Source organism: Coccinella septempunctata, chromosome 3, assembly GCF_907165205.1.
Source record: "Coccinella septempunctata chromosome 3, icCocSept1.1, whole genome shotgun sequence".
NCBI classification, from domain to species: domain Eukaryota; kingdom Metazoa; phylum Arthropoda; class Insecta; order Coleoptera; family Coccinellidae; genus Coccinella; species Coccinella septempunctata.
The window spans coordinates 12,553,764-12,625,852 of NC_058191.1; the positions used below are offsets into that span (position 1 = coordinate 12,553,764).

The 72,089-nt window shown below is 38.2% G+C and overlaps 2 protein-coding genes across 2 annotated transcripts; one reads left to right on the top strand and one right to left on the bottom strand.

Annotated features, from left to right (window-relative positions):
• Nucleotides 1-1,585: 1,585 nt before the first annotated feature.
• On the top strand, nt 1,586-42,112 carry LOC123309029 (alpha-L-fucosidase). Its single transcript, XM_044891877.1, has 7 exons — nt 1,586-1,865; nt 28,440-28,578; nt 28,637-28,743; nt 28,828-29,187; nt 41,379-41,519; nt 41,580-41,887; nt 41,953-42,112. The coding sequence occupies exons 1-7, from the start codon at nt 1,631-1,633 to the stop codon at nt 42,064-42,066; spliced, it is 1,404 nt and encodes a 467-aa protein (XP_044747812.1). The 5' UTR covers nt 1,586-1,630; the 3' UTR covers nt 42,067-42,112.
• A 3,514-nt stretch (nt 42,113-45,626) lies between these two features.
• LOC123309599 lies at nt 45,627-47,088 on the bottom strand. The gene is made up of 2 exons (XM_044892788.1): nt 46,357-47,088; nt 45,627-46,322 (listed from the first exon to the last, which is right to left on the bottom strand). Exons 1-2 carry the CDS (start codon nt 47,086-47,088, stop codon nt 46,299-46,301), a joined length of 756 nt encoding a protein of 251 aa, XP_044748723.1. The 3' UTR covers nt 45,627-46,298.
• Between the last annotated feature and the right edge of the window lie 25,001 nt (nt 47,089-72,089).

Consider the following 72,089-nt stretch of genomic DNA (forward strand, 5'->3'; position numbering starts at 1 on the left):
CAGAGAAATCAAAGATCTCATCAGGGAAAATCGGAGACTAAGAAAAACATACAGGCTCAACAAAACAGATATAAATAAGAGAAATCTAAACCGACACAGCCAAGTTCTAAAAAATGCCCTGAAGGACATGAGAACAAATAGATGGAACAAAAGAGTTTCACGGTCGCAGATTCCCCCTGCTATAAAAAAAAATGCGGGGAAATCGGTTGAGCAGTGTAAAGAATTCGGCGATTTTGTTCGTGGAAAGTCTGGTGCTCGAAAACTTTCTCCATCAATCATCATCCGGCGAGCGACGATTCCAGAAAAGGTAAAAAGTTCCAATTTTCCTATGGTTTTCTTTTCTCACATTTTGGGGTTCAGAGAAAAGAGGTGAAGTCCAAAGTCCTGAAATCTCCTCTAGATTCATTGATTATACACAAGTTTGAGGAGACAAGTTCGACAATGGATAAACCACGATCCGGCCGATCTAGTACTTCAAGAGATGCCGAACACGTAGAGACTGTAAGAACATCCGTTCGCGAACAGCCTACCCTCTCTACTCGAAAGCGGTCAAGTGTCTTAAATGTGCCAAGAACATCTTTAATTCGTATTCTCCACAAAGATTTACATTTACATCCTTATAAAATTCAAATGGTCCAGGAATTTTTGGTCAAAAAGTGGTATCAAAAAGAGGTGACGTTAACTGGCCACCTCGTAGTCCAGATTTATCCCCAATGGATTTTTTTTTTGGGGATACCTTAAAAACAAAGTTTTCGACACCAACCCAGCGTCTCTTGAAGAATTAAAGGACCGCATCAGCGAAGAAATCCAAAACATTTCAGAAAACACCTGCAAGGCCGTGATAGAAAATTTTCGCTCCAGGTTGCAACAGTGTCGTGAGGGACAAGGGTCACATATGGATAATGTGATATTCAAAAAATAAAATCCCTACTTGTCTTTTTTAATAATAAATAAACAGATTATGCAGCATTTATCTAGTTTTTTTTTATCATTGTTTGAAAAGTAAACGGACTTTTGGTCCACCCTGTATATTTGATTGTTGTTGTGCGCTAAGTTGGGAAGTTGAATTTTAACCCAAGATTTTGTTGACGAAAAATATGGTTTATTGTTTTGCGCTCTTTGCAGGTGTTTTGAGAAATTGAAGATTTAAGTTGGTCGTCATCGACCAAGTGCGTGTTTGTAAATAGGTTTCAATTTTTGTCATTAGATTTATTTCTTAATTTTATACTTTGAATTTCATTCAAAATTTCTCCCCAGAAGAACATAGAAATAACATCAAAGACCTGCCCTTCGCGCGACAGGCCGAATCCACATTTTTCCTCTTTAGAGGGCATTCAATTTTTTGTATTGACATCTTAAAAATAATCACCCCTTGTCCAGTGAAAAGCCGCTCTTCCGTTGATCAAGATACGCGGTGCATTATTACATGATAAACCAATATCGGAGTAAATAAGAAAACATTAAATAAAAAGATAAATTCCTATCCAAGTCATTGATCGATAAACCTCTCGAAATATTGAAGTAGATAATGACCTTTAACAAGATAACAATTCAATTATCTTTCTAAGCGGAATGAACTCAACATAAATATTAATTCGCTCATTACAGTTCCAATTTCCATGGCAGGAAGATGAAATTGTCCACATCATTTGTGTTCTGCTTAGCTTGCTGCGTTTTGCAGTCGGTAGGCAGTAAACCAACGATTGTGAATTTCTTCGATGTCAGATATGAGCCAGATTGGGATAGCTTGGACAGCCGACCTCTCCCAAAGTGGTACGATGAGGCAAAAATTGGAATTTTTCTGCACTGGGGAGTATTTTCCGTTCCGAGCTTCGGATCCGAATGGTTTTGGGCTGATTGGAAATGTGAGCTATTTCGTACTTTATTGTTATTACTTAATTCTTCAATTTGATCTGCTGGCCGCCTCTTGGTCAGTTAACAGTGGGATCATAGTGATTTTCAGAAAGATTTTGAAGCAATCTAACTTGTATCATCGGCTAAACTTGAAATTGTTGAATCTGAGTTTAGTGCTATCCTACACAAATCATTGAATCATTGAAATCATGAAAATTATAAACAGAAATAGGCCCAAAATACTGCCCTGTGGCACTCATACAGTATTTTCTAATTGTTCTGAGTTCCTTTTGAAACCTCCTTTCATTACTTTCACTCTCTGGTACCTGGCTGAAAGATAGGATTTTAACCATGACCAGCATTATCTCTATTACCATACCATTCAAGTTTTTCCTACATATGATTTCGATCTTATGTGTCATAGGCCTAGGACAAGTCTAAAAATAGCAACAAAGCAATGCTATTAGCTTCAATTAGTTTGACTATCCTATTTGAGAATTGAAAAATAGCTTTCTGAGTCAATCTTCCAGCAAGATAACTATGTTGTGTCTCAGTAAAAATACCATTATCATGAAAAAAAGAAAGTCGGTACTCTGACAACCATAATATGTTCAAATATTTTTGAAAAGCAAACTAATTGGACGATAATTATTTTTATCTATTGAATCACCTAGTTTTAGTAAAGGTTCGATTTTAGCAGATTTCAAACCTTCTAGATATATTACGTATCTGAGGGAGTTATTAATTATATATGATAAAACATGTTTCATCTTTTCCATGCATAATTTCGCAATGGATATAGGATCTTCTTCTTCTCCGCACTACTGTTTTTGTTTTTTGACACCGTGACAATTCATCCGGAGTTGTTGGTCTTGAAAAAATTGATTTATTATTCCTAATAACTGTAATCATTAAATGAAAAACAATCATCCAGCAGTTTAGACATACCGTCACATTGAATTTCTCGGCTACATCAAGTGCGTTGCTTCTAATTTCACAACTATTTTTCATTTTTTGTTCACCATTAATTTCATTAAATATTTTCCAGATAGTTTTGTTTTTATATTTCCGACCACTCTGCCATAAGTTTTGTTTTTGTTGTGAAAATTTTTAATTTCTTCGTGATTATTTTTTGGCTTTAAATTGCTTGATGATAAAAATAAAAATAATAATAAAAATACTTTATAGGAAATGGATCACGCCTTCATAGTAAGGCAGGTAAATAATAATAATAATAAATGCTTTATTTCTAACAGTTCAAATTACTCAATCAAAGGAAAATATATTCAAAATATTGAGAGCAAGAAATTACCAAAAACAAAATGAGAAGAGAAAACTTATTTTGAGAATTCTTGACACAACCAATCTTCTCCTAATATCCTATCATATTCTGTTTTTGTTTCATTATATAATTGTTTATATCTATCATCTTGTTTATGTAAAATCAATATAATATTCAGCCTATTCTTACACTGTATTACCTGGGGGTACCTATTATTTTAGTTTTTTAGTTCAGATGTACTTTTTTTTTAGTTTTCAATTTTCAGTTTTAACGGGAAGCATTCATTGCAAAGTCCCAAGAACTCGGAGCAGAAACTGTCCCACTGTTTAAATTTTTTTTTCTATTTACTACACCATCTTTCAGTCTTGTTTTCCTAGTTTTGATATGAAAACCTGCATCGCCTCGTCGTTGACATTCCTCTTATTGTATGCGCATAAAGACACAGCCTTAGAGCTGTGTGATCCGATAGATGCATTTTTACGATATTTATCAAAAACAAAATATTTAAATCTAATGATTATAAGGGTACGTTCATACCGAAGATGCATGGATGGTGGATGGTGGAGGTCGAGATCGCGGTCGTGGTTTACATCGACGTCTGGCAATACATGTCGAAGATGCTTTCCTTTCGGTCAAAGCTCACAAACGAACTGAAAAATAAATTTTATTTTTTTTTTGGTGTAGCAGGGGGAAAATCTGCAAGACAGACGAACCACCCTCATCTCCTGAGTTGGAACAGTGTGGAGTTTCTCACTCTCCTGAGCTCGAGACCCACTAAAAACCCTACTGCTTCTTGAATTTTGGTTCCGGGCATTTGCCTATAAACCGTTCATCTCTTGGTCGGTTTTCTTCTCGCACACTATCGTGCTGGGATTTATGTGTTTATCCTCTATTGGATTAACACTTTATTGAATTTTTCAATAAGTTGTTATTTTAATCTCTTTTTAATTGATCTCTTGGTCTCCTTCGGTAAATTCGCATTCTTCTTTTGTCTTCCTCTGGGTCGTAGTCCACTAGTCTCCTGAGTTCTTGATTCGGATGGTTTTTCGCTGTTTCGAATAATTTCTCTGCTTTTCTGTTCATGAATTCCGTTATGGTTTCCCATTTCAGGTCCTTATAAATCTGTCTATTCCTGACAAACCAAGGTGCATCTATTGCACATCGAAGCAGCTTGTTTTAAGTGGCCTGAATTCTTTTGATATGGCTCTTTGCCGCGAAACCCCAGGCAACTGATCCATAAGTCAGTTGAGGCCTAGCAACGGCTTTGATTATCTTCAATTTTGTCTCTTTCGACATGTGGCTTCTTCTTCCTATCAGAGGATACAGTCTATTCATCGCTGCTTTCGTTTTGTCGATTGCTTGTTTGATATGACTTTTCCAAGTAAGTCCTTTGTCAAGTGTTATTCCTAAATATTTGGCTTCATTTTTCCAGTCGATTTCTTCGCCGTCAACATCCAGTTTCGTTGTGGGTCGCAGTCTTCTCTTCTGTAGTAATATTGCTTGGCTCTTTTGTCCATTGAGCTTGATTTTCCACTTTATGCACCAGTCATTTGTTTCGTCAATCGACTCTTGTAGAACTCGTTCTATTATTTCAGGATTTCGGTGTCGAGTTGCTATGCCTGTGTCGTCAGCATATAACGTTAGCATGGTTCTTGGATTTTTCGGAATATCGTGGATGTATATGTTGTACAGAAGTGGCCCAAGTACTGATCCTTGGGGTACTCCAGCCTCTATATCTCTTGTTGAGGAGCATTCTTCTACCACTTTTACGTAAAATCTTCTATTTTTGAGATAATTCCTGATCAACTTGCATATTTTGATCGAATATCCAGCACATCTGATCTTATATATTAATCCTTCATGCCATACTCTGTCGAATGCTCTGGCGACGTCTAGTAAAATAAGACCTGTAGCTTGTTTATTTTGAAATCCCTCTGTTATGTACTCTGTGAGCCTTAATGATTGTTGTTCTGTTGAATGCTCTCTTCTGAATCCGAACTGTTCTGGTGGTATTAGTTCCAGATTTTCGGTTTCCTCATTTAGCCTCGTGGCGATAATTCTTTCTACTACTTTTCCTAACGCCGACAGTAGACTTATCGGTCTGTAGTTTTGTGGAAACTTCTTCTCTTTGAATGGTTTATTGAATACTATGACTTCTGCTGTTTTCCATTTTTCTGGGTAGTGTTCTGTCCTCATAATTCCATTCGCGATATTAGTTAGAGCGGCTATACCTTTTCTAGGTAATTTCTTTAACATAACATTCGTTATTTTATCGCTTTCGGGAGCTTTCCTCTTCTTCAAACTTCTAATTATTTCCCTGATTTCATTTGGCGATGTTGGCTTGTCTATTTCAGCAGTCGCTGGTAATTCATCCATTTCTTCATCATTTTCTTCAACCAGTTCTTCCAAATCTTCATTATCGTCGTCTATCCTGTAATTTATTCTCGATTCTCGTTCGATCGAGTCCGCCAATGCATCTGCCTTATCAGTATTGGTATAAGCCATTCCCCTTTCTCCGTGTAGGGGTGGAATTTTAGTCTTTTCTCCTCGAAGGCTTTTTTGCATTCTCCATGCAGAATGATCGATTGTATTCAGTTCTTGAACCCTTTTGTTCCATCTGCTTGTTCTTAGATCTTTCAGGGCATTTTTCAGAACTTGGCTATGTCGGTTGAGGTTCCTTCTATTTAGATCATTTTTGTTCATCCTATATATTCTTCTGAGTCTTCGATTTTCTTGTATAAGATCTTTTACTTCTTTAGGCGTATCGCCATGCGGATGACTTGGAGCTGGTCTCTTCACTCCTCTCGTGCTTTTTTCGTAAGCTTTCAATATAATCTCTTCCAGTTTATCAACCGCACATTCCAGATCGTCTGGAGTGTTTATTGTTGGAATTTCTGTTATTTCCGATTGTATTAGATGGCTGTATTTAGTCCAATTGGTATATTCTCTCATTTCCAGCAGTTTTTCTCTTGGTTCTTCTCCAATTGTCAATTCCACGGGATTGTGGTTTGAGGTTCCATCTTCCAAAGTTTCAATCGAGAATTCTTGAGTTATATTTTTCAATATCGCGATATCTATTACATCTGGTATTCCTCTTCCAAAAGCAAGATATGTCGGTAGCTCTGGTCCAATAACTATGGCATTTTGTTTTTCGGCGAAATCCTTGAGTTTTTTGCCATTTCTATTCTCTGTTATGCTATTCCATAATGGGGATTTTCAGTTGAAATCTCCGATGGAGATTTTCGGGTTTGATCCTTCCAACATGTTGTTTATCTCTTCTTCCAATAGATTGTTTTGTGGTGGCTTATACGCCGAGGTTATTTCGACTCTTTGTCGATTTAATTCGGCAACAATCGTCACTTTTTCTGTTTTTCCTTGTGTTTCGTCGGATCTACTTTTAAAGTAGTGTTTCAGATCTGTTCTCACCAATATTGCTACTCCTCCTCCGGTGTTTGTAATTCTGTCACATCTATATGTTTCATAATTCATGAAATTCAGTCTTCTGTTCCGGTTTATTCTTGTTTCCTGTAGGGCTATAATATCAGGTTGTCTTTCTGATATTATTTGTTCTATCTCGGCTTTCCGAGTGTTGATCCCGTTTATGATCCACGAGATTATCTTGAGGGATTTCTTCCTAATATCCGTAAGGTCCATTAATTCAGTTTACTGAATAATGCTTGGAGTTTTTTCTCCATTTCCCTCTCAATTTTCAACATTATCTTGTTGAAAATTTTTTCCGTGAAGATATCTAAATCATCGGCTGATTCAGATATCTTTTTCTTCTCCTGTTGACTGTTCACAGCTTGTTTCATTGTAAGCTTTTTCTGTCCTTCTTTTTTCTGGACAAGTTTTGGAGTCTCCCTCTTCTTTTCCTGCTCTGTAGGTTGGATCTTCGCTACTTCCTGAATTTTTTGTTCAGAAGTTGTTGTTTTTAAACCTTCTTTATCTGTTCAACTGATTTTCGGGAATTTTTCTTTCTGGTCACCAACTTGAACTCGCTACATCCTTTGTAGCTAGCTGGATGGCCCTCTTCTCCACATAAGACGCATGTGGCATTTCTCTCTTCACCTTTTCTGGTGAGTGTGCAGTCATTGCTGCTGTGGCTTCCTGAGCACTTCACGCATCTCCACGGGAAGGAGCATTTGTTTTGTGCATGCCCGTACCTTTGGCACCTAAAGCACTGGCTTGGACTTTCAGGCCTCTTTTTATGCTCAACCACAATACAGAGGTTGTAGAGTCGCTTCACTTCGAATATTTCCTTTTTCTGGGTTTTAACCAGGTAGAGAGGTATTTGTTTCTTTGTCTTGTTCGATGTCGTTCTGGACACCTCAGCGTCTGTTATTCCCTGGAATATCAGGTCATCCTTAATCAACGCAAGATCAGCGTCGATTGGTAAATGCCTAATAACGGCATATATCTTCTTCTCCTCCTCCATTTGGTAGGTAAAAAATTCTTTACCATGCTGCTCGAAGAATGTAGTGATTTTTCTAAAATCATCTACGGTTGACGCGATGATTTTTATACCGTCTTTAACTGTAGTTGCACGGTTGTAATTTATCCTTTTTGTGTAGAGAGCTTTAGATATCTCTACCCAATCTGAGGTGCCCATCATCGTGATGGGTGGAATTTTATCTCTTTTAGGCACTTCCGTTGCCTTCTTGACAGTCTCCTCATCAGAAGAGGAGCTTTCTTTTCGCGCGCGTTTAGTTGGGGGCGCGTTTGGGGCCTTCGCGACCTGCGTTGAATCATTTTTCCTTGTTTCGGGTTGTGAAACAATTCCATTAAGGGAATTATTTTTGGAACCCGCTACCGGCTTTGTGATTGCGGCGTAAGTGGGAGATTTCGTCATATCATTGCGGGTCGTTTCCTCCCTCAAGAGGCGCATCTCACCGACCAACTGTGACACAGTTTCAGTCAGTTTGACTATTTGAGCTTTCAACTGCCCATTTTCTTCTCTGAGCTTTACAAGCTCCTCGTGTTCGCCTTCGCTGAACTCTTCAGCATCGGTCGCTTCCATGTAGGAGCCCTCATTATCTGAGGTTTCCGACATGGTTTTATAATCAAAAATCTCAAAATATCAAATAATTTGAAAATAATAAAATATTCAGAAATCTTCACTAAAATAGTCTAATATAAAACTATGGTATAAAGACGAATGTTTTATACGCTATGATAAAAATCAGAAAAGAGATACGAAAAATAAGCTCACCTGATGTTTTCTGCAGTACCAACGAGAAAATAAAAAAATTCTCTGGACACTTAGGATGAACACCAACTTTGAAAATTTTAACGAATTAAAATTCCGATAACAAATATAGAACCTACACAACTTCACAGAAGGAATCAAATATTCCGTAGCTTGGTTAGTGGGCACTTTCACCTCCGCTTTCTCTTTTACGGCACTGTGACACTTCGACTTTCTCGTCCGCTTTCTCTTTTATAGCACTAGGAGCACTGTAGCACGTCTTCTCTTGTCAAGCGAATGACTCGAAATGTGAAAAATAAATATGTTAACCTGGTGAATGTCACGTGATTTGAAGAGCGCCAATAAGCGTGCAAGGTACCTCGCGGCAAATACATCTAAAACTTCCGTCCACCGTTCAGTATCTGAAATCAAATATCTAGTTATAATTCTTTTAAATCTGACGAATGAATCGAGTGCTTCCATAAAGATTATCAGATTTTCGGCCTCATTCGACATATTCTGAAGTTGATGTTTCAATATCGAAGAAAAATTTTAGAATATCAAAATCGAATTGTCACCAGTTGAAGTTAAAACTTCCGGCAGGTGATTTGAGGTGTTCTGAATGTGTTAGGTTCCTCGGACTACTGGTTGACGGTGTTCTGAGTTGGAAAAACCATGTTGACTCGGTATGTTCAAAATTAAGTAGTGCATTTTTCGCTATCAGACGTCTTAAGCGAATTCTACCAACCGAATCTTTGATTGGCGTTTATTACTCTGTAGCCTACTCTCATCTGAACTATAACGTGGTGTTATGGGGAGGATCGTCTTCTAGTTATCATGCATTCGTTGCACAGAAGAAAATCATTCGACTTATTTTCAACCTTTCGCCGATGGAGTCCTGCAGACCTTTCTTTATTTCCAACAAATTGTTAAGTTTTCCCTGCGTTTTTATACTGAGTTCTTTATTGTCTATTGAAAAAAACATAAGATCACTGAAAAAGTGCTCTGATTTTCATGAGTACAATACAAGGCATAAAGATATTCTCTGTCTTCCAAAACATAAAACAACCAAATTTCAGCATTCGCCCACATACTGTGGCATCAAATTGTTCAATCATCTTCTTGATAGACTGAAAGTTTTGAAGTACAGAGAATTTAGAAGAGTTATTAAGGAACTGTTACAAATTGTTTTTATAGTATTGGTAAATACTTGAGTTGCTGTATTGTTTGAGCTAACTATATTGTTCATTTTTTTTCCATATGTTGGTTAGATACTGATTTATTTATTTCATATATTTCTTTCTTTTTCTTCTCGAACGTATTCTATACAGAAGTATTCTGTCTTAAAGAATGAATAAATTATGACTTTAGCCTTGCGGCTTTCACACTCCTCTGCAGAGGAAAATTCACCTATCCCAGATATCTCAGATATCAAAAGGATTAAGCTCTGTTGGAGCCCTTTCCAGGTCTTCGGGCTCGTGGTGGTGGTCGGGTTCGGGTCGCTCCTCGGCTCCCTGCTGTAGGTTGGATTCCTGCTTCACCTGCACTTCCTGTCGGAGCAGACGGTGTTCCTCTGAATTTCCCATGTACTTGCGTACAGTTCTCGCCGTTCCCAGCAGTACCGCCTTCTGCATGACTCTATAGATATTTTCGTCCAGCTGAAATTTCCTCAAGTTCTCTAGTAGTTTCTTCGGTATCAGGCCTGTAGATGATATGAGAATAGGGATGGTCTTGACATCTTTCAGCTTCCACTGTCTCCTGGTTTGCTCCTCGAGATCTCTGTACTTTGAAATTTTTTCAGTGTGCCTATCTAGAAGATTGTTATTATTTGGAATCTCCACATCGATGAATAGTGCTCTGTCCTCATCCTTATTGAGCAATATGAGGTCTGGTCTATTGTGGGTTATTTTCCGGTCTGTGAGAACCGTGCGATCCCAGTATAGCTTGTGATGTTCATTTTCCAATACAGCATCCGGATGGTAATTGTAATAACGAACCTTTTTCGAACTTAGAAGTTGGTGTTTTAGTGCCATTTCTTGGTGAAGAATCTTGGCAACGGCATCATGTCTATTTTTGTACTCCGTGCCCGCGAACTTCTGACATCCCCCGGTGATGTGCTGGATAGTTTCATGTGTCGCACAGCCATAACGACAGCTTTCATCCGCCACTGTGGCATCCTTGGCGATATATTTCATGTAGTCCCTTGTTGGAATCACCTGATCCTGGATGGCGAGCATGAAGCCCTCTGTCTCAGGAAACAACCTTCCGGAAGTCAACCAGTAGTTCGACGCAGATATGTTGACGTAATCATGGTTGACCTCGTTCTGGTGCCTCCCATGCAAAGGTTTGCCAATCAGTTTCTGCATTTTACTTTCTGCAGAGTGTTCGACGGTTTCCAAGTGGTCCTGCTGTAGCTTTAACGGTGTAGAAGTATCAGCAACACAAACTACTTGATGGAGTTCTGATGAAGTAGCCTTGCTCAGAAAATATTTTCGAAGTCCTTCAATTTCCTACGTCATACGGTTGGACAAATCAACAATGCCTCTACCCCCAAGATGTCGTGGCAGCTCGGTCCGTTCTATTGAGCTTTTGGGGTGATGTTTATTGTGTTTAGTCAGCATCGTCCTTATTTTTCTCTGTAAGGCTACTAAATCGGTGGTGGTCCAAGAGATGATACCGAATGAGTAGCTCAGCGCCGAGCAAGCGTAGGTATTGATAGCTTTTATCAGATTCTTGCTGTTAAGGCCAGTTCTCATTATCCTCTTTCTACCTATCAGCGCTTAGAGCATATTCATCGCTGCCTTTGTTTTGTCAACGGCTTGTTTGATATGGCTTCTCCAAGTTAGACCTTTGTCTAGGGTGATACCTAAATATTTCGCTTCGTTTTTCCATTCGATTTCTTCTCCATCTACCTCTAGATTGGTTGTAGTTCTCAGTATCCTCTTTTGCAACAATATCGTTTGGCTCTTTTGTCCGTTGAGCTTTATTTTCCATTTAATACACCAGTCATTTATTTCATCTATAGCTTCTTGTAATATTCCTTCTATGATTTCTGGCTTGCGATGTCGCATTGCGATTCCTGTGTCGTCGGCATATAGTGTCAGCATAGTCCTTGGAGATTTTGGTATATCGTGAATATATATGTTATACAGTAACGGCCCAAGTACTGACCCCTGAGGCACCCCTGCTTCCATATATCTGGTTGTGGAGTTTTCTCCTTCCACTTTCACGTAGAATCTTCTGTTCCTCAAATAATTCCTAATCAACTTGCACAGTTTCATTGAATATTCAGCAAATCTCATTTTGTAAATCAATCCTTCATGCCATACTCTGTCGAATGCTCTGGCGACATCTAGTAGTACAAGACCGGTTGCTTGTTTATTTTGGAATCCTTCTGTTATGTATTCTGTGAGTCTCAGTAATTGCTGTTCTGTTGAGTGATCTCTTCTGAATCCGAATTGCTCTGCTGGAATGAGATTCAGATTTTCAGTTTCTTCTGTGAGCCTCTTGGCTATTACTCTTTCTACCACTTTTCCTAGGGCGGACAATAAACTAATCGGCCTGTAGTTTTGGGGAAATTTTTTATCTTTGCCTGGTTTATTGAACACTATGACTTCTGCAGTTTTCCACATTTTCGGATAGTGTTCAGTCCTCATTATACCGTTCGCAATATTTGTGAGAGCAGCTATACCTTTTCTAGGCAATTTCTTCAACATAGCATTCGTTATTTTATCACTTCCGGGAGCTTTTCTATTTTTCAAGGTTCTGATTATCTCTTTTATTTTAAATGGAGAGGTTGGTTCTTCTATTTTGTCGTCTACTGTTGGTTCATCCATTTCTTCTTCGTTGTTCTCGACTAGTTCTTCTAGATCATCATTATCGTCATCAGCCCACGTACCACAAGCTCACGACAAGCGCACGACTCGACAATAATCCCGTTTTTCCACTTTTTTCCTGCCTTATCTTCAAGTCGAATTGTTCAATATTTGTACCAAAGATGATCAGTATTCTCTGTATGAACATATTGTTAACACGAAAACTGTCGAGTGTAATTAGATTGCCGACAACGCCTTATCGAATTCGACATCTATAAGTTGTCGATAGATTGTCGATCGATCGTGGTACCACTGCTGGTCTGTAATTTATTCTCGATTCTCTTTCGATCGAATCCGCCAGTGCTTCTGTTTTATCGATATTCGTATATGCCATTCCTCTTTCTCCGTGGAGAGGTAGTATTTTAGTCTTTTCTCTTCTCAGACATTTTTGCATTTCCATGCAAAATGATCGATAGTATTTAGTTCTTGAACTCTTTTGTTCCATCTATTTGTTCTCATGTCCTTCAGGGCATTTTTTAGAACTTTGCTGTGTCGGTTTGGGTTCCTCTGTTTTGTTGAGCCTGTATGTTTTTCTTAGTCTCCGAATTTTCCTGATTTTTGATTTCTCTGGGTGTATCACCGTGTGGATGTGTCGGTGCTGGACTCGTTATTTTCTTTGTGCTCTTTTTCTAGGCATCTAGTATATTCTTTTCTAGTTCATCAACTGCACTTTCAAGGTCTTCCGATGTGTTCATTGTTGGTATTTATGTTACCTCCGATAGTATCAGATCGATATATTTGGTCTAATCGGTGTATTCTCTTATTGAATACTATGACTTCTGCTGTTTTCCATTTTTCTGGGTAGTGTTCTGTCCTCATAATTCCATTCGCGATATTAGTTAGAGCGGCTATACCTTTTCTAGGTAATTTCTTTAACATAACATTCGTTATTTTATCGCTTCCGGGAGCTTTCCTCTTCTTCAAACTTCTAATTATTTCCCTGATTGTTGCTGTTGTAGCTGAATTTCTTCATGTAGAGATCTTTTGAGATCTCTACCCAATCGGCTGTACCCATCGTCGTGATGGGTGGAATTTTGTCTTTTTTAGGTAACTCCGTTGCTTTTTTTGCGGTCTCTTCGTCTGAGGATGAACTTTCTTTACGCGCGCGTTTTGTGGGCGGCGCGTTCTGAGTTTTTGCAACTTGAGTTGCAAAATTTTTCTTCTTTACCGCTTCTGGGGCTACTTCCTGTTTGGACGAATTTTTGGGGACCGCTACCGGCTTTGCAATTTCTGCAAATGTGGGGGATTTCTGTGCCGTAATCTGTTTTGCAATTTCAGCAAAACTAGGGCATTGAGGCTTTATTCTTATTAACTTCTTCTATCAAGAGGCGTATCTCCCCGAACAACTGAGCCACAGTTTCAGTTAGTTTATTAATTTGAGCCTTCAACTGTCCATTCTCTTCTTTGAGCCTATAAGCTCCTCTGCTTCTCCATCGCTGAAGTCTTCGGTGTCCGTAGCTCCCATGTAGGAGCTCTCATTGTCTGAGACCTCCGACATGGCTTTTTGTCGGTATTAAACTATATGAGGTATTTCTGAATAAAAATGAAATATTTGAAATCCTCACTACAATATTACTAAATATAAAGCTAAGTGGCTAAGTTATATATTTTCTATACTATCAGAAAAATAAATTGACTCACCAGTGATATCCATGGAACCATCGATCAATGATCTGGACTCAGACACTGAATTTGAACGAATTTCCGCTCTATAACACATACACATATAGAACTTCGGAAGTTTCGTAGACGGAATCGAAAACTCCGTAGCTTCGCTAGTGTACACTTTCACTTCGACTTTTTCTTCCACTTTCATTTTTATAGCACTCTGAAATGCGTCTGAACTGGTCGAGGTCTCACTCGAAAACTGAGAGCAGACCTCAGACAAATATAACGACCTGACATTACCAACGTCAACGGTAGGGATGGGGCGTTATTCCCTAACCTGTTATTTAACAACGGTTATTCGAAAAAAGCAATAACTAACCGTTATATGTCCTGAACAATAACAGGTTGCGCAGTAACGTGTGCGCGAACAGTCGGCGTTGAAAAAGCCGTTTATTCAGACCGTTTCTGATATAACAGTCGTCGACGTTGGCGTTGAAAAAGCCGTTTATTCAGACCGTTTCTGATATAACAGTCGGCGACGTTAGCGTTGATGGCGTTTAGTTAGACCGCTTATCATATAACTGTCGACGACGTTGGCGTTGAATAAGCCGTTTATTTAGACCGTTTCTGATATAACAGTCGACGACGTTGGCGTTGAAGCCGTTGAGTTCAGCAGAGAGGTTGTTTCTGGCGGTTATTGTTTAGTTAAACCGTTTCTCATATAACAGTCGGCTACATTGGACTTGTTGGCGGTTAGTTAGATCGTTTGTTGGCGTTTATTAACAGTTTACACTTTTCAAACGGATAACGTTGGCCATATTCTCGACTCTCGATCTCGGTTGATGGTTCTGTTACGTTAGCGGGCGGATGGGAGGCTGTTATTGGTACATTATGTTGTTCACATCGAAGTGATGAGATTGGATAAAATATCGGGAGGAGCACTCACCGCAGATATTAGCCGATATTAGCGTATTATTTTATTGGCTATATAGAATTAATAAATCGAACTTGGAATAGGACGAATGGGTAATGAGAGTATCCAGATGAAAAAACAAATGAAAAATGGTTATTTAAATATTGGGGAACACATTGAATACTCTAATATTTTTCATCAGTTGCGAAGTATTTCACTGGTTTAGAAAAAAGTAAATTTTTTTCACATTAATGTAACATTAAGATGAATGAAAGAAGTAAACATCCACAAAAATTATAATCAAAAATTTCCAACTCAGTCGTGACTCGTTTACACCCTAAATTTGTAGAGAAAACCCCTTAATCGACAAACCTTGAAGATGTTATCGGTTTTCAGAGCAAATAACGTATTCACCTGTTATCAACAACCGTTATTAAAAAAAAACCATAACGGTTGATAACCGTTAGTGAAAAATAACGTTATTGCCCATCACTAGTCAACGGAAAACAGCAAATCTGTGGGATATCACTTACTCTTTTTGTACATGACCTATGTATGAGTTTGTGGATTCTTCCCGATACATAATCGATATGTGGCTGCCATTTATGAAATTGATCGACAACAACTCCAAGGTATTTGATATGTGACACCTACCGTATGCTATGCGTTTTCATGTGCATACTGTCAAAGTGTGGTCTATTCCTAGGAATAGACATAATTTGTTATGGTGCAATTTAAAGATAGTTTGTAATTTCGGAGCCAATTTGTTATCACAGCTAGACCATTAACAGCTCGATCTCTCACTTTCTCCCAGGTATCCTCCCCAAAAACAAGCACTGTGTCATCAGCATATGATATGATCATTCCACCAATGCCAGATAATCTTAAAAAGGGATTAATGTGAGAAATGAACAACAAAGGCCCCAGCACAGTACCTTGAGGAATACCAGTCACAATCCTCAACTCTCTAACAGTTTGAGAGCCTTTCCTCTTATGCCTGACTGATAGCACAACATTGATGACATATGTTACAACACTCTAGGCAAATAAGTGTATTATTTGTTTTACTCTGACAACATTTAAATGATTTTTGTTTGAAGTTTATTTCAGTTATCATTATGAGGTCTTCCGACACATCTTCAGAATCCGCCATCTTGCTATATTCAATGCCTTCCCAATATTTTTCATATATTCGGTTATGTATGACCTTCAAGAATAATTGCAATACATGTGACACAAGGCTATGAGTCGAAAGTGCCTAGCATTTCTTGGCGTTTTTAGTTCAAGGAAGGGGAACAATAACGACTTCAACCATTTCCGAGGAATTTCGCCTGTTATTTATATATCATTTGAGGATGTGAGTATATCCGGATTATCCCCTTCAATGAGTTTTATGATCTGTCTGTGAACTCTATCCGGGCCAGAACATTTTCCATTTTTCATGTTTCGTATTGCATATTCAATCTTAGATTACAAGATTGGAAAAATCCTCATCATGCAGAAAATTTTGGGTGGTATGTTTTGTCCTGTTTTCTTCAAAAATATTTCTCATGTATTCCTCCCATTCCTTCTTCATTTCCGCACATTTCCGACATACAATTTTCTTCAGCTTTTATTATTTTTCCCTTTATAAGTCCTTGTATTTTCATGTATTTGTTGTTATCTTTACTTTTATATTTTTTTCTCAAGTCTGTTAATTCCAAAACTTCTTTGGTCATCCATGGTTTTTTTACTTTTTGTGGTGTTCACCTCAGATATTTGAGAACTACCTTCAATCTGTTCGAGAACTCGTTCACATTTCTTGTTTCGTTCACCATCATCATTCCTGCTTTCATTTTCTGCAATTTTCATCTAATTTTTGTTGAATCTTCTGTTTTGTTTCGTTTTCTTTCTCAAGTCTACTTTCCGTTTTCCTTCAGTTTTCTTTATCGCTTCGAGTGTTATGCCAATAGAGTGTGGTGAGATGTAGTAAACCATGAAACTGTTCGATATCATTTTCAGAATTATTTGCTGTTTGGGCGTAGACTTGTATTTGAATTTATAAAAATTGGATTCCTTTTTGAGGTGTATTAGAAGCATGTGATCAGAGAAGGGCGTATACATAGATCCACTGTACTCATAAACATTGTAAATACCTGTATATTGTGCCTTCTGTAATAACGCACCCCAGAATCTAGATCAGTAGAAGAGCGGCTTTCCACTGATCATGGGGTGATTATTTTTAGATGTTAAATACACAATAAGAAGGCCCTCGAAAGGGGAAAAATATGTGGATCCGGCCCGTCGCACGAAGGACAGGTCTTGAAGTTGAATATTATTATTTCTGGGGAGATGTTTAAATGAAACTCGTGAAAAACTTTAACAATTAAATCTATTGGAAAATAAAATTAGAGCTTCTCTACAAATATGTACTCGGTCCAAGACGACCAACAAAAATCTTCAATTTCTTAAAAACATGCAAATAAGCGCAAAACAATAAAACATACTTTCATAACCAAAATCTTGGGTTAAAATTCAACTTCCCAACTTAGCGCTCAATAATAAATCAATACTTTATCAATGAATTTTAGAGGAGCTTTCAAGACTCTGGACGAAATAAAATTGGAACTTCTACCTTTTCTGCGACTGCTGTTTGTCTGACGCTGCCGATGAAAACTTTTCGACACCAGACTTTACCCGCACTAATCGGCGAATTCTTTTTATCTGGTCTTACTACGAATCAAGAAAATTAACGATCACTCCTCGAATGTTACTTTACTGATTTCCGATAAACTGACTTGAACTTCAAATTATTTCCAAATTTCTTCAACTACCTAATTCCCGATATTCCGTTCCTACTTCAACAAAACCAACAAAAACAAAGGACTGGACTTTTCTTTACACTGAACTTTTCCCGATATCTATGAGCCGACCGAGTCCCCGATTCTATTCCGTGATCTACCTAGACTTTTCTCTTACTTCGTGAAAACCTATTTATTCTAAGTCCCTTTTCTCTTTCCTTAATGACTGACTCTACAATGATTTATAATTTCTCTACTTTTCCGTACCGACTCGAAGGGGTATATTTTCCGATATTTTACAGATCACGTTCCCGGACCGACTGACTAACTTTTTCCGATGTACCTTTTTCCCCAGTCTTTCTCTCCCACGCTATGGGTGGTACCAAAACGTCCCAAAATCGAAATCATTGGACGATCATTATTGCTGAGTTGAAAAATCAGCGTTCCCAAGCTGGACGGTTACAAGAAAATTTCGACTACTCCGCATTTTGAGAATTGTTTTCTTCTCAGGGTCTCCAGACTAATAAATCTTTCTTAATCTACATGACTAACCATTTTCGCTTGTTCCGAAGTCCCTATCACCGGATATTGGGATCAATTACATAGGCCGCCGATCACCGGTTGCTCTCTGAAAACGTAGGGTATTAATAACTGCTGATTTTCTGACTGAGCGACACTAACTCTTTCAACTATTATCGAGCTGGTTATTATTGAAATTCCCAAGATTTAATACCGTCTGATCTCAAGCACCTCGAAGTATCGTATTTCCAACTAAAAATCGCCTCTGCAGCACGGCTGCAACAATGTATAAAAATTCCAGCGATACCTTTTTCGAATTATGCCAAATTTATTCGGAATCTCGTATTCCGATTTATTACAACACTCCCTCCTTTTAAAAAGTTTTGGCATTGGATGCCACAACTTTTCCTAAATCATCATATATTCGTCCAAAGTCCATCATGTCCTGCTCTTTCCTAAAACTAACATTCACAAACTTAAGTTTCATAAGCGAATTTATCTCACAAGCTACACTTCCTTCCTCATCACTTAACCTACAAATGCTCTAACTCTACTTATGTAGTAGTCCTTTAAATCACACATCATCTTCAAGCTCTATAAACATAAAATAACAAAAAAACAAACATAAACAAACTAAACCTAAATAGTACACTCTTCGGACAATGGTCATATCAAAACAGTTTCTACCCTCATCTTTTCCATAATCACTTCACAATCTCCAACATGGAGTTCCTTAGGTTCAATTTTCGGAATTCTTTCTCACTATCGCGAACATTCTCACACAACTATAGACATCCTCGGAATCATGTGGAATAACTCTTCAGGTGAAAAACCAAAAGTTACCTCAGGTGGAAAAAGTTTCTTTACACGGAACGCCACTGTTCAACCCGTGCTAATGTCCATATCGTATGATCATCTCGGTTACGAAAACACAAACTCAGTTCGACCTTGTTGACGCGGCACATTACTTGGCGCATCGTTTACCGGCTATGTCTCTCAGTCCAGTGTGGTATCACTATTGGAAAAATTGGGTGTAACCCTGGATATCGCTCGATTTGTTTTTGGTAGCGTACTTTCGACGTTGGATTTTGCTCGCACTTTCTCGTCGTTATTCGTCTCCCTTAAGTTGAAAACATTCTTTACTGAGTGATGCATTTGATTAATAGCAGTTTGGTGAGCTTATCCTATTCCTTCTTGATCGTCAAAGTGTGTAGTGGACAGTCTATGTCCAGCCGTCTCTAATCTAATTCTCTTCTGGTTGCCTTCCACTCGCATCTCTCGAAGAACCTTTTTAAGCTGAACCATCGTCGTTCTACTGATGACGATTACGTCTACCTCTGGATGATGAATTTCGAGCCTTATATACGGACCGACATTGTTCCATAAACCTCACTTGATCAGTTCAGAATACCCTCGTACGCACAAGTCCACATATTGAGTTGAATGTCTCTCATTCTTACGCAAAATTTCCAAACTTTCTAATTCTTTGGCGCACAACTTTTCGAGTTCATGAAGATTCTAACATTTCTGATGAAATAGCCGCAATATCCGGTTTTCCGCACTATGGTATACTATCGCCGTCGCCACCTGGTAACTAAGGTTAATCACCATTCAGAGGTTATCCCACTGATGATGACCTGATGATTATACCTTCCTTCTGGTTGAAAATCTGCCATGGATTGTCTTTCAAAGATACCTTATTTTGGATATTGATTGACCAAAACCTGACTGAATACAAGAAAAAACGAAAAAAACACATGCAAAAATCATACAAAACAATTCATCTCCCATGAGCATGCAATTTAATCATATGGGGAAAACAATAATCATAAAATGACCTATCATATACCTAAATAAAACTCAAATCTTATGAAATAGCATGCAGGACGTTGTGCTCACATCAAAGGGTGACCACAACGCTTCTTCATAATCCTTTTCCGACAAGGATTATTTCTTTCTCATTTCATCTTCTTCCGATATTCTTTATTGATGATATTTAAAATCATCCATCAGCAAATCACAATTGACCCCTTTTTGTTAACCTAACTTCCAACATGAAGCTCCTAACACAACCGACTATGAAATTTCTTCTAGGAAATCTATCACCTTATAATGACTCTAGGTCCCGCTTAACTCAAAATACTTCAACTCTACAGTGTCTCTTTCAAAACTTCTCATATTTAATACAGCAAACAACCTTTAACTTCAACGATTTCAATCTAAACGAAAATGAACCAACTGCTATATAATGATCAAGGGTTTCTCGGGAGATTAATTCGTTATGACCCTGGCGCTCATCTGACCCAAAAAAACTAAAGAAACCCATCTTTATACCATTCATTTCCCTTACTATAAGTCATTATTACCGGACCTCCTTGTTATTCTACTTATAATCTGTGGAATGGGAAAGGTCGATTATTCCTTTTTCAGGACTATCAGCCAAAATGTCCTGCCACTACCCAGGAAAAAGAAGAAGAAGACCCTTTTCAGGTTGTGACTCTCCGGATCAGTGAGAGCCCCTGGAATCTGCGAAAGGGCAGGAGTCGATTCACTTCTCCTGACAGGTCAATCCTACAGATTTTCCTGCCGCTACCCTGACTCCTATCTGATTAGATAGGTCTCCACCTATCTGGGGGACGCCTTATCCTGGTAGACCTCCTTACCACCCTGTCTGGTTCTCTGTTGTCATCATCACTGCTCTCTAATTCCGTGTCTAAATTCCTTGTATGTCTCCCATACCTCTGTGGAACCATGATCGGATGAAACCTCCGAGGTTTCTCTATTTCCGAATCTGTCTCACTAAAATCCTCAAATCTTTCCTCTCTTCCTGACAACTGTTCGTCAGGGCGCTTTTTCCGAACCTTAGCGACATAAGGTTTCAGCCTGTTTATATTGACAATTCTGTCCTCCCATCCTCCACATTTCCGTATCCTACAGGTTACCGAATCAAACATTTCCTTGATCCTGTATGGCCCTAACCATTTCTTTTCCAATTTTTCAGATACCTCCTTGAAATATACCAAGTCTCCTAACCTAAATTCCACCATCTGAAATTCCTCTGTATTGACGTCCCATGATACTCGTTTACTTGATTTCGACCCCTTAGGTCTATTTTTCCCTTGATACTCCACTTCATTTTTATCCACTTGTATTTCAGTAAACTTCTCTTTGTACCTTCTTCCTTGTTCCCTGTTATCATCCTCATTCCCTCGTTTCTTTCTAGTATAACCGGTACTAATTTTTAAATTCTTCCGAATTTCCTTCCCAGTTCCTTCCATGCAACTCCTTTGTTCATGGCAAACATCAGTTTCCCAGTTACGCCCCTGATCTACGTCGATCATCTGCTCTTCGTTATCGATTATTCCCATATTCAATTCTGCCAACTGGCATTCCTCCGTCGCGATCGTCCTTGGCACGCGTCTACTAATCCTTGACCCCCTGGGCCCCTTTTCACGTAAGTACTCAGCATTACTCCCTATCATTTCCGTATTTCTCGCTAAGTTTTCACGTTCAGAATCCTTAGTATTCTTATTTGAGGCTGCCTTTTCGCTTGCCTCCACCGGTTTCCCCTTTATTTTTTCATTCCGAACACCTGAATTCTCCTGAATTCCTTCCGCAACTTCTGCTCTAACCATCGAAGACCTTTCTTCTCGCAATTCCCAAGCTACTGCTCTTTCACCGCTAATCTTCTTGCTTCCTTGTACATTCTCATCTTCCCTTATCGGGATTTCCACCAGTGACTCTAGGTTCGCCGACCTATCACAACCCTTGTGACCTACCCCTGCTAGGTCCGGATTTTCTATTCTGATAGTATTAATACCCCTATGTATGTTATCCTCTTGCTTCCTGGGTTGGAACTCCCGCGAAAATGGAGACAATTGGTTGAAAATAGCCTCCGTATTTCGATTCCCTTCTCTAGTGGAATGTTGTGCCATTTCTTCCCCCCTTCGTTGAATCATTTCCAAATTTACATCACCTCTTCTTATTAGGTTTGTAGGTTTCTGCAGTCTATTTTCCCTAAAATTCTCTCGTCCCTGACGATTTTGTCTTGGGCAATCCCTAGCCCAATGACCGTTTTGACCGCAAGTATAACAATCTCCCTGAGTCATTTGCCCTGACCTACTATAATTCCTACACTCTCTAGCGAAATGGCCCGATCTACCATATGAATAACACCCTTTTCTGGTGTTTTGTTCTGCATTCCCCTGACTCCTCCAGCTATTTTTACACTCTTTCGCCGAGTGACCCTGCTGCTCGCATAACTGACACACGTTTTGTGTGTAAACTGCTGATATTCTCATGTTTGATGACCTTTCTTGTATCATCCTTGTTGCGGTCTCTTGTAATTTGACCAGTCCTTCCGCTTTTTCTAAGTCCAAATTTTCTTCCCTTAATAGCGCTATCCCCATATCCTTCATTAAATCCTTGCGCAACCCTGTTTTGAATTGGTTCAGTATCAGATCTTTATTTTTCTTTTTGATTCCCGCTTCTTCGTCTGACGATGCTCCGCCCAAATCTTCCCGCAGTAATTCCGCGCCTAAAATCCGCAGCCTAGTACAAAATGATGAAACATCTTCATCATGTCGCTGGAAACAACGACTTAAATTCCACTGACTCTCCCCTGGCAATTTTGATGGGGTAAATTTTAAAATTAGCCGCTGTTTCAATTCCGAGTATTTCAATTTATCATACGCCTCATCAGACTTAAAATATTCGTACGCCACGCCTATCAGTTTTAATTTCAATAGAGTAAGGGTTTCTTCCTCACTCCATCCGTCCAATTTCGACCTCAACTCTAATTTGTCGAAGTACCGCTTCGCGTCTTTTCCCGAAAAACTATCAAGGGTTGTCGCAATCATCCCCAACGAATACATAAACGGAAATCTCATAACATCTTTCTCAGCCACCGCAGGGGTGGTAGCACTAGCACTAGCCGCCGGCAACATTTTTCAAAACCTTGTGAATAACCTCAATAACAATTTAATCCGAAAACTATCTTTAAACTCCGCAAATTAAACGAGGAAATCAAAACAATTATATCAGATTCACGATATTTCAAAGTATGGATCAAGTATTCCTATTCAAAAATCCCAAAATACGCTGCGCACACCCGATAGAAATAATCAAACTATGAACGCCAAATACTCTCTCTATTTAAAATATATCAACCTTATATGGAAACGCCATAAAAGACAAATTATATCACCAAAAAAAAAATTATCCTGAACGCAACTGTGATCCCAAAATATAATTAACGTCCTGAAAGAAAAATTATATCACCAAAAAAAAATATTATCCTGAACGCAACTGTGATCCCAAAATAATTAACGCCCTGAAAAAAAAATTATATCAGCAGAAAAAAATATTATCCTGAACGCAACTGTGATCCCAAAAATAATTAACGCCCTGAAAAAATAATTATATCTCAACAGCAAAAATAAAATTCAATAAACAATGTCCTGAAAAAAAAAAACTGCAACCCTATCTTGTCCTAACTTTCCGAATTATTCTGTAAATCAAACCGATCCAAAAATTATATCCAACTGACTTAAAATTCCGAAATATTCTGACGTTCACTTGATCAAAACACTTAACTTGAAATTACCAAAATTCAAAATTTCCCTTAATTGAAACAATTGAATTCAAATGACCGCAATTCAAAATTATTTTAGCCTCCAAATTGATAAAAAAAATAATTCAAATGATTTCACCCTTAAATCCGTGTTCAAATTCTAATAAAACAGCATTAAAACATCTCAATTTTTTCTTATCTGCTTTTTCTAAATTGATTTTAAATTCGCAAGAAAAAAAAATTTGAATGAAACTAACTAATTCTCCAACCCACTTTTTGTAACAAAATTACCGATCATTCGACTAGTCACCGATAAACACAAAATGAATTATTAAACACACCAAAGAATTATAACTTGATTGACGACTTTTCTTCTAAAATTTTTCGATAAACTACAAGTCTAAATTCAATAAATCCGCGCACACAACTTTGCGTTCAAAATCCTACGTAATTGATACTCAACAAAAAAAATTCAAAAAATTATTCACTTCAAAACCATCAAATTCCGGCAAAATCAAAATTTCAGAACACACAGTAATATACACTTCAAAAAAATAATTCACCTGAAAACAATAAAAAAAAAAATATCTTTCACCATCAGCCAAGAATGCACCCTCAAAACAATAAAATTGTCGCGAAAAATTAAACTCAAATCTTCAATTCTGATCAACTACTTTATAAATTTTTCTTAACGTTTCCATCAATCAATTAATTAAATCTTCCACAAATTATTGAACACCAACGTTCTTCACCAATCAAATTTTCCAACTGTCTCCCGATTAAAACTTGATAACTTATCCGATTTTAAAAGAAAATTCTGATCCACTACAACGAAGAGTCTCTACTCAACTTTCTCTAATATCGCGGCAGCTAGTCTTTAACGAAAACAAAAATTTCTGTTCACAACTCTACTTATCACTTTTCACAAAATAACTCGATTATTCTTTTGAAATAAACGAAAATCGACGCAAAATGAAATTATTCTTGGCAATAGAAATAACTCAATAACTCAGAGTTCCTTCATCCGAAAGTCCTCAAATTCATTGATATAATCTCAACTAAATCCATCAATCAACCCTTAATCAACCACAAAATTCTTAAAACAAAATTCTCTCAATACTTCTACAATGGCGCCGACTGAATTGTTGGATTTTAACTCGACTCGCTTCAGAAACAACTAAAACTTTAAAAATCAACTTCTCAAATAAAACAATTTTGGTATTCTACCCCAGAAAAATCAACTTAAATCCCACCTAGCTGTCACCAGTGTAATAACGCACCCCAGAATCTAGATCAGTAGAAGAGCGGCTTTCCACTGATCATGGGGTGATTATTTTTAGATGTTAAATACACAATAAGAAGGCCCTCGAAAGGGGAAAAATATGTGGATCCGGCCCGTCGCACGAAGGACAGGTCTTGAAGTTGAATATTATTATTTCTGGGGAGATGTTTAAATGAAACTCGTGAAAAACTTTAACAATTAAATCTATTGGAAAATAAAATTAGAGCTTCTCTACAAATATGTACTCGGTCCAAGACGACCAACAAAAATCTTCAATTTCTTAAAAACATGCAAATAAGCGCAAAACAATAAAACATACTTTCATAACCAAAATCTTGGGTTAAAATTCAACTTCCCAACTTAGCGCTCAATAATAAATCAATACTTTATCAATGAATTTTAGAGGAGCTTTCAAGACTCTGGACGAAATAAAATTGGAACTTCTACCTTTTCTGCGACTGCTGTTTGTCTGACGCTGCCGATGAAAACTTTTCGACACCAGACTTTACCCGCACTAATCGGCGAATTCTTTTTATCTGGTCTTACTACGAATCAAGAAAATTAACGATCACTCCTCGAATGTTACTTTACTGATTTCCGATAAACTGACTTGAACTTCAAATTATTTCCAAATTTCTTCAACTACCTAATTCCCGATATTCCGTTCCTACTTCAACAAAACCAACAAAAACAAAGGACTGGACTTTTCTTTACACTGAACTTTTCCCGATATCTATGAGCCGACCGAGTCCCCGATTCTATTCCGTGATCTACCTAGACTTTTCTCTTACTTCGTGAAAACCTATTTATTCTAAGTCCCTTTTCTCTTTCCTTAATGACTGACTCTACAATGATTTATAATTTCTCTACTTTTCCGTACCGACTCGAAGGGGTATATTTTCCGATATTTTACAGATCACGTTCCCGGACCGACTGACTAACTTTTTCCGATGTACCTTTTTCCCCAGTCTTTCTCTCCCACGCTATGGGTGGTACCAAAACGTCCCAAAATCGAAATCATTGGACGATCATTATTGCTGAGTTGAAAAATCAGCGTTCCCAAGCTGGACGGTTACAAGAAAATTTCGACTACTCCGCATTTTGAGAATTGTTTTCTTCTCAGGGTCTCCAGACTAATAAATCTTTCTTAATCTACATGACTAACCATTTTCGCTTGTTCCGAAGTCCCTATCACCGGATATTGGGATCAATTACATAGGCCGCCGATCACCGGTTGCTCTCTGAAAACGTAGGGTATTAATAACTGCTGATTTTCTGACTGAGCGACACTAACTCTTTCAACTATTATCGAGCTGGTTATTATTGAAATTCCCAAGATTTAATACCGTCTGATCTCAAGCACCTCGAAGTATCGTATTTCCAACTAAAAATCGCCTCTGCAGCACGGCTGCAACAATGTATAAAAATTCCAGCGATACCTTTTTCGAATTATGCCAAATTTATTCGGAATCTCGTATTCCGATTTATTACACTTCTGCTTCTGCGGTTGACTCTGTTCGCATTCTATATAATATGTAGCATAGTATTAACGTGAAATATGTATACTCCATTCACTTTTATTTTACCATGGAAGTTTTAGACACATTCCGCTCTGTATAGTACGAAAATGTGGGGTTATGAAGCTTGTCAAAACATTTTCTGGTTTTAAATCAGAGCTATGTTGTCCGTTCTACACTACGTATTTTGTCACAATATCAAATCATTTCGGAATATATGAAGTCAAAAATATGTGACGAACATAATTGACGTTTATACAAGGCATACCAAATCTAGTGATTCGCATGAAGAATACAAAACTCACAAGAGATCAGTTTTTAAATATATTTATTTTTGCTATGGAAGAAAATTGAATTATTGACACATAATATACAGTAGCTTGAGGCGAGTTAATGTTCTTTGGCTAAAAGTTGAATTCGTTACATCAATTGTATGTAGATTTCAAAAAAATCAACCTGGGGATGAAATGCATATGATGCAGTGGTTGGGATTGGGTATCTCTCGAAGGAATTAACGGAAGTTACTTCACCCTTTAACAAAAATTTCACATGAATTAACAATTAACAGGACAGCTGGCTTATATTCATGGCTTTTTATTTTTATACTTTGATATAATATTATAATTATATATTTATTGATCCCTTAAGACATTTATACAATGTATAGGACAAGTCAAATGAAAAATTTTTTTAAGATGACATTAATCGAAAATCCTGTAGTAACTTTTCGCATTCGTTCACCCTATAATACAATCCTCAAATGCCACCCCTTTTTAAGGTGTCCCAATGAAACGAAATTCTTTGTCGTCCTCTTCATTCACATTCTTTCTGATTGTGGAAACATTCACAACCTGGTGGCCCACCCCAGACGCGGCGCTCATTTTGGGGAAGTAAATGAAGATATTTTGAAAATATTTTCTTATGGCGTGTTGGATGTCCCAAAGTACAATTTAAAATTATTGTCATAAATACAGGGTGTTCGAAAACAAAGATATAGACCAAAGTGACACTTTTTTATACGTAACACCCTATATTCGACCTCGAAAATGGAATGGCAAGCCCAAGTTATGATGAGTTTCTTCAGATTACTTTATAGCTCAGAAGCACCCTTTACGAGATAATGGCGAAAAATCGAAAATATGGATTTTTTTTAAATAGCAGTTAATGAAGAAACTAGTTAAGGCAGCGATACATACAGAATTTTTTCGAGTAGACAAGTTGGCTACTCTTACATATAAAACAAAATTTCAACCTTGGAATATACAGAGTGATCATAATTAATTCTCAAATATCAACTACAAATAATTGTCGAAAACTTTCTCATTTTAAATGGCACACCCGGTATTTCTATATCTCATTGAACGAAAAAATTTATTTCGAAACTATCTTCATAAACTTCCCTACATATAAACCTGGTAGTTTCTGAGCAATTTTCGATTTTTAGTTCAAAACTAGTAAACCATTTTCGCCATTATCTCGTAAATGGTCATTCTAAGGTATAAAGTGATCTGAAGAAAACGAGGAAGATAATCATGATGATTTGAGCTTGCAATTCCATTTTTGAGGTCAAATACAGAGCGTTACATTCAAAAAAGTGTAACTTTGGCCTATATCTTTGTTTTCGAAGACCATGTATAAATGACAATAATTTTTTTAAATTGTGCTTTTGAACACCCTACACATACTACAAGAAAAGATTTTCAGACTATCTTTATTTACTCCCTCAAAATGAGCGCCGCGTCTGGTTGTTTGCATAGAAATTTAATAGAGATTATTTTATGAACCTTCAATGCAGTGGTTTCCCCTTGCCTTCTGCATTTGTATGCCATCGACCATTTCCGGTTATTCCACCTTTTGAGTTTACATCTCAATGGCAAATTAGTACGCTGTGTCCTCTTTAATCCGCCCCAGCTATTTCTAGTATTTAATTTCCCTGATGTCACTAGTATCAGCCATGTCACTGGTATCAGCCACCCAGAGAGGCGCCCCGTATAGGATCTGATAAACCCGACGGGCTTTGTGACTGAAGTAAATTAATTGAATTTTTTCCAGCTAATGCATCCCAGTATGTTGAGTACATGCAAAACAACTATCCAAAAGGTTTCACCTATCAAGATTTCGCACGAGATTTCAAAGCTGAATTCTTCAATCCTAAACAATGGGCAGAAATCTTCAAAAAATCTGGAGCGAAGCAAGTATCAAGTCAACTTGTCGCTAGACTGACAGTGAAATTTTTCGATATTTTTCAGATATGTTGTCCTTACAAGCAAACATCACGAAGGATATACGCTTTGGCCTTCTGAATATTCCTTCAGTTGGAACGCAAAAGATATCGGACCCAATAGAGACTTAGTTGGTAAGCTTGTAGAAGATGTAAAGATAAATCGATTCAAGAAAGTTGATATTTTGGTTTTCAATAACCGTTTTATTATGTTTATAGGAGATATTTCAAAAGCCGTACGGGATGCAGGACTTACGTTTGGATTATACCACTCTCTTTACGAATGGTTCAATCCAATGTACCTCTCTGATAAGGCCTCTAATTTTACATCTACTGAATTCGTCGACAAAAAAATTGTACCAGAGATGAAGGAAATAGTGGAAAAGTATGAACCTGATGTTCTATGGTCAGACGGAGACTGGGAAGCGAAAGATTCTTACTGGAAATCTGAAGAATTTGTAGCTTGGTTGTACAATGAGAGTCCAGTAAAAGACACTATTGTTGTTAACGATAGATGGGGTATCGATATACCTTGCAAACATGGTGACTTCTATACTTGCACAGACAGGTACAATCCAGGTAAACATAAATCATATCAGTACATATTATAATTTCTTCTATCTGTTGGCGATAAACTGAAAAGATACTGTATAATTCGTGAAGGTTTTAGTTTGGAATGACGATAATTATTGAAAATAATTGTATGGCTTGTATGGCCAACGCGGAGCGAAGTATAAGAGATAAAGAAAAATGATCAACTACAATTTTGGCGAACTCAAAAAAGTCCGCCATGACATATATCTAACTATCCAGGATAAAGGTAGACATTCGAAGCAAGCCTCAATAACCCTGTGTTGATAATACCTTTAATGACAGTGCGTCTGTGTCATGGCATAAATGACTCTGCATGCAGTGGCGGCTCGTGGTCATTGAAACAAAGGAGGCTAAAATTTTGAATAGCAATGAATTCGAGTATTAGCAGTCAATCAATTATTTTTTTCAATAAAACATAAAATGATATTTTTTTGCGTCAATTTTCTCTGGAAATGGTTTCCAGAATAAATTTTGTCGTCCACCGAAGACGAAACGTGGAGATGAGATTTAATTTTTGCCAGGATATTCCAGCTACCTGAAATTATTACCCAAAATGTTCAATAATTCCGCAATATTTAACTTCCTCTATTTCATACATTATATTTCCGATCCAGTATTAACCACTGACAGCAAAATCAAAAAGAATCCAGAATTCGAGTTCACCACGAAGCCGTTGAATTGAAATGAAACCGTAAATATCCAACGGAGCTCAGCCTCCTTTGCCTCGGATATTCCCAGTCAGTCGGCAAGCTGATGAGAACTGTGAACGTATTAGACGGAGAGGCAGAGCCAAAAAAAGTCTCTGAATTTATTAAGCCTGGTTTTTTCTCAGCTGATTACAATTATAATATACAATAAAATGCTGCGGTCAGTCAAGTGGATGTTAGAACATGTGCCTTTGGTGCACGGTCAAACATGTCGTGATCACCGACATAATAAGATCAATTTCTCAAGGCTGAAACTTTATAAACTTCTGTTTTTTGGTATGTAAATCAAAATTATGATAGTCAGTCAACGTCCAATCGGAACACAGCTGGTCAATCAGCATTAATGCGCATAGATAGAAGTTGGGACTAGGAATCATCAAAGGATGATTAATGTCAGTAGAATGCATCAAAGATTGTGAAATTCTGTTTGCAATGCTCTTCCTGAACTGCATGCTCTAACTGGATGTGATTTTAACCCAGCTTTTTATGAGAAAGGTAAAAAAAACCTCTGCAGATAATGAAGCAAAGCGAAGATTTTCAAAAAACATTCGCTGACCTTGGACTTGCAGCTGAAAGCAACCAAAACAATATGTTAAATAGGGTTCAAGAATTTGTTTGCCATATATACGTCTTGAAAAAAATAAAATCAATTGACTAGGCAAGATTCGTTTTATTTTCGAAGACGTATAAATGACGATCGTTTTAAAATTAAAATAATCAATGTAGATGGCTCGAGTATGCCACCATGCCAATCAGAATTGATGCAGCAGTTCTTAAGAGCTAGATTCATTTCAAATATTTGGCGTTATGCTCACAATCAAATTCCAACGGGGCTATCTCCTACTAACTACGGCTGGAAATTGTTTTTTTTTTTTAAGCAGGGGGAATCTGCGACCGTGAAAACACGGGGCTCTATCTCTCGCCCAGAGGAACCCATTTCTAGGGAACACTGTGGGGTTACTCACTCTCCTGAGTTCGCGACCCACTAAACCTAACCTGCTTTTTATTGGTTCCGGGCATTTGCCTATAAACCATTTATCCCTTAATCGGTTAATTTCTTCTTGCACATTGTCGTGCCAGGGTTTTCATGTTCGTCCATTGCGGATATCTCTTCTTAGTATAGTTTTAATAAGTTTCCGTACTCATTTCAATCTCTCCTCAATTGATCTCGCGGTCTCCTTTTGTAAATTCTCATTCTTCCTCTGTCTTCCTCCGGATCGTAGTCCACTAGTCTCCTGAGTTCTTCGTTTGGATGTTCCTTCGCTGTTTCGAATAACTTTTCAGCTTTCCTCTTCATAAATTCGGTGATGGTTTCCCACTTCAAATCTTGATATATCTGTTTGTTCCTGACAAACCAAGGCGCATCTATGGCACATCGTAGTAGCTTGTTTTCTGTTGCCTGAATTCTTTTAATATGGCTCTTTGCCGCGAATCCCCAAGCACCTGATCCATAAGTCAGTTGCGGTCTAGCAACGGCTTTGATTATTTTCAATTTTGTCTCATTTGACATGTGGCTCTTTCTACATATCAGCGGGTACAGCATACTCATCGCTGCCTTGGTTTTGTCAACGGCTTGTTTGATATGGTTTCTCCATGTTAGACCTTTGTCTAGGGTGATACCTAAATATTTTGCTTCGTTTTTCCATTCGATTTCTTCTCCATCTACCTCTAGATTTGTTGTAGTTCTTAGTCTCCTCTTCTGCAGTAATATCGCTTGGCTCTTTTGTCCGTTTAGTTTTATTTTCCATTTAATACACCAGTCATATTTCATCTATAGCTTCTTGTAATATTCCTTCTATGATTTCTGGCTTGCGATGTCGCATTGCGATTCCTGTGTCGTCGGCATATAGTGTCAGCATAGTCCTTGGAGATTTTGGTATATCGTGAATATATATGTTATACAGTAACGGCCCAAGTACTGACCCTTGAGGCACCCCTGCTTCCATATATCTGGTTGTGGAGTTTTCTCCTTCCACTTTAACGTAGAATCTTCTGTTCCTCAAATAATTCCTAATCAACTTGCACAGTTTCATTGAATATCCAGCATATCTCATTTTGTAAATCAATCCTTCATGCCATACTCTGTCGAATGCTCTGGCGACATCTAGTAGTACAAGACCAGTTGCTTGTTTATTTTGGAATCCTTCTGTTATGTATTCTGTGAGTCTCAGTAATTGCTGTTCTGTTGAGTGATCTCTTCTGAATCCGAATTGCTCTGCTGGAATGAGATTAAGATTTTCAGTTTCTTCTGTAAGCCTCCTAGCGATTACTCCTTCTACTACTTTTCCTAGGGCGGACAATAAACTTATCGACCTATAGTTTTGGGGGAATTTTTTATGTTTGCCTGGTTTGTTGAACACTATGATTTCTGCAGTTTACCACTTTTTCGGATAATGTTCGGTCTTCATTATAGAATTTGCAATAATTGTGAGAGCAGCTATACCTTTTCTAGGTAATTTCTTCAACATAACATTCGTTATTTTATCACTTCCAGGAGCTTTTTATTTTTCAAGCTTCTGATTATCTCTTTTATTTCAAATGGAGAAGTTGGTTTTTCTATTTTGTCGTCTACTGGTGGTTCGTCCATTTCTTCTTCGTTGTTCTCTACTAGTTCTTCCAGATCGTCATTATCGTCATCAGGTCTGTAATTTATTCTCGATTCTCTTTCGATCGAGTCCGCCAGTGCTTCTGCTTTATCGATATTCGTATATGCCATTCCTCTTTCTCCGTGGAGAGGTGGTATTTTAGTCTTTTCTCTTCTCAGACATTTTTGCATTTTCCATGCAGAATGATCGATAGTATGTAGTTCTTGAACTCTTTTGTTCAATCTATTTGTTCTCATGTCCTTCAGGGCATTTTTTAGAACTTGGCTGTGTCGGTTTAGATTTGTCTTATTTATATCTGTTTTGTTGAGCCTGTATGTTTTTCTTAGTCTCCGATTTTCCCTTATGAGATCTTTGATTTCTCTGGCTGTATCACCGTGTGGATGTATCGGTGCAGGTCTCGTTATATTCTTTGTGCTCTTTTTGTAGGCATCTAGTATATTCTTTTCTAGTTTATCAACTGCTCTTTCTAGGTCTTCCGGTGTGTTGATTGTTGTTATTTCTGTTACCTCCGATTGTATCAGATGGCTATATTTAGTCTAATCGGTGTATTCTCTTGTTTGCATTAGTTCTCTTCTTGGCCCTTCTCCTATTGTTAATTCGATGGGGTTGTGGTTAGAGGTTCCGTACCACAAGGTCTCTATCGAGAATTCTCTAGTGATATTTTTCATAATTGCGATATCAATTATATCTGGTAATCCATTTCCGAATGCTAGGTACGTAGTTTCTTCAGGTCCAATAACGATAGCTTCATGTTTTTCAGCGAGATCTTTCAGTTTTCTGCCATTTCTGTTTTCCATCCTGCTGTTCCATTCTGGAGATTTGCAATTAAAATCTCCGATGCAGATTTTCGGGTTTGTTCCATCTAGTAAGTTGTTGATTTCTTCTTCCAATAAGTTATTTGGGGGTCTTTCATATGCCGATTTGACTTCGACTCTTTGTCGATTTATTTCAGCAACAATCGTCACTGTTTCTATTTGTGACTCGTCAGATCTTCCTTTAAAATAGTGTTTCAGATCTCGTCTAACCACTAAGACACCTCCCCCAGTGTTTGCGATTCTGTCACATCTATATATCTCATAATTCATGATGTTCAATCGCGTATTTGGTTGTATTCTTGTTTTCTGTAAGGCTATAATATCAGGTTTCCTCTCTGATATTATTTTTTCTATCTCGGGTTTTCGAGTTCTGACCCCGTTTATGTTCCAGGAGACTATTTTAAAGGAATTTTTCCTAGTTGTATGTTCCATTATTTCAGTTTACTGAACATTCCTTGGAGTTTTTTCTCCATCTCTCTTTCAATTTTCAACATGATTTTGTTAAAAATTTTTTTCAGTAAAAGTGTCTAAATCGTCGGCGGATTCAGAGACTTTTCTGTTTTCTTTTGTTTTGTTGATCGTAGGTTTAGCTTGGGGAATTTTCGGTTGCTCCTTCTTCTGTACTGGTTTGGGTACTTCTTTTCTCTTGTCGTCTACTTTGGAGAGGGTGGGCTTCTTTTTCTCCTGGACTTTTTGAGGAATCGTGCTCTGCTGAGCCGATTTCTGGCCTGTTTTCCTCTTCCTTGTAACTAATTTGAATTCGCTACATCCTTTGTAGCTTGCTGGATGGCCTTCTTCACCGCACAGAACGCATGTGGCATTTCTCTCCTCACCTTTTCTGGTAAGTTCGCAATCTTTTGTGCAATGATTGCCCAAACATTTGACGCATCTATATGGAAAAGAGCACTTGTTTTGGGCATGTCCGTACCTCTGACATCTGAAGCATTGGCTTGGATTTTCTGCCCTTCTTTTTGATTCCACTACAATGCAGAGATTGTAGAGGCGTCTTATTTCGAAAATCTCCTTTCTCTAAGTTTTGACCAGGTATAAGGGTATAAACTTTTTGGTTTTATTGGATGTCATTCTGGACACCTCGGCGTAATGGATTCCTTGGACCTTTAGATCATTTTTGATTATATCTAGGTCAGCATCTATTGGGAGATGTCTTATAACTGCGTAGATCTTTTTCTCTTCCTCCATCTGGTACGTGAAGTACTCCTTACCAATCTGGTCAAAATATTTTGTTATGTTCCTGTAGTCGTCCACAGTCGAGGCTACGATCCGGATTCCGTCTTTTACGACGGTTGCTCTGTTGTAGCTGAAATTCTTCATGTAGAGAGCTTTTGAGATCTCTACCCAATCGGCTGTACCCATCGTCGTGATGGGTGGAATGTTACCTTTTTTTAGGTAACTCCGTTGCCTTTTTTGCGGTCTCTTCGTCTGAAGATGAAATTTCTTTACGCGCGCGTTTTTTGGGCGACGCGTTCTGGGTTTTTGCAACTTGAGTTGCAAAATTTTTCTTCTTTTCCGGTTCTGGAGCTACTTCCTGTTTGGAGGAATTTTTGGGGACCGCTACCGGCTTTGCAATTTCTGCAAATGTGGGGGATTTCTGTGCCGTAATCTGTTTTGCAATTTCAGCAAAACTAGGGGATTGAGGCGCTTTATTCTTGTTAACTTCCTCTCTCAAGAGGCGTATCTCCCCGACCAACTGAGAAACGGTTTCAGTCAGTTTATTTATTTGAGCCTTCAACTGCCCATTCTCTTCTTTGAGCCTTACAAGCTCCTCTGCTTCTCCATCGCTGAATTCTTCGGTGTCCGTAGCTTCCATGTAGGAGCTCTCATCGTCTGAGACCTCCGACATGGCTTTCTGTCCGTATTCAACTATATGAGGTATTTCGGAATAATAATGAATATTGGAAATCCTTACTACTATGTTACTATTAAGATATGTGGCTAAGTTATATATTTTCTATACTATCAGAAAAATAAATCGACTCACCAGTGATATCCGTGGAACCAGCGATCTTATGATCTGGACTCGACACTGAATACACTGAATTTGAACGAATTTCCGCTCTATAAACATACACTTATAGAACTTACAAAAAACTTCGGAAGTTCCGTAGACGGAATCACAAATTCCGAAGCTTCGCCAGTGTACACTTTCACCTCGACTTTCTCCGCTTTCACTTTTATGGCACTGTGACACTTCGACTTTCTCGGCCGCTTTCTCTTTTATAGCACTAGGAGTACTGTAGCACGTCTTCTCTTGTCAAGCGAATGACTCGGAATGCTCACAATACCATCTCACTCAAAAGAGCTATTTGAACGCTCATTCTCTTATAACATCGCAAAATGTTTGAACGGCTTCCCCTAGATTACACGAGCATTGATTCATCTTATTCTAAGAGAAGATTCAGAGGGATGGTGCTAGAAATTCTGAGAGGATACGTAGGTTGATAATAAAACTGAAATCAGGATACTCATTCATAATTATAGTATACGCACGAAAAGTTTTGTTTTGAGTTTTGTAATTTGTTTCTTTTTATAATTAGTTCAAAATAATTCTTTTTTTTTTATTTTTGGGGTAATATGTTGGCATAATTGTGATTAAATTATTGAGTGCATGTAGGGTTAGTTGAACAGACGTTCTGGGCATGTAATACTCGGAACGAACTGAACCTCGCCCTCTATAAGGGAGATCGGCCACCGAATGCGAAGTTGAGCGAAGCTGTGCTTTTTCAATGCTAAATCACGAGTTACGTCACTCGATTCGTAGCTTGTCAATTATATTAGTACTGAAAATGCTCAGCTTCGCGCAACTTCGCATTCGGTTTCCGATCCGCCTTAATGTTGGAATAGATGTTGAAACTTATTTTATTCAATAAAAGACCTTTATTATGACTTTAGCCTTACGGCTTTCACACTCCTCTCCAGAGGAGAATTCACTTATCCCAGATATCAAAAGGATTAAGCTCTGTTGGAGCCCTTTCCAGGTCTTCGGGCTCGTGGTGGTGGTCGGGTTCGGGTCGCTCCTCGGCTCCCTGCTGTAGGTTGGATTCCTGCTTCACCTGCACTTCCTGTCGGAGCAGACGGTGTTCCTCTGAATTTCCCATGTACTTGCGTACAGTTCTCGCCGTTCCCAGCAGTACCGCCTTCTGCATGACTCTATAGATATTTTCGTCCAGCTGAAGTTTCCTCAAGTTCTCTAGTAGTTTCTTCGGTATCAGGCCTGTCGATGATATGACAATAGGGATGGTCTTGACATCTTTCAGCTTCCACTGTCTTCTGGTTTGCTCCTCGAGATCTCTGTACTTTGAAATTTTTCAGTGTGCCTATCTAGAAGATTGTTATTATTTGGAATCGCCACATCGATGAATAGTGCTCTGTCCTCATCCTTATTGAGCAATATGAGGTCTGGTCTATTGTGTGTTATTTTCCGGTCTGTGAGAACCATGCGATCCCAGTATAGCTTGTGATGTTCATTTTCCAATACAACATCCGGATGGTAATTGTAATAAGGAACCTTTTTCGAACTTAGAAGTTGGTGTTTTAGTGCCAATTCTTGATGAAGAATCTTGGCAACGGCATCATGTCTATTTTTGTACTCCGTGCCCGCGAACTTCTGACATCCCCCGGTGATGTGCTGGATAGTTTCATGTGTCGCACAGCCATAACGACAGCTATCATCCGCCACTGAGGCATCCTTGGCGATATATTTCATGTAGTTCCTTGTTGGAATCACCTGATCCTGGATGGCGAGCATGAAGCCCTCTGTCTCAGGAAACAACCTTCCGGAAGTCAACCAGTAGTTCGACGCAGATATGTTGACGTAATCATGGTTGACCTCGTTCTGGTGCCTCCCATGCAAAGGTTTGCCAATCAGTTTCTGCATTTTACTTTCTGCAGAATGTTCGACGGTTTCCAAGTGGTCCTGCTGTAGTTTTAACGGTGTAGAAGTATCAGCAACACAAACTACTTGATGGAGTTCTGATGATGTAGCCTTGCTCAGAAAATATTTTCGAAGTCCTTCAATTTCCTGGGTCATACGGTTGGACAAATCAACAATTCTTCTACCCCCAAGATGTCGTTGCAGCTCGGTCCGTTCTATTGAGCTTTTGGGGTGATGTTTATTGTGTTTAGTCAGCATCGTCCTTATTTTTCTCTGTAAGGCTGCTAAATCGGTGGTGGTCCAAGAGATAATACCGAATGAGTAGCTCAGCGCCGAGCAAGCATTGGTATTGATAGCTTTTATCAGATTCTTGCTGTTAAGGCCAGTTCTCATTATCCTTCTGAATCTTCGGGTTAACTCCTCCGTTAGTTTTTTCTTCATCTGGCTCTGATTGATTTTTCTTGCCTGTTTTATGCTCAGATACTTGTATGTGTCCCCTTCCTTTAATGCTTCAATTTCTGCACCTTCCTTGAGTTTGAACGTACCATCTTCTATTTTCCTTCTCGTTATGTTCAGCATTCGACATCTTTCTAGTCCAAACTTCATTTTGATGTCTTCCGAGAATCCTTCCACCATTTTCAGCATCAGTTGCATTTGCCTCTTGGTAGATGCGAAGAGTTTCAAATCGTCCATGTAAAAGAGATGATTCAGTTTCATCATAGTTCTACTGCCGCTTTTGATGGCAAATCCGTAATCCGTAGAGTTCAATCTATGAGACAAGGGATTCAGGGCCATGCAGAACCACAGAGGGCTCAGCGAATCCCCTTGGAAAATTCCGCGTCTCATTGGAATAGGTCCTGTTGTAATGGAGCCATCTGCTGCTTTCATTTGAAGACTAGTACGCCAGGTTGACATGACGTTTTTCAGGAACTTAACAATATTAGGATCCACCTTGTAAATGTTCAAGATAGTCAAGAGCCATTCGTGAGGTATGGAATCGAATGCTTTCTTGTAGTCTATGTACGCAGCGTAAAGATTCCTCCGCTTGGAGAACGCTTGATTGCAGATAACTGAATCAATTATTAGCTGTTCTTTGCACCCTCGGCTCTCTTTGGTGCATCCTTTCTGTTGCATGGCGATGATGTTATTCCTTTCGCAATGGTTGTGAATTCAATTTGAAATGCACGATGTGATTAATTTGTACATCGTTGGAAGACATGTGATTGGTCGGTATTTGTATTCCTTTGGTCTTTAGGTAACAGGTACGTTGTGCCATGTGTAAGGAATAATGGCATTCTTTCAGGATTTTCAATGACATCATTTATTGCGGAGGTCAATTTGTCATGCATGATCCAAAGTTTCTTGATCCAGAAGTTCTGTAATCCATCAGGCCCAGGTGTTTTCCAGTTGTGTAGTCCTCTGATAGCTGATTTTACTTCTTCAATTGTGATCATGTCATGTTGCATCGGCTCATATTTTATAGCTTCAGACCTTTCATCTTCAATCCATCCGGTATCTCCATTGAACTGAGGTTTCGTTGATAATTGTTCGGTCCAGAATTGTTCAATGGCTTCCTTTGGTGGTAACTTTCTATTTTCTCCATCAGACGATGTGAGAGACCGGTAGAAAGTTTCTTTCGACTTTTCGAATGAATTATTGTCTCTTTTCCGGCTATAATTGTTTTTATATCTTCTCAGGCGTTCTGCATACAGACTTAGCTTTTGCTTTAGAGTGTCGAGGCAGTGGTGAGCTGTAGCATTCTCCGTCTCTCGTTCTGTGTGTGTTCTGTTTCTATCCATGATTTCTTTGGCAGCTTTCACAACCTTCCTTCCGCGATTCCCGTTCAAGTACTCCGTCAGTCATCCAATGTCTCCTCTTAATCTCTCTGTTTTGTGTTGAAGACGTTTCTGCCATGGTGGCGCATATAATTTGTGTAATTTTGGACCATCGTTGTTCGTTCGGCGAATTTTTGCCCCTATGGTTTTAGCCGTCGTTAGCGCTGCACAGTACAAAACTAGATGAAGATATTCCAATGAACTTCCATTCTCTAGGTACTCAGGTAAAACGTCCTTATTCGAGATGTCGATTATGAGTGACAGTTTCTTGGATGTATTGAGTCGGGGAGGTGCTATTCGATGAAGAGGATCTGTTCCTTCCAGTTCGGCAAAGTATCTCCTCATCTCAGAGTCAACGTGTCGGTGGAGCTCTTCCCTATCGTCCTGGTGTTCTGTTCACTTGGGATGCAAGATGGACTTTCAGCGTCAATTTCTTCTGGCTGTTGTTGGCCAGGCATGTGAATATCATCAGAGGTGTTGGTGTCGCTCTCTGTTACTGGCGGACGCTGAAGTTCTTGTTTAATTGCGTCGATTCGGGCCATTGGTATTAGTTCATTTTTCAGAATTACGCGGTTCTGGTCTGCCACCCGTTGTTCAGTGACATTGAGATTTGGGTAGGCGTTTCAGAATTCCTCATGGAGCCTTTTCCTATAGTTGTTCGTGTTCTGCCCTAGTCCCGTGATGGAGTTATATATGCGCACAATAGTTTCATTCATGGACGTTGTCCACTTCATGCGCTTTCTAACTAACCCCGCTTGGGTGAGCACTGGCTGAATATCCTGCGCAGCACCTTCAGCGGTTCGAGTCGGCAATTGAATTGGACTCGTTGGTTGCTGTTGTTGCTTTGGAGCTGTAGCTTCTTTTGCAGCAGGAGCCCGCTTCCTCAACATCCTGCCACCGACGTCCCACATGCTGTCATGTCCAGCGCCGACTCCAGACATGCCCTGACGATCCCCAGGTAGCGACTTGTTTCCGATGCTTCTCGTAATCACCATTTCCATGGGTTTGTGCTCCCCTTTCTCGGTTTGGGTGAGGGGTAGAGAAATAGGAGCAGAAAGAGCACCCCCATAAAGGATGTGAAAGAGAGAGGATAAAGGGATGGGATTGCAGACAGCAGGCGTGGCTGGCTGCACCGTCTACGTCGTTACGATGGCTACCCGGCAGGCCATCTACTTGATAGCTGTCAGTCAGGCCAGACATTATTATTATTATTATTATATTATTGGTAATTCAAAACGGAGAATATTTTGGTGTTTCAATTAGAGTTTTCATGAGAAATATATCTTAATTTGTTGAAAATATCTTCATCTCCAGACAATGGGGAAAGTTAAGTGAAGTTGTCATAATTTGCATCCTTCGAGCAAACCTTTGATTACGAATTTCTTGTGGAGATGTAAGTTTTTACTATTTTCCACGATGAATTAGAATTTCGGGACACTCAATTATAAAATAGAAAACTGTTTGATAAAAGTTTTTCTGTATTTTGACAGTACGTTTTCAGGGCCATCTCATTGTGAAATGTGTTTTCACTTGCCAAAATGTAGTCGGTTTTTAGTACTGGAGATATGAGATCTTTCTACCTTTAATCTTTGTTTTAACCTTTTTATTTACTGACAACTGTCTCTATGATTGTTCATATAGATGAACACTAGATGAAGTATGGTAACTACGAACATGAATATTATATGGATTATATGAATATTATACTCGATTATAACGAAAGGAAAATAGTGAATTTTAATATATTTCAACCTTTTTATTTATTAACAACTGTCTCTATGATTGTTCATACAACTAGATGAAATATGCGAACATGAATGTTATATGGATTAAATATATGGATTCAATATATGGAACACTTTTTTTTCGTTCCTCAAAAGTAATTATGTATTGTTGTTTCATCTGTACTATTTGTCTTTGACATCATAGATTTCTACACCGATATTCTAGTGTTTACTTGCAATGAACAGGTTTTATTTGTTCCTGTGATCGAAAATCTCGTTTTCTATTATTTTGAAGAACTAAAATGGGTGTTTCATATGTACTATTAGTCTTTGACAACATGGGTTTCTATAGCGATAGTTGTTGCCAGGTGTTTTCAGATTGTTCAAAGCCACAGGAAAAACTCTTCTGTGAGAATAATCATGCAATTCTAGGTACTGCAAATGCGAATTTTTTTCTAAATCAACAATTACTATTAGGAATAATATGTTCTGATAAATAAAACTGTTGTTGTATAATAAAAAGCACGAACTCTTTTGATTACCTCATAGTATTTCGCACGTATTTGGCCTTTATTTTGATTTTCATCTAAATTCCAGGTACACTTCAAAAGCATAAATGGGAGAATGCGATGACGTTGGATAAAAAGTCATGGGGTTTCCGGAGGAATGCACCTTTGGAAGACTATCTCACCATCCGGGAACTCCTGAAAATACTCGCAGAAACTATCAGTTGTGGAGGTTTGTACTTGATGAAATTCTTTCAACAACTGAATTTCTGAAAATTTTTTCGACTTTCAGGAAACTTATTGATAAATGTGGGACCAACGAAAGATGGAATAATCGTACCTATATTCGAAGAAAGACTGAAAGATCTGGGCAACTGGTTAAAAACAAACGGAGAGGCTATTTACGGGTCTCGGCCTTGGCTTCATCAAAATGACTCCTTTACATCTGATGTTTGGTACACTCAGAAATCTGGGGCTATTTACGCCATTGTCTTGAATTGGCCAGAGCGGAATGTACTCAAGTTGAGCGACGTGCAAGATTTGTTCAACAGGTCAAGTGTTGTTGAGGTTGTAATGCTAGGAAATAATGATAGTTTGAAGGTAAATTTAAGTTCATATATGAACAGTTCATAATAAGTATCTCCGTAATTTTTTTTTTTTTTTAGTGGTCGGTGTCAAGTGAGAGTGTCGATATCGGTTTACCAGATAAAGCAACGGTGAAGAGTGAGCATGCTTGGGTTTTGAGAATAAATTCTAGGACATACTTCGAATTTTTTTGAACCTTTTCTTCATATCCTTTCCAAACAGCAAATTTTTAAATATAGCACAATCGGCTTAAGTCAATAATTTTTCTCTAAATTCACCTCAAGAATTCTCGATTGAAACTTCGGAAGATGGAACCTCATACCACAATCCCGTGGAATTGACAATTGGAGAAGAACCAAGAGAAAAACTGGGCTAAATACGGCCAATTAATACAATCTGAAATAACAGAAATCCCAACAATAAGCACCCCAGAGGATCTGGAATGTGCAATAAACATATCAAGTAACATTAGGTCAGAGGTTTCAACACTGTTAAAACTGTACCAGTTTCATCGCACAATAAATGAAGCAACTAGAATAACCCATAATACAAGAAGTTGCATAGATAACTTTCTTGTCATTTTTTCAGGAAGCAATACTGTTGTCCTCAGGACTGATATCTCAGATCATACAGGACAAAAATTAACATTTAAATTGTCCTCAACCCCTGAAAATATCTCTACTTATCGTAGAATATACAGTGAAGAGGCAAAAATTGCATTTGAGAATGGATGAGAGAGCAAGACTAGGATTCAGTCTTTGATCAGAAAGAAAATTATGTTAATACACAAGGGGATTTTTTTTTTATATTTTCCATCTCATTTTTGAAAAACATTCTCTTTTGAAATTGGTGCGTGCTAACAATAGGACTACAAATTATTACAACACACTTGAAGTTATATAGAAAGTAAGAAAAAATTGGATGTTTTATTGTTAATGAAATCGCGTAACAAATGTTTCAAATCGTTATATATGATGAAGAAAAACGTAGATATGCTAAGTTATTATTGCAAGCTAAAGTTAATCACTACAATAATGTGATACAATATTTAGACAGAAAAAATAGAGCCATGTGGTCCATATGTGAGGAAATAAAGGGAAAAAATAAATTTAAAAAAGTTGCGAACTTGAGGGAGTGCCACTCGAAGTTGCTGAAAAATATAATGAATTTCTAAACAAATTAATTCAGATGCATAACATCCTCAGATAATTAAATCAACGAATGTTACAATCTGTTAATTATCTGCGGTTTTTATGCATCTGAATTATTATTATTATTATTATTATGAAGGAAACAGAGAAGAGGCCGTAGCCTATAAATCTCATACAAAATGAAAATAAATGACACTTCAGAAGATAGAAACAAAACAAAAATATAAAAACAAAATTCAGCAATCCTATGCACATAAAAACTACAATGAGTCTAGTCTGTTTTTAAAAGAGTTTACACTCTCAGCGCAAACAATAGTGGCTGGTAGCGAGTTCCACTCCGCGAACACGCGATTCGGTAGAAAAAACTGTCTCGCACGAGTTCGGAACACTTCATGGTAAAGCTTGTATTGGTGGCCGCGAAGTTGATTTGTATTTAGCGTGAAAATGTTGTCCAGGTTGCCACCAATAACACCATGCAGAATCCGGTAAGTCACTATAAGATCACCACGCAATCTACGATCACTAAACGAGTCAAGCTTAAAAATTTTAAGTCTATCCTCATAAGAAGGGCGAATTCTCCCAAAAGGAATCCGCGTCGCAGAACGCTGTACACCCTCCAAACGCTGTCGGTCAGAGATCAGATCAGGAAACCATGCAGGGCCAGCGTGTTCCAGTATTGGTCGAACGTAGGTGATGTAAAGCTGCCTGCATGCATCGACTGAGCATCTAGGAAAGACTTTCCTTATTAAGTACAAAATTTTACTGCACTTAGAGGATATACTGCTAACATGGGCTGACCAGGACAGATCCTCAGTGATCAACAGCCCGAGATCGTTATGCTGCGTAGTAGACTCCAGATATTTGCCATCAATGGTGTATCGATTTCGTGGATTGAGTCTCCCAAGGTGAATAACCCTACACTTGTCCACGTTCAAAGGAAGAAGCCACCTCTGGCACCATTGGCTCACTTGGATCAAGTCATTTTGGAGAATCTGAGGAAAGCGTGCATCATAAAAGAGCTTGATGTCATCAGCATATTGGCAGCAGAAGGACAAGAACAACCAGGGCAGGTCTGATATGTACGCCAAAAACAGGATGGGACCCAAAACAGAACCCTGCGGCACTCCACTGACGACAGGTTTGAAGTCAGATAATGAGTCACCTACCCTGACCGAAAAATATCTCCCAACAACAAATGAACGCAGCCATTCCAGAACGCCACCCCTTACACCCAGATGTTCAAGCTTAAAAAGCAAACGCCGAAAGGGAACACGATCGAAGGCTCGAGAGAGGTCCAGATATATGACATCCACAGGTATTCCACTATCGATAGACTTGGTCCAATGCTGGAGACACTCAAGAAGACATGTAATAACTGACCGTCCCGGCAAAAAGCCATGCTGTTGATTGGGAATAATATCATTATCAATCAAAAACTGTAGTAGTCTACCAGACACAACCTTCTCAGCAATCTTGGAAATTAAAGGAAGTAGACTAATGGGACGGTAATTGTTGGGACACAGTTTGTCCCCTTTCTTGAAAATTGGAGTAATTCTAGATTTCTTCCAAGCAGATGGTAGCTGACATGTATGGAAAGATAACCTGATGATCATGGTTATGGGAAATGACAGATTTGTGGAGCATCTCTTCAGTATACGAGCTGAAATGTTATCCAAACCAGGTGCAGTAGACAAGTCCAACTGAGATATAATTTGCAAAATCTCCTCCTCCTGGACATCAATGCTATCCAGTGAATTGACCGTGCGAGGTGTAGACATTGACGGCATAGGATCACACGGTTCACTAGAAAACGAATCAAAGAATGTATCGGAAAAAACACCAGCGCACTCGGAACTATCAGGACAAAGGTCACCTGTTGCATTTCTCACTAAAGGGACTGATACCTTCGAACTCAGAGAGTCCCGAATATGCTTGTAGAACTTCTTTCTATTGTTAGGTTGAGCTAAGGAGTCGTAAAACAACTTCCTAGCGTCCCTTATTTTCAGACTCAAAGCATTAGAGTAGCGGCGATGGATGTTGTAACTCTGTTCTAACCTATCGCGACGATAACACAGCCATAACATCCTTTTCCGACGCAGCATAGAGAGAATCTCCTCACTCAACCAAGGCTTGGACGCCACGGAGCTAACAAATTTAGTTCTAGTAAAACGTGACACGGACTCATCGAGGCAAGTACAGAAACGTTCCCAGGCACTGTTCACATCCAAACCACCCAACAAATGATTCCAGTCAATGGAGGACAGATGACGATTGAGAGAATCGAAATCAGTTAATGAAATCTGTTTTTTTGAAGTTTTGTTGCCAGCGGATGGGGTGAACTGAAGGGTGGAAACAACCATCCTATGATCAGACCGACCGAGAGGATCCATATATTTTATGTCAGAAACCAAATCCGGATCACTGGTCAACAGCAAATCGAGCGTGGAGGGAGTCTGACCATGTACGATCCGTGTAGGCTCATCAACGATTTGGTGGAGGCCAGTTTCATCAAGCAAGCTAAGGAAACGCCCGGCCACGGAACTCGGGGAGGGAAAAGAACTTACTGGCCACTGTATTTCCCTGAAATTTCTCCAGCTATGAAGACATTACGGTGGGTCTCCGATACTGAACGAATATGGTTCAGAAGTAAATCATCAGACGGGGATGGATGGGGTCTATAGACACAGCCAACACAGATAGAGAAGGTGGGCGAGGACATCCTCACGAATAGGTTGTCAATGTGCGGAATATCATAGGAGAATGTCTCGGTGGAGAAAGACGCGGAAATGCCATCACTTAGGTATATACAGACACCATTATATCCCGCATTGAGAAGACTGTCACATCGAAATAAAGAAAAACCTCTGATGTTGAATAATTGATCTGGAAGAGCATCATGTAGCCAGGTTTCTGTAATACAAACGATATCAGGTTTCAGGAGTTCAATATTTGCGCATAATTCATAAAACTTATTTTTGATTGATCGAGCGTTGAGGTAGAGTACAGTCCATTGGGAAACAGAGGAAAAATTCACTTTTTTGAAGTAGAAGTTGCCGGAACAGCAACCACCTTGGTCACACCCTTAATGAATTTAATGGTCAAATTCCCCTCCCCGTCCGATTCACGCCGTCGCAGCTCCTCCCGTGCCCGCTTCAAACACATGACTTGATCCGGAGTTAAATCATCAGAAAGCTTAGTTTTTTGGAAAAGTGGGGATCTAGCCAGAGTTGCCTTATTTTGCAGTATTTTCCTAACGAAGATAGAACTAGAGAAAGTTATAGCAATAGGTCTGGGCACACGGGACGACGAACCAAGACGTGAGTGGTGAACAATATGTTGGGAATAAGAGGGTAGGATCTGATCGACAATTTGCTTCACCGTGCTCTCGTCGGAAGAGCTATCAGAATTCTCAGGAACGAAACGTGCAATAATGTTATGTGAACGACGTACTCTATCAATTAATTCGGGATATTCGACTGAAGTAGTGGGAACTGGCAGATCATTCACAATTTCGTTCTTCAATTTCTCCGCAAAACCATGGAAATTGGTGACCTCGTTTTCGACTTGAGACAAATGCGAAGAAAGAGAAGAGAGATCCGTGCCCAGCTTTTGGAGGCTGTCGCCCTGAGATGTTAATTTTGATTCATGTTCGTCGAGGCGGGACGTACATCTGGACACCTGCGCAGTAAGCCGCTCCTGAGAGAGTTTGATTCCAGCGATGTCCTCCTTCATAGAAGTAACAGCAGTGGTGAGGTTATCGAGAGCATTGCACTGGAATGAGATCTTTTCCATAAGTAGCTTGAACTCCCTCATGGTAACAGGAGCATCATCCGCCAACGGAGAGGTCTGCTGAATTTGGGAGACAGCGGCCGCTTCGGCTCTTTTCAATCGTCTTGAAGAGGTGCAGTAATTGCAACACCATTTTTTTCCAAGGACGATCAGAGACGTCCTGTCGGCGGGAGTGAGATTTCCGCACACCAAGTGGAAAGTGCACAAACAGGTCGAACATTGGATCGATTCATCAGCTTTAGGAACTGGCTTAGAACAGCTGTGGAAGGAGGGCATTTTGTTTGCAAATTTTTATAGTTGATGTGAACAGGTCGGAACGTGTATGGAGCGCTTAACGAGAAGCGGCTAGAGCCAGTGACAGATGTATCACTGATATGCGTGAATAAACAAACAATATTCACTCAACACTTCTAACAATAATTGTTCAAAAACTTGCTTGTTTTTCAGTGGAAATTGGCACCTTTCAGAACACGAGTAACTGTTCAAGAAATGCACCACTTGACAAAGTTTAAAATTTTAATTCGCAAACCCAATTCCGCAAAATTCACAATTCAATCGGATGCCAAATTTTCACGTCTATTTCAACTAAAGCGTCACATACACGAATTAATTTGTTTATTATTTACCTGCCTTACTATGAAGGCGTGATCCATTTCTTATAATGTCTTATAATGAATTTCTTTTTTACATTGTTGAAAGATCTAGATGAGATTATTTATATGATTGTATAAGAACGGAGATGAGACTTTGATGGATAGTTATAGGCCAATAAGTTTATTACCGAATTTTTCAAAAATATTTGAACATGCTTTTTGTGGTAGACTACTCGGGTTTTTAAATGGATGTAATCCTTTAATACACTGCGCAAAAAATTAACCCACATTATGGAAATCTCAAATTTATTCTACAACTGAAGGTGTTCTCAATGATAATTATTTTTATCAGAATTATGCATGCATATGTTATCCACTTTCAACGGCTTTCTTCGATAAAGATGTTTTTTCCCAGCAGGAATAAAAAAAGAAGATATTATCAGATTTTGAATGTATTGGCTCCATTCTAAAATCAGTTGTTCTCGATGAATTCTAGTGATCAATAGTTTTTCTTTCGTTTGATTTTCTACACTCGATTGCTATGCAACGCGAAACACGCAATTTGACCCAAGAGGAATGTGCCCAAGCGGTAGTTTTGCGAGAAGAAGGGTGGACATACACAAGAATTGCAGAAAGGTTTGGAGTTTCCCATACAAGTGTGTCCAGAATGTTGCAGCGATTCAGGGAGACAGGTATGAATGTCCGAAGACCAAGACAGGGTAGACCACGGGTAACAACTGCCATTCAAGAACGTTACTTGAGAGTTTCTTCGTTGAGACAACGGTTTGCAACCGCTCGCCTCCTCCAAATTCAGCTTGAGCAAACTCATAAGGTGCAAATTAGCACTCAGACAATAAGAAATCGCCTCAGAGAATATGATATAAGGCCTCGTGTCGCGTCATGAGGCCCAGCTCTTACCCCAGCCCATCGAAGGGCGCGTTTGGATTTTGGGAGAGAGCATATCCATTGGGAAGAGGCCGATAGGGAAAGAGTTCTCTTCACAGATGAGTCTAGATTCTGCCTCTACCATTGTGATCGACGTTCCCTTGTATACAGACGTCCACATGAAAGATATGCTCAGTGCAATTTCCTGAATACTACTGGTTTCGGGGGAGGATCGATTATGGTATGGGGTGGAATATCTTTGACTGCTCGCACAGACCTAGTGGTCGTTGATAATGGAGCTATGAATGCTGATAAGTATATAAGGAACATTCTTGAACAGCATGTAGTGCCATTTGCCCCATACATTACGTGAAAATTTCATTTTTATTGACGATAATGCCAGACCCCATCGTGCGCGCATCGTTCAGGAGTACCTTGAAGAGGTTGAAGTCTCTCGAATGGAATGGCCAGCAAGAAGTCCAGATCTCAATCCGATTGAGCAGGTTTGGGAAAACCTCAATAGAAGGCTGAGAAGTTCAGAAAATCATCCAGCAACTCTTAATGACTTAGGAATCCAACTCGGAGAAATCTGGGAAGGATTAGATCAGAACATTTTAAGATCACTCATTTTGAGTATGAACCGTCGTTGCCGAGCTGTAATTAACGCAAGGAGTGGAAATACCAAGTATTAAATCACTTATCAGCATTTCAGTATTTTGAAAATTGATCATTTCTCTTCTTTCACATAAGATTCGGTGAAATCCTGAATTTTTCTTCCATTTAATTTGTCTTGTTTCGTTCAAAACCTTTCCGAGAGAACAAAAAAAATAAGTTATAAAGTCAATGTAAAGTTAACTTTCATTAAAATTGAGATTTTCAGAATGTGCGTTAATTTTTTTGCGCAGTGTAGTTCACAACATGGATACTTGGGAGGTAGGTCAACCCAGTCAGCACTATATCAATTTACCTCGCAATTTACTGAAGTAATAATTAAAATGCTTGAAAAAAATGAACTAGAATTATTAATATTTTAAGACTTAACTAGTGCATATGATTGCCTTTTTAGGCAGTTCCTTTCATTGAAATTAGAAAAAAAGGTCTTAGAGGTTGTGGAAAAGACTGGATTGATTGCTATCAGGTCGCCAACAAAGTGTTTGCATAAATACCAACGAGAAAGATTACAAATCTGGGTTTGAAGAATCGAAATTTGGTATACCATACTGGAGAGATTTATGGATTATGTCGATGGGGCCACAGGTACCGTTGGTAATACCACATTGATCGGAGAGCTCAGTGTAGTTTGCGGCAAAGGTCTTAGAAAAAAGTTCCGCCTTGTTAATTATGGAGACCTCAACAGCTTAAAGTGGCCGGAACGATCTTGATATTGAGTTGTTACTTACGTGTTTAGCCACAGTCCAGAAGGAGCGAGGCCTAAGTTTTTTTTTTTTGTAAGCTCGTTGAACTTATATTTGGCTTGGTCGACGGATCTGTTGCATCTGTTTCGAACATCGATGTCAGTCTCTTGTTAACTGGATGTTAAGCAATGTTCAATGATTGTCCCCCTGAAGTTTTTCCGATATATGTAATCTGGCTTACTTAAAACTTAAACCAATGTGAATAAGGACCCAACTGTCCTAATTGCTCTGCAGTTTTAATGGTCAGAATATTTTCTGGGTCTTCAGTATTTCCCACATGAGGCTTCAACATATTTTTGGGCACTTCAGCTGGATCGTATGGAGGCAATCCGGTTATACTCGTAATAAGTCTTAATGGAAAATGGAATGCAATGTTTTAGTATACGACTTTGACGTATATGTGAGTATTGTAATGAATCCCAGTTTTCTGAGGAAAATTGGAGTTCATTTTAGTGCATTCCTTTCGTTTTCATATTTCCGCCTTTGAAAATATTTTCAAATATTCAGTACATTCATTCCGATAGGCAGAGTATCCCGTAGTTGCGCTAAAGGTAGACCTTTTCTTCGCTATCGGTCATGAAGCGTTATAGCCCTTGGGGTAGCGAATTAAAGTCTCGAATAGACCCGCCCTGGTTGTGTTTCATTTCTGGAGAAATACAATTACATCCCGATACCGTATAGCAAGTCATTTCACTTCGCGAGGTCATCTTTAGTATTCATTTCGTCAGTACTGGTTGGCGCATTTTATTGAACCTTTGATTTTTCACTGCGCCCGGTATAAACTTTATAAAGTGCTCGTGACCGGATAGAATTTCCCGAATGTATGTTCGCTTATAGATTCGCTCATATTTCATACCTACACATATCTCCCTTGTACATATAATCAGTTTCCGAAGGTGTGAATAAACTCGTACATAATTTGATTTTGACTACTTCGTTATCGCTACCACCCCAGATAACAGCGAACTCTGTCTCCGACTAGCAGCTACTCTGGTAGGTTTGCTATTCTTCGAGGTGAAAAGAATAGCTGGCGCTCGAGATAAGTTTTCTCCGAGGTGACCACGTTACAGTATGTGAGCCGAATCAAGCCCAATCTTAAAGAAGAATTGTCTAAGTGGCTTTATTTCTGATGATATTGAATGGCTGTTCAAAATCTAGGGTGTTATGATTTTGTCGAAAAAAGAGTAGTGGACTGTATGACAAGATAATTGAGTTTGAGGTGCTATAAAAATATTTATTGTACATCGTTCACAATCATAAAATGAACAAGTCACCTGCATGAAGCTAATACAGTAATAAAAAATAAATACCTATTAACAGCATCTATAGATTCAGAGATATTATTCGACTAAAATAAAGGTCAGACTTAGACTTTGAGGAGTTCAATGAATTCAATATTAACACAACGTTTACACAGTGAGAGAGCAATCAATGAAAATTGATTGCGACAGCCTCTTTATTCAATCAGAAAAACAGAAGGTTAGAATAATGAATTTTAATGAGAAGACCGAGAGTAACAGTGAAATAGGCCAAGAGATGAAACTACATTGTCTAGTCTGATCAACAAGGGGAGATAAATACATTAAATGTGAACTGACCAATAGTTATGATGTAAGTAGGAGCAGTGCATGAATCGTACAAGTTTAAATGAGAAAAGCGAAATAAATTAATCTGAGAAGTGCTAGAATAGCACAATGAAATGAGAAGATCAAAATAAATAATTAAAATTTTAAGAACAGTCATAGTTAATCTGAGAAGGCAAGAATAGTATGATTAATATACATGAAAGTTATCATTGAATGCAACATTTACAGAGACGCACTGCTTACAAATAAGCACGATTAGAACGTTCATCGGACAAACAGAAGATACAATTGATAAATTATGAGAAGTGCAAAACGAGAGTACTGAGATAACCCCCAATCGTTGGTTTCAAGAGGTGCAGAAGGTTGAGAACTAACATGTATATCGAGTAAGATGAATGAACGTGAGAGTGTTTTTTTTTGTGTAGCAGGGGGAAAATATGCAAATCAGACGAACGACCCTCTCCAGAGGGGGAACAAGTGTGAGGACTCACTCTCACTCTCCTGAGCTCGAGACCCACTAAAAACCCTTACTGCTTCTTGAATATTGCCAATATTGGTTCCGGGCATTTGCCTATAAACCGTTCATCTCTTAGTCGGTTTTCTTCTCGCACACTATCGTGCTGGGATTTATTTGTTTATCCTCTATTGTATAACACTTTCTTGGATTTTTCAATAAGTTTCTGTTTTTATTTTAATCTCTTTTTAATTGATCTCCTGGTCTCCTTCGGTAAATCCGCATTATCCTTTTGTCTTCCTCTGGGTCTTAGTCCACTCATCTCCTGAGTTCTTGATTCGGATGGTTTTTCGCTGTTTCGAATAATTTCTCTGCTTTTCTGTTCATGAATTCCGTTATGGTTCCCCATTTTAGGTCCCTATATATCTGTCTATTCCTGACAAACCAAGGTGCATCTATTGCACATCGTAGCAGCTTGTTTTCAGTGGCCTGAATTCTTTTAATATGGCTCTTTGCCGCGAAACCCCAGGCAACTGATCCATAAGTCAGTTGAGGCCTAGAAACGGCTTTGATTATCTTCAATTTTGTCTCTTTCGACATGTGGCTTCTTCTTCCTATCAGAGGGTAGAGTCTATTCATCGCTGCTTTCGTTCTGTCGATTACTTGTTTGATATGACTTTTCCAAGTAAGTTCTTTGCCAAGCGTTATTCCTAAATATTTCATTTTTCCAGTTGATTTCTTCGCCGTCCATTTCTAGATTCGTCGTGGGTCGCAGTAATATTGCTTGGCCCTTCTGTCCATTGAGCTTGATTTTCCACTTATGCACATGCAGTCATTTGTTTCGTCAATCGTTTCTTGTAGAACTTCTTTTATTACTCCCGGATTGCGGTGTCGAGTTGCTATGCCTGTGTAGTCAGCATATAACGTTAGCACGGTTCTTGGATTCTTCGGAATATTTTGAATGTATATGTTGTACAGAAGTGGCCCAAGTACTGACTCTTGGATTACTCCAGCCTCTATATCTCTTGTTGTGGAGCATTCTCCTTCCACTTTCACGTAAAATCTTCTATTTTTGAGATAATTCCTGATCATTTTGCATATTGTGATCAAATATCCAGCACATCTCATTTTCTATATTAATCCCTCATGCCATACTCTGTCGAATGCTCTGGTGACGTCTAGTAAAACAAGACCTGTATCTTGTTTATTTTTGAATCCCTCTGTAATGTATTTTGTGAGCCTTAACACGCTGAGCGCCGCGTGCCCACCGGTGGGCACATCGAGGGTTTATTATTATTAATTAATTATATTATTTTCATCGATTGGCTTATACTAGTCTATTGTATGGTCCGAGAGAAAAGTTTAGTCATTTTTGGGTCGGGCAGATTGTAAAGACAAAAATAATTACAGCGCATAGAACATACAAATCATTTTATTGAAATCTTTTCAGATAATGAAGAAAAGAGAGGATTAATTATTTGAATTTGTGCTGCGTTTTCAAGTACATAATGCACATCGGCATGTTGTCACAACCATCACATGTAGTGTTGACCTTCTTGGCATTTTTTTTTGCATATGCAGCACCATGTTGGACAGAGAATTTTTTCTTGTTATTCTTTTCTGGCCCTCTACTTCTTTCAGCTTATGGGCTCTTTTACTTGACGAGCTATTTGCTGATGTTGCAGATTCAGCAGAACCAGCCCTTGGCTTATTTGATGAAGAAGAATTGTTTCCTGATGTTGAGGGTTGGTTATGGGTGTCTAAGTTCATTTCAAATTGGTTTTCTGCCTTCAACTATTTCTCTGTTTCAACATTCAACATACAGAAACCTCTTATTTCAAGTGACCACCGGTGGGCACGCGGTCCAAGGATGCAAATTTACTTGGTGGGACCAAGTGCTCACCGGTGGACATTTTGAATAAAGGGAAAAAATGTTGTAAAAGAGCTAGCATAGTTACTATAGTTACTAAATAATGAGTGTTTCTCTAATACTGGTTGAAATACATGGAAATAAACAACGACACCTGTGTCGTCAGCATATAACGTTAGCATGGTTCTTGGATTCTTCGGAATATCGTGAATGTATATGTTGTACAGAAGTGGCCCAAGCACTGACACTTGGGGTACTCCAGCCTCTAAATCTCTTGTTGTGGAGCATTCTCCTTCCACTTTTACGTAAAATCTTCTATTTTTGAGATAATTCCGGATCAACTTGCATATGTTCATCGAATATCCAGCACTTCTCATCTTATATATTAATCCTTCATGCCATACTCTGTCGAAAGCTCTGGCGACGTCTAGTAAAACCAGACCTGTGGCTTGTTTATTTTGGAATCCCTCTGTAAAGTATTCTGTGAGCCTTAATAATTGTTGCTCTGTTGAATGCTCTCTTCTGAATCCGAACTGTTCTGGTGGTATTAGTTTCAGGTTTTCGGTTTCCTCATTTAGCCTCATGGCTATTATTCTTTCAACTACTTTTCCTAACGCCGACAGTAGACTTATCGGTCTGTAGTTTTGTGGGAACTTCGTCTCTTTTAATGGTTTATTGAACACTATGACTTCCGCTGTTTTCCATTATTCCAGTTAGTGTTCTGTCCTCATAATTCCATTCGCGATATTTGTTAGAGCAGCTATACAGCTATACCATTTCCAGGTAATTTCTTTAACATAACATTCGTTATTTTATCGCTTCCGGGAGCTTTACTCTTCTTCAAACTTCTAATTATTTCCCTGATTTCATTTGGCGATGTTGGTTCGCCTATTTCAGCAGCCGCTGGTAATTCATCCATTTCTTCTTAATTCTTTTCAACCAGTTCTTCTAAATTTTCATTATCGTCGTCTATCCTGTAATTTATTTTCGATTCTCGTTCGATCGAGTGCATCGAATGCATCTGCCTTATCATTATTGGTAAACGCCATTCCCATTTCTCTGTGTAGGGGTGGAATTTTAGTCTTTTCTCCTCGTAGGCTTTTTTGCCTACGTGAAGGGAACCTTCAAGATGGCAGTTGGTGATGTGAAAGCTGTTTTACGAAGTGAATTGAATGGGTTGAGAAAAGACGAAATAATTGAAATGTTTATTAAATTATCAGTGCCTGACAGGGTGAACAATACACCCCTAAAGGATTATGTCGAAAACCTACATTCAGCATACTTCAAAAGTGATAAACCTAGAGATGCTCTCGTTAACTTCAATGATTCATTTGACACTGTCGTTGATGTAAACAATGCGAACTATGAAAATGTTAGTTCAAATGGAAATCGAAAGCAATCTTCCAATGATATGACAATTCAAGATATGCTGAGAGAAAATTCTTATTCAAGGAAAGAAAATGACTCACTGAAAAAACTTGATCACGAGAGGTTCCAACGCATTAAACTTCTTCAGTTCAAAATAGAAACACTGGAGAGAAGTGATACACATCTTCACAAAACTAATAATGCGATTCGCAAGCAGGGATTTCGCAGGAATCATTTTGATAAATCTGTTTGCAGAACTGAAGGTGAAAAGTGTTCTGCTGGAGACTCCGGAGTAACCTCAAACATCGGAGAACTACATAATTTAAATTTGACAAAGATTGTAAACTCAGATGAGGAGGGTTCATTGATCTCCGTTAATGATGAGAATTCAACACATCAATATGAAATAATATCTGATAAGGCATCTGTCTACATCGGTCGAGTTCCGTTGGACACACCTGTTGCGAAAATTAGAAATTATATTTCGGATACATTTCCTGGTATTGAATTCGAACTGACACCCCTTAAAGAAGATGGAACGTCATTTAAAATTCTAACTGATCTGGCATTCAAGAGAAAACTATTAAATAGAAATAACTGGCCCCGCGGTGTTTTTGTAAGGGAGTTCAAATTATTTCGGGAGAGACCTCAAAATTTCTAATGATTCATATAGGATTATGCATATCAACATACGTAGTGTTATACATAAATTGGACTCCTTAGAGCTGCTGGCCTCGAAGTATACTCTGAGTATGTCACTCTACCGGGGTATGTGCAGGCTGCCTCGTTTTGTAGATCGGTTATTATGCTCGCGGGGGTGTTATGATTCTTTGTAGAGAGGATATTCAATTTACCAAAATTGATGTTCTGTCTGAGGAGAGGCATTTCGAATGCTGTTTTCAGGATTGGTCGTAAGAATGTAGCCGTCATCTGTCAGAGCCGTCACCTAAATACAATGACTATGATTTGTTCTTCAGGCGTCTGACACATGTTGTTGAATCTTTGGGGGCCTGTGATTCTATTGTTCTTGCTGGCGATTTGAATATAGATTTTTTGAGGTCGACCAGGGAGATGAGGGATTTGTCTGATTTTCTTGGAAGTTATGGTTTGACTGGTGTTGATACCTCACCAACTAGAATCCACACTAATGCTAATGGTGTCACATCTAAAAGTGTTATCGACTACCCGGTTACTGATATGCATCCTGACATGTTCCGGAGAAGCCTATTGAGGTGGGATTGTCGGATCATCTTGGTCAGCTTCTATGTTTTTTCGTTGTTGAGCCTGACCGGGGTGGACCATCTGTTCCTAGAACTAAACGAAAAATAACGGACGACAACCTCGGGGAATTTGCATACAGACTTTCATTGATTGATTGGGGAGGCATTTATTGCCTAAATAATGTTGACGAGGCTTTGATTTTTTTCATTCCGTGTTCATCTCAGACCTGAGTGAGATGTGTCCTTTTCAATCCTATACTCCATTCACTTTTATTTTAGCACCCGGTTGGCCATGGAAATTTGACACATTTCACTCTGTATAGTACGAAAATGTGGGGTTATGAAGCTTGTCAAAACATTTTTTGGTTTTAAATCAACGCTATGTTGCCCGTTCTACGTAAAAGTTTCTGTTATTACGTATTTTATCACGATGTTGAATCTCTTCGGAAAATATGTGACGAACATAATTGAAGTTTATACCAAATCCAATTATTTGCACGGAAAATACAAGAGATCAGTATAATATCATAATATGCACTAGCTTGAGGAGAGTTAATGTTCATTATTTTCTTTGGCTAAAGTTTGAATGCGTTCAGTTGTAGATTTCAAAAATATTAACCCGAAGATGAAATGCATATGATGCAGTGGTTGGGAATGGGTATCTACCGAAGGAATTAACAGATAAATACAAGAATGTTAAATTCTTCACCAAAATTCATCTTGCATCAATATAAGTAAAAGGAATTTTCAAATCAAGATGAACTTCTCCTTTGAACAAAAATTTCACATGAATAAAGAATTAACAGGAAAATTGGCCCGTATTTGTGGCTGTTCATGTTAATACATTGATATAATAATTAGGTATTTATTGTTACCTTAAGACATTTACAATGTATAGGACAAATCAAATGAAAAATATAAAAATCAATTTTATGGAACTACTACGATGACATTCATCGAAAATCCTGTAGTAAACTTTTCGCATTAATTCACTCAAACATAAAATTCTCAAATGCCACCACTTTTGTTGGGTCTCCCAATAGAAGGAAATCCTTTGTCATCCTCTTCATTCCCAATCTTTCTGATTTTGGAAATATTCAGCTGAAATATAAGTCCATATCAGATTCAAATGAAACATTATATAAATTCTCTTACATTGAATATGTTCTCTGCCGGCTGACGTATTGTGGATTTTAGAATATCAGGGTATAACTATTTGAATGGGCGGAAATGAATTCTAAATAGCACTTCCTGAAACCCTGTCTCTTTTGTTCAATAACTTTCGGCATTTTCGTAATAAAAATTGATATTAGTTGTGGCAACGGCGTTATGACATTAACGACATTTCATGAGTGCCAACCTTACTCCGTTCTAGTTGAAAAAACTTGAGAAAATTATTTCATGGCCAACCGACTGCTAAAATAAATTTGAATGGAGTATAATTGATGAAACCGGACAAATGTGAGAAGAGACGTGCTTCCTGGGTAACCCCTGATATTCAGAATATCGAATATAGGTTGAATGAAATTAGCTGGCTGATTCGAAGTTTTCGATCTGAAGAATTGGAGACAGAGGTGAAGATGTTGAGGGAAGAATTGTGAAGCAAAGAGTAATCGTTTCTTATTTTCCATGGATGCATCTGAAAATAAGATGAAATATGTTTGGAATGAGGTCAATAATTGCTTGGGAAGAAAGAAGAGGAACATTGATGTGGTTCAGCTAAATGTCGGTGGTATGGTTGTGGATGACCCTGAACAGGTGTGTCGAGCGTTTGCTGAACATTTCTCCAGTATGAGCAGAGGTGATAATTCGTCGAACGGCGGACGGATGGGTATAACAGCGTCCGATTCTCCATTGGAGAGTATGTTTTTTTATCCTGTGATTGAAGGGAGTTGATGGAGGTCATTCGAGGGATGCCAAGTAAGGAAATTTCGGGTTTCGATGGTGTCTCTATAAACATGGTGAAGTGCGCAGCGACGGAAATTGTGCCGGTACTTTGTTTCTTGATTAATCTTTCGGTTGTGTCGGGAGTTTTTCCTAAACTATTGAAATGCGCTGTAGTCACTCCTCTCCATAAGAAGGGGAGTAAAGATGACGTAAAAAACTTTAGACCAATAAGCATCTTGAGTGTTTTTTCAAAAATCATCGAGAAGATTATGTATGAAAGATTGTGCCACTTTCTCAGTGGGCATAAATTGTTCAGTCCTCACCAGCATGCCTACTTGAAGTCAAGGTCTACTGAGTCTGCATCCGCTAGACTATTCGATTTATTCTAAGTTAGATCTTGGCCTACAATTATTAGTTATTTTTTTCGATATGTCTCTTGCTTTTGATTCTGTCACACGTCAAATTTTAGTTCGTAAACTTCACCAATTGGGTATACGTGGTAGTGTTCTAGATTGAATAGATTCTTTTTTATCTGAAAGAAAGATTAAAGTCAAAATGAATTCAGTACTTTCGGATCCTTTTCATCTTGAAAATGGCGTTCCACAAGGTTCTATACTTGGGCCCATTTTGTTTATTATATATATGAATGATATCAATGCTTTCTGTACATTTTTTTTATCATTATTTGCCGATAATGTTTCCAAGAATGTTCAGTTGGCAATTTCTGAATTTGTTAATTGGTGTGATAGCAATCGATTGACTGTGAATTTGAAAAAGACTGCGCTCCTCAATGTTAATTTAAGAAGGGAAATACCACCTGATTTCATGATTTCTGTTAATTGTTCTGTTTTCAAATGTTGTACGTCATCAAGATTTTTGGGCATTCACGTAGACTCTAAGTTGACATGGCGAAACCAAATCGAATTTGTTTGTAACAAAGTGAATAGTGCGTATTATGCACTCAAAGTTTTGAGGAGGACTAAAGATAGGCAGTCACTCATTTCTGTATATTATTCTCTCGCTTATAGTTTCATTCAATACCAAATTATTTTATGGGGTAATGCTGTTTACTTAAGAAGGGTTTTTGTAGCGCAAAAGAGAATTATCAGATTAATTTTCAATATTGATCGGATGACATCCTGTAGACCATTTTTCATATCAAATGATTTTCTGACTGCTCCATCAATTTTTATTTTTAGAGCAGTTTTACATTTCAGAAATTTCTTAAGTGACTCACATCAAAATGTATCATCTAGTCATAATTATGAAACAAGACATGGTCACTTAATAAGGTCGTCTGCCCACAGGACCTCTACATTCGGGAAGTCTCCTAATTGCACTGCAGTAAAATTTTTCAAAAAATTACCCAGGAAAATGTCAGTAAACAAATTCAAGTTTAAAATAAAAAAAAAATTGTCTTCGAGAGCCTTTTATTCTGTGCAAGAATTCTTGGATGGTAATTATCAAAACAATGATTTCGACTTGCTACCTCTTAATTTATATTTGTTGTTTTGTTTATATACTTACGTTTTTGATTGTTATATGTGCCATCGTGTTTTGTATACACTGACACTTACTGCATGTTCAGTATAAATAAATCTTATCTTATCTTATCATTGCTTTCTCCATGCAGAATGATCAATTGTATTTAGTTCTTGAACCCTTTTGTTCCATCTGCTTGTTCTTAGATCTCTCAGGGCATTTTTCAGAACTTGGCTATGACGGTTGAGGTTCCTTTTATTCAGATCATTTTTATTCATCCGATATATTCTTCTAAGTCTTCGATTTTCTCGTTTAAGATCTTTTACTTCTTTAGGCGTATCTCCATTCGGATGACTTGGTGCTGGTCTCTTCACTCTTCTCTTGATCTTTTCGTAAGCTTTTGATATAATCTTTTCCAAATTATCAACCGCACATTCCAGATCCTCTGGAATACTAATTGTTGGGATTTCTGTTATTTCAGATTGTATTTTGGCTGTATTTAGCCCAGTTTTTCGCTTGGTTCTTGTCAATTCCACGGGATTGTGGTATGAGGTTCCATCTTCCGCAGTTTCAATCGAGAATTCTTGAGTTATATTTTTCAATATCGCGATATCTATTACATCCGGTATTCCTATACCAAAAGCAAGATATGTCGGTAACTCTGGTCCAATCACTATGGCATTTTGTTTTTCGGCGAAATCCTTTAGTTTTTTGCCATTTCTATTCTCTGTTCTGCTGTTCCATAATGGGGATTTACAGTTGAAATCTCCGATGCAGATTTTCGGGTTTGTTCCTTCCAACATGTTGTTTATCTCTTGTTCCAATAAATTGTTTTGTAGTCGATGGTATGCCGAGGTAATTTCGATTCTTTGACGATTTTATTCGGCAACAATCATCACTGTTTCTTTTTCTCCTTGTGTTTCGTCGGATCTACTTTTGAAGTTGTGTTTCAGATCTGTTCTCACCCATATTGCTATTCTTCCTCTGGTGTTTGTAATTCTGTCGCATCTATTTGTTTCATATTTCATGAAATTCAGTCGTCTGTTCCGGTTTACTCTTGTTTCCTGTAGGGCTATAATATCAGGTTGTCTCTCTGATATTATTTCTTCTATTTCGGCATTCCGAGTGTTGCTTCCGTTTATGTTCCACGAGATTATCTTGAGGGATTTCTTCCTAATATCCGTAATGTCCATTAATTCAGTTTACTGAATAATGCTTGGAGTTTTTTCTCCATTTCCCTCTCAATTTTCAACATTATCTCGTTGAAAATTTTTTCCGTGAAGATATCTAAATTATCGGCTGATTCAGATATCTTTTTCTTCTCCTATTGACTGTTCGCAGCCTGTTTCATTGTAAGCTTTTTCTGTTCTTTTTTCTGAACGGGTTTTGGAGTCTCCCTCTTCTTTTCCTGCTCTGTAGGTTGGGTCTTCGCTACTTCCTGAATTTTTTGAACAGTAGTTGTTGTTTTCGTTACCTTTTTTCTTCTGTTCAGCTGATTTTCGGGAATTCTTCTTTCTGGTTACCAGCTTGAACTCGCTACATTCTTTGTAGCTAGCTGGATGGCCCTCTTCTCCACATAAGACGCATGTGGCATTTCTCTCTTCATCTGACATTCTGAGGCTAAGACAAGTAAATGAGGTGCGGAACGGAGATGGCAGGCTGCTGGACTTGGTGCTGGCTTCGGATACTCTCAATGTGTTTGTCGACCGCTGCGATGCTCCCTTTGTCCCTGAGGATCCATATCACCCTGCATTGAATGTTTTATTGAAGCATCCTACCCAGCAGAGTCAAATTAATTTTCAGAAGGAAAATCACATTTCTTATGACTTCAAAAAAGCTAATTTTGAGGGATTGTTATCGTCAATTGGTGAATTTGACTGGAGAATGTTAGATGAGTTCGATCAGGTCGACAGTGCTTTGGATTGTTCCTATAACCAATTGTACCAATTTTTTGATGAATATGTGCCTCGTAGGAGGGTCACTTCTGGTGGCCGTCGTTATCCTGTGTGGTTTTCTTCGGAAATTAAATGTCATATTCAACTAAAGAGCTTTTATCGTTCGAAATGGCTGTCAACTCGAGACTCGAGATACCGGGATGAGTTCGGACGTCTACGATCATTAGTGAAAACGGAAATATCCTCAGCGTACAATCAATACCTAACCAACGTACAGGCTAATCTTAGGTCCAGTCCATCTGACCTCTGGAAGTTCATTAACCAGAAACAGGGAACCACCAGGATTCCAGGAATAATGTATGATAACGGAACCTCCCACGAGCGTCCACAGAATATTGTTAATCTATTTGCAGAACATTTTTCCGGCATGGTACCTACGGCGCCTGTTGAGGAGGAGAGTGAACTTGACGAATTCACTCAGTTACCACCAGTTCCGAAGCCTTTAATTTCTGAGGAAGATATCTACAATGCCATGTCCAAGTTTCCCCACAAGTCAACGGCCGGAGATGATGCTATACCGTCATTTGTAGTGAAGGTCTGTAGTGAGGTGTTGGCCGTACCATTGCATCGTATAATAAACCTGAGTTTGAGGACCTCCACATTTCCTAACCGATGGAAGAGAGCTCGTGTGGTACCTATATTCAAGAAAGGAGACAAATCACAAGTTAATAATTACAGACCAATTTCCATTTTGTCTAATTTCGCCAAGGTGTACGAGGAGTTACTTCACGGGCATATTTATTTCAATGTCAGCTCATATATATCCACTCGACAGCATGGATTTGTAGAGGGAAGATCTACTGTGACCAATTTGGCTGCGATTTCTCAATATATCGCGGAATGTTTGGATGTTGGGGGTCAGGTTGATGTGGTATATACTGATTTGTCACAAGCTTTCGATTCGGTTGATCATGGTATTCTCCTGAAGAAGCTGTCATCTTTTGGTCTGAGTCCTGGATATGTGAGACTTCTGAGGTCATATTTGAAGGGAAGAGTCAATTATGTGTTTTACAACGGTTTTAAATCATTTGAGTATATTCTCTCTTGTGGCGTACCGCAGGGATCCAACTTGGGACCACTGTTGTTCATAATCTATATGAATGATCTTCTAACTTCCCTGAAGTGTCCAGTGTTAGCGTTCGCAGATGACTTCAAACTCTACCTAAGAATACTTAATGCTTTGGATCAATTACTCCTTCAATCAAGCCTGGAATATATGCACGAGTGGTGTTTGCGTAACAAGTTGATACTAAATATGGAAAAATGTTTCAGCATCACATTCACGAGGAAATCGCAACCACTTACTTTCGGCTATCATATGGCAGGACAGCTGATAAATGTAAAGGATCAGATTCATGATCTTGGAGTCTTATTCGACTCTGCGCTCAGTTTCATTCCCCATATCGAAGAAATATGTACTAGGGCTAGCAGAACATTGGGATTTGTGCTCAGATCAACTGCAGAATTTGAAGATCTATCGATTCTCAGAAGCTTGTACTTTACATACGTGATCAGTAAACTAGAATATGCCAGTTTGATCTGGTTTCCCATCTACAATTGTCACCTTGTACCACTGGAGCGCATACATAGAAAGTTTTTCAAATATGTAACATTTAGGAGTACTGGAAGGTTTCCTGAGCGTGGGGCGGATTTGTCAATTATTATGAGTGAAATGAGGATATCATCCCTTCTTGCGAGGCGTGAGGAGCAATGTGCCAGATTTGCTCAAAGACTTTTAAATTACAGAATAGACTGCCCATATTTGCTCTCCAAAATGAGTTTGAACGTTCCAAGATTGGTAACGAGATCTAGAGAGGTGTTTTATCTACCTACGGCTCGTACAAATATATTCGAACGGTGCCCTGTTTATGGTATATGTCGAAGTGCTGACAGACTGGAGTTGAATATGTTTAGTTAGTTTGAGGACTTGAGTTTGTGTTGAGTGGAATGTTGGAATTTCATATCGCATGTATCGGTTTCGGGTCTTTTCCGAGCAAAGGCTGCATATGTTTATATATATTATAATTATAATTCCTTTCTTATATTTTTATGGTGTAAATTTTTGAACTGTAACACGTAACATATATTTCTTTGCCCTATAATTGGGATTTTCCTGTTGGGTAAAATAAAGCTTTATAATTATTATTATTATTATAATTATTATGCCTCGAATCGAGCATCCGATATCCCAATGGGTAGTCGGGCTACCGTACGCTTGATACCCTTCCTACGAAGTTTTCAGTGTTTTCACTCGCGCTTTGGTTTCTTGCGTCTAAACGAATACTACACGGATTGTTTCCGTTTTGTAGTTTTTGGATTAAATAATAAATTATGGAGTGGCCACACAACTATGAATACCACATTGTATTGATTTTTGTGAATATCTCCCAAGATTTAATCATGCTCTAATGAAACATTTGGGAGCTGGTCCAGTAGAATTTAGCCCAGCTGTTGTTAAATTTATGAAGAATTACCAGAGAAATGTCAATAGTACTTCTACAATAATAACTGGTTTACACAGGGCATTCCGATTTAATCAATTGTCGCGATTTCTAACTCTAGGTTCCAAGAAAATATCCAGAAAAGTAAAAATAAGATTTCAGTTCAGCTGATTTTTGTATCGACAAGAAAGGTTAAAATAACAGTAAATCTAACATAGGATTTTACGCTGAAGCGCATGGGCGCCCGCAGGGGGGGTCAGGTGGGGCCATGGCCCCCCCTGAGATTCTGATCGCCTTATTTTTTAAACACAACACCTTCAACATTATCCTTTGTTTTGTGAAATTCATTGGTTAGCTAGATATAAATCTTTGCGAGTTTTCGCTATAACTATATTCAAAAAGAAATTTCAATGAATTCTTCAACAACAAAAAGAGTTGCTCAATTATGGGCTGCAATAAACTCTTTCACTTTTGTGGTTTGTTTAACGGTAGCAAGTAAATATTCAAATATATTGGAACCAATAGCAAATACACTACAAGATTTTTTTATCAATTTTGTAGATGTTCAACGTCACATAAATTTTATTATAGATATATGTGGAAAATATCCTTCCGATGATGCATGCGTCACAGAAATTTTTTCCAAAGCATCATCTATTGCTCAGAGTCTCGAATATAGAGATTGGAAAACCACGAATTTGCGGTAGACAAATGTATATCTAATTATGAAGCATCTTCAGCTGAAAATTACTTCAAAAAATCTATATTCATCCAATATTTAGATCATCTGATTTCAGCCCTTGAAACGGGATTCTCAAAACACCATGAAACCAATGCTTTTTTCTTTGTTCAATATTTTGCCCAAGAATTAAAAATTACTAGATATTGAATCTTGCGCATCTAAGGTCGGCCATATTTATAACATTGAAGATTTTATGGAGCTCGATGCAGCCGTTCGGTCTTGACGATCATTCAATTGATTCCATCTTTTTGAAAACTTTTCGATAGTCACCGTTAGAGTAATTTTTCTCTCAATAAATCTAACCGTAGTTGGAAATGTGATATATATATTCTGAAAGAGCAACTCCTCTAGTTAAAAATCTGAAGATTTTATGGAGCTCGATGCAGCTGTTAGGTCTTGACGATCATTTAATTGCATCTTTTTGGAAATTTTTCGATAGTCACCGGTAGAGTAATTTTTCTTTCAATAAAACTAACCTTAGATGAATGGGTGATACGTATTCTGAAAGAGCAACTCCTCTAGTTAAAAATCTGAAGATTTTATGGAGCTCGATGCAGCCGTTCGGTCTTGACGATCATTTAATTGATTCCATCTATCTGGAAATTTTTCGATAGTCACCGTTAGTGTAATTTTTCTCTCAATAAAACTAACCGTAGATGATGGAAATGTGATACATATTCTGAAAGAGCAACTCCTCTAGTTGGAAATCTGAAGATTTTATGTAGCTCGTTGCAGCAGTTCGGTCTTGATGATCATTTAATTGATTCCATCTTTTTGAAAACTTTTCAATAGTCACCGTAAGAGTAATTTTTCTCCCAATAAAACTTACCGTAGATGGAAATGTGATACAAATTCTGAAGGAGCAACTCCTCTAGTTGAAAATCTGAAGATTTTTATGGAGCTCGATGCAGCCGTTCGGTCTTGACGATCATTTAATTGATTCCATCTTTTTGGAAATTTTTCGATAGTCATGGTTAGAGTAATTTTTCTCTCAATAAAACTAACCGTAGATGATGGAAATGTGATACATATTCTGAAGGAGCAACTCCTCTAGTTAAAAATCTGAAGATTTTATGGAGCTCGTTGCAGCAGTTCGGTCTTGATGATCATTTAATTGATTCCATCTTTTTGAAAACTTTTCAATAGTCACCGTAAGAGTAATTTTTCTCCCAATAAAACTTACCGTAGATGGAAATGTGATACAAATTCTGAAGGAGCAACTCCTCTAGTTGAAAATCTGAAGATTTTTATGGAGCTCGATGCAGCCGTTCGGTCTTGACGATCATTTAATTGATTCCATCTTTTTGGAAATTTTTCGATAGTCATGGTTAGAAAAATTTTTCTTTCAATAAAACTAACCGTAGATGGAAATGTGATATATATTCTGAAAGAACAACTCCTCTTAGTTGAAAATCTGAAGATTTTATAGATCTCGATGCAGCCGTTCGGTCTTGACGATCATTTAATTGATTCCATCTTTTTGGAAATTTTTCGATACTCACCGTTAGAGAAATTTTTCTTTCAGTCAAACTAACCGTAGATGATATTTTGCCCCCCCTGAGAAAAATTTCTGCGGGCGCCCATGCATTTATTTAACGCTTTCACGCAAAATCCTATGTTAGATTTTTGATTCGTGCGCGATATAACTTGAGCCCACGTCACGTCAGAGTAATCTGTAGGCACCTTTAGTGAACAGAATTTCGCATCATCACTGCCAATTTCTACCAGAGTATGAACAACTTTTAGAAGATCAATCACATTTTCATTTTTCACATACTCCTTCGTATCCTACCTAACAATAATTAATTTTTGTATTTTTTTTTCTTTTCTAGTATGTAAGTCATGATGTATAAATCGAAAGAAAGCTTATCACTCGTACAAATGTGAATTTTCAATTTTTTTGGCCCACCTAGGTAATTTTTCATTTTATCTGGACCTCCCATCAAAAAGTTTGCCCATGTCTGACATAGTCAAACTGGTCGACTAGAGAGAGGTCGGAGGGGGGCTTCGCTCAATTTTTAAAATAGGCAATTAAACCCAAACCAATACTGTAATAAGGAACATCAGAAGTTCCTGACAGGAAAAGCCCTCATCAATATATGTGGACTCTTATTCACATTCCACAAAAAAGTGTCGGCGAATATTATTAGAATTCCCGGTTAACGAAATGGAAGTTTGACCTAGTGTTTGTTTTCCTTCACCTTGATTAGTAATTTACTAATTACGAAAAGTGAAAGGTATTTTCACGAATTAATAATTGGAATAGTTATTCCTGGAGCGAAATGAATATACCGGATTCCCCATCAATTTATAAGGAGCAAAAAAAGTTCATTTGACATTTATATACTGATGTTAATATGTGATTTCGACAATGACTGAGACAACAAATTAAAATAATCGATGATTTCAGTAGATCATTTCGATAGCTTCGTTCTAATGTTAGTTCTCGAACTTTGTATCACCAAAACCACGTTCCATGCACACAATACCTGAAAAACAACGCAAACAAAATTACATGCGATTTACGCATAATTAATGACGCATTTGGAATAAAACCGACAGGAAACTGTTTTATTTTACTTCGAAGAAAATGTTTGCAATAATGAACATCACAGTCTCAGAAGTCTACAGGAATATATCGCTGACCCAGTGTATTAATCTGATCGTTGGAAATTATACGTCACAAACTGACCTGATCAGCGTATATAGCAAATATGACGGCTTCCAATTTGCCTATAAACAGATGGACTATTCGAAGAAGATACTTTCTAAGTTCAACCCCACCAAACCTAAATTTTACTTATTCGAGAATCTGGAACAGAAGAAACTGGGAAATTTCCTGAAGGGTCTCCGGCGTCGTAACATCACTTTCAACGCCAGAGGGAAGTACATTTTCATCGGAGAAGATTTTGATGAAAAATACCTGAGAACGACTATAAAGACTTTCCTATTTAACGCATTGTTCTTGAACTCTCACTCAGGAGAAATAGGAACTTATTTTCCTTTCAAATCCAATAGCATCAACAATGTATTCACTGAATTAGTACAGATCGGCGTATGCAGAAATGGCACGGTTGACCTTATGGATAACTTCACTGATCTATATCCCACTAAAATTCCGAATAATTGGCGAAACTCTACCATACGGGTGATGCATCATCACCATAAGGTATACAGCATGTGTGGAAGATGCGAAGAGCAAGGCATTGAAATAGAGATTTTTGATACCATATCTAAGAGGAAAGGAGTAAACGCTATTTTCTACAGAGTAGATACACCTCCAACAGCCTGGAGGCTTTTTCTGGAAGGCGTCTTCGATTTATTTCTCATAAATTACATTCCCCTCCCTTTCACAGACTTCACGATGTCTTATATCAGAGAAATGTACTTTTGGTTTGTTCCGTTCCCTGGTATCACTCCAAGATGGTCAAATATTTTAACAGTGTTTCCATTAAACGTATGGTTATCATGGATACCCTCAGCCCTTTTGATAGCAACAGTTTGGACAATAGCATCACTCCTTATTGGTGAAAGAGTTATTACACATATCTTCAGGATTGTTGGTTTCATAGTGAGTCTCTTTTTGGAGCAGAGTAGAAGGATTAATCCTCCAAGATGGATCCACGAATTTCTCTTATTTAAGGCACTGTTTTTAGCGTTTTTCATGAACACTTTCTTCAAAAGCAGATTGACGTATTTATTAAACGGTTTGAATTACGAAAAACCTATCAGTTCTTTCGAAGAAGCAGTTCAACTTGGTATGAAGATCGGAAGTATTAGGGATTACGTAATAATGTTCAACACCACCGCCGACATCGCCAGATACTTGGAGGACAATCTGATATTATGTGACTTCGATAGCTTGGAGTGTGCAAACAGGACTGCTTTCAAGAAAGACTTGATATCGATGCAATCTGCTACGAAGATAGTAGATGCCAAACATATTTTTTTCAACGAAAAAGCTGGTCATTGGTTGCTGAAACCTTTGGTGCCCCCTATGCATATAAAGCCTATCGTGGCTTCTTTTCAGCTTGGATTTCCCATGTTCGAAATGTACAATAAGTATCTGTATCGCTTGGTGGAATGTGGTATTGTGGACAAGATATCGAGGAGATACTATGACGAAAAGGTTCTAAAAACTATGGATCCCTCTTTGACCGCAACGCAAAGTTTGAGTTTGGACCATGTAGTAGCGCCTGGCGCCATTTGGATTGCTGGAGTCCTACTGAGTATACTTCTGTTTGTACTAGAAAGAAATAGAATGTTTGATGCTGTATACATGAAGAAAAGTAGGAAATCATTGAAGAAGTAGATGCGACAAAATCAGCTCAATTTTGTCAGAAAATTGCCATGATATTGTCGATTCTATCAGCGAGCATTAGGTACCTGTGTGAAAATTAGTCATTTTCCTAACAAGTGAGGAAAGTGATACTTTTCCGCAAGAGACTGCAGTTAGTCAAGCTGTCGAGTGCGGAAAAGGCACTTTCCGCATGAGTAAGGAACAATATTCCTACGGCATAATTATTAATTATCAATGAATATGTTAACGGCATGCAGACAATTATTGAATTCTGCATGCCGTTAACATATTCATTGATATTTAATTCACAGACATTAATTCCACTACATAATTATTAATCGCCAAAATCCTTCAGCAGGGAAAAATTGCCTCGTGTTTAAAATTCGCTTCACTGTACAGTGATAGATAGAGCCTTGCGGTTTTTCCGTTCCTATCCTACTTTTTTGTGAAACTTAAGTTGTCCTAATCAGATTTTGCATATCTGTTTCCATTGATGAGATACAGGGCGATTTTGGAAATTTACACTTTTCGCACCCTTCCTTTATCTCCGAAGATATTAGAAATAATGCTGAGCTCCAAACTACGTCTGATACAAAATTCTGCGTAGAATCCAGGGGCGTACTCAGTATTTTTTTCTAGGTATGATTTCGAAGATACGACACAAACCTATATTTTTTCAATAGAACACCCTGTATTTTATTACTTTGTTGAATTTGTTATTTTTCTCCCTTCAAAATGACGTATGATGTTATATAGGTAGGATTTTCAGAAATGCTAAAAAACACTAAAACATCACATAATGATGATTTTTGTTTGTGGGCCATGGATTTCCCATATAAAAGATGAATCACTTGGTTAATTTTCATTTGTGATTTTTACTTATAGGATAGTAGGCGAACAAAAATAATACACTCATCACTAACACGAAACACAAAACGTAGGTACCTACCTAGATGAAATCATAATACAAATTAGATACAGAAGGAAGAAATACCCAATAAAATATGTATCATTGATAAAAATTTTCACCATTACATAATATCTTACTAATTAAACTGTTCAAATTGCTGTCCATTTTCCCTAATACATAATTGACAAACATTTTCGTTATACAGCTGTTTGTTATTCACTACAATAATTTTCGTCGTTGTATTCTGCCATTGAAGTCTGTCTTGGGAGTGTTGGTGCGCAGGGACAGTTCATTTTTCCCGTCTTTTCTACGATACTTTTCGATTTAATTAGTTTCGTCTACTCGTCATTATTTAAAGATCGAATTGAAAAGCTAGCTATCAATTCATTTGAATTTTAGAATAAAGAAAATTTATTTCTTATGTTCTCATCATGTCTAGCAAGTTAACTAAAGCAAATCTTTTGGCACAAACTGCTTACTCGCGTTTGAAGGAAACTCATGAAGTAGGAATTCAGGCATCAACAAATGAAACTTTAAAATCTCAATTCATGGCTAGAGCCGATGAGGTGGAAAGAATCTATGAAGAGTTCCGAGCATCTCACAATACTGTTATTGGTTTAATCTCAGATGAGGAATTTCCTCTTTATGACAATACTAGAATTAAAGCTGATCAGGCATATTATGCCATAAAGTCAATAAGAAATGAGTTTTCATTGAAGGACTCTTCAAATTCTTTGAACGCTTCATGTGTCTCCGGTCCACAAACTGCAAAGAATTCTATCAGAATTCCGAAGCTCAACATTCCTACATTTTCGGGTGATTATCGAGACTGGCCTAGTTTCTTTGATTTATTCAATAGTATTATTCATAATAATTCAGACTTGTCAGATGTGGAAAAGTTTCGTTTCCTTCTTACTTCAATTAATCAGGAACCTCTGGCTCTGGTTAAAGGCATTCCACTTACTGGCGCAAATTATCCTGTTGCGTATGCTATTTTAGAAAAGAGGTACCAAAATAATAGAATACTTGCCACCCGGTACTGTAATGATATTTTCAATGCGTCATGTGTTCAGAAGCCAACTGCAACAAATTTGAGACGTTTATTGAATGTTTTTACGGAAAATATTTCTGCCTTGCGCGTTCTCGATTTTCCAGTAGACCAATGGAATTTTTTGTTGTTCAATATGCTTCTTGATAAATTAGACACTAAAACACCTACAGATTTCGAATTAGAAAATAGCAGAGGTCATGACATTCATACCTACCGGCAATTAATTTCTTTTCTTGAAAGACAATGCACTGCGATAGAGTCGGTGCAGTTCGGTTATTCTCATTCTTTCTTTGCAACCGAGAAGGCTCGACAACAATCTTCAAGTTCAAGTCAAGTTTATAATAAAAAACCAGTTTCTTCTAGTTTCATTACTGATGATTTGCAATCCGTCCAAGTAAATTAAAGTTCAAAATGCGTTTTGTGTTTTTCCTTGCATCCTATTTACAAATGTCAAACATTTCTGGCTAGAACGCCGCAAGAACGATTCTCATTGGTTAAGCAGCACAATTTATGTGTTAATTGTTTAATTTCACCTCATTCCATCAAAAATTGCAGCTCTTCTCATAAATGTAAAAATGTAAAATTTGCAAATCACACAACTCTGCATTTCAATCAATCGCTAAATAAGATTAATTCATTTAATCGATCCTCAGTATCCCCATCGACTTCTAAGCAACCAATTCCTACTAGTTCTGAGACGAATCAGTCAACTCAAACTACTACCCCTTCGATATCTCTTTTAACTACTAACTCTTTGACGCAGTCAACCGTTTTATTATCCACATGTATAGTGCATGTTCAGGATTTTTGTGGACATTTTCGGAAAATTCGTGTTCTATTAGATACAGGTTCCATGGCTAACTTTATTTCCGGTACTTGTGTTCAACGTTTGAGACAAAAAATTATCTATACCTGTGGAAGGTCTCAATGGAATGACAACATTCACAACGCGTGGAAAAGCTTCACGTTTAATGAAGCCTTGTGATGGCGATGGCCCAACGTTCAATTTTGAAGCCATTATAATCAATAAAGTGTGTTCAATTCAACCAAAAATTGATATTAATCCTCAGGAGTTAACCCATATTCGAAATTTGAAATTGGCAGACCAAACATTCTGC

Bases quoted from the DNA above. Each gene is read 5' to 3' on its own strand.
- LOC123309029 (XM_044891877.1), top strand. From the start codon at position 1,631: ATGAAATTGTCCACATCATTTGTGTTCTGCTTAGCTTGCTGCGTTTTG. The intron at 29,188-41,378 runs GTAAACATAAAT...TCTAAATTCCAG, and splicing joins CACAGACAGGTACAATCCAG to GTACACTTCAAAAGCATAAA. The intron at 41,888-41,952 runs GTAAATTTAAGT...TTTTTTTTTTAG, and splicing joins GAAATAATGATAGTTTGAAG to TGGTCGGTGTCAAGTGAGAG.
- LOC123309599 (XM_044892788.1), bottom strand. From the start codon at position 47,088: ATGCCCTCCTTCCACAGCTGTTCTAAGCCAGTTCCTAAAGCTGATGAA. The intron at 46,323-46,356 runs ATTGTTCACCAC...GTTCGTCGTCCC, and splicing joins TACCCTCTTATTCCCAACAT to GTGTGCCCAGACCTATTGCT.